Genomic DNA, 64,281 nt, shown 5'->3' with positions numbered 1-64,281 from the left:
TTAATGCCATTTAAAAACACTATACTCTCTTGTTGATGAATTTTTTCAAACTGTCATTAAGGCAATCTTTTTGTTGTTATTGTTCTGAGATAGTCTCACCATGTAGGTCAGGCTGGTCTTGAGCCCACAATGTCGTTATGAACTAGAAGTAACTGTCCTGTCTCTTGAATCCTGGAATTGCAAGCCTGCTCTGCCACACTTGGCTATTTTTCATCTTACAAACAATGCAGAAGGATCTTTTACGTATCTTCTCCTACGTGTGGCATCACTGAGTTTTATCTCAAGGCTTCAGAAAAGACTTCTTATGTTGATAGTAAAACAACCTGGCTAGTTACTTAAAAGATAAATAGGAGGCTGGAGAGATGGCACCGTGGCTAAGAGCACAGGCTGCTCTTCCAGAGGACCTGGGTTCAATTCTCCTCACCCACATGGTAGCTCACAGCTGATTTTTAGATTACAGTCCTAGGAGAGTCTTTAGGCTTTCTTAGCCACTGCACACAACATGGAACATGAACACACATGCAAGCAAAACACCCATACACATAAAGATAAATTAATTAAAAATAAATAAAATAAAAAATAGGCAGGTCATGTAATTTCTGGAATAAAGGGAATGTCAGAAACTGGATGTACAGTTGTGAGGCAGCCCAGGGGAATCAGATACGCAGTCAGGCACCACACAATGCCATTTTGGTTAGTAATGGTGGCCCCAGAATATTAAAATGGGACTTAGCCCTCAGAATGTATCACACATATACAATGTGTTACATGTTTGTGGTATCACTGGTGTAAGCAAATCTGAACTGCAAAGGTGTAAAGGCATAGTATATGCAATTATGTGCAGCACATAATACTAGTAATAATAAATGACTTTGTTACTGTCTACGCATTTATTATACTATATATTTTATGGTCATGGTAGCGCGCTCTTTTTACTACTTAAAACAAACCTGCTATAAAACAGTATGCCGTGTTACCCTGGCAGTGTCCTCAACCATCTTTGGTTTACTGTTTCTCTTCTGAGCCGTAAGAGTAGAGAGGCCAGCCTGCACCATCTGAGTCTGTGTGTGTGTGTTTGAGTAATGACTCAGGTGCCTAACTATGCCCTTCTCTGAACATGTCCCTGATGTCAAGCCACACGGCACCGTGTTATCAGATCTCTCTCTCCTACTTTCTTCTGTGGTGCTGGAGGCAGAACCTTGTACCTCGTGAACACTGTGCTCTGCCCCTGAGTGACACACCCAGCCCCAGTGTCTGGTCTGTACGTAATTGGCGGGTCAGTAGAGCGAGCACACAAATACGCTGAGCAGCCGCCGAGCACCTCAGAGTGACCCCCGAGTTTACGATGCTGCCTTTCACATTACTGCTTCTGTGAAGACTTCCAGAAGTTCGCTTTTAATTCTGTGAATTGTTTTCCCCAATTTGGAACTCCATTCGACCTGCCTCTGTTGTCTGATACAGTGTGAACTGTATTTGTTAAGGGTTACAGATCTCTGAGGAGGCTCAGGGCTTTGGGAGGGAGGGGTTCGTGCCTTCTTTGTGTCTCCAGGGTATGGCGTATAGTGGGCAGTTAAGAACGGGGAATGACGGAGTAGCTGGTCTAAGTTGTGGAAGATCTTTTGGAGTTGGTGGTGTGTCTTTACGGTAAGTTATAGAACAGTAGGTGAACGCATGGAAGAGGAAGTTCCAGCTTCTTTGTGTTCAATTTCTTTTAACAAGTGGGGAATAAACCAATTCATAACAAGCTACACGGTGGCCGAGGAGGAGAACTCAGTCAGTAAAGAGGCTGCTGTGCAATCACAAAGACCCAAGTTCTAGTCCAAGCACCTATATAAAAGCCAGGCCGGGTGGCGCATGCTTGTAACCCCCACACCGGGGAGGTGGAGACAGGCAAGGTCCTGGAGCTTGCTAGCCAGCTGAGCCTAAGTGGTGAGCTCCTGGCCCTGAGGAGAGACCGTTCCTCAAGAAACATGGTGACCCACTCCTGAGGCAGGACACCCAGGGTTCACCTCTGCTCTCCACCCACGTGCACACATGTACATGTGCACGCGCACACATGTTCCCCTATGCGTGCACACACACGCAGCCCATATCCCCACACAAAGTTAGCCATCAATCAAAGCTGACCAACACAGCAGGTGAGCTGACTACGGTGTGTTCACACTTGAAATGTGTGCTTTGTGTATTTATTCCAGTGCAGAGTTAGTTTACGGAGGGAAAAAAAATCCTAATCTTGTAAATTTCCGGGAAAACACCCATGAAAAACTTCCTCTTTCCATTTAGATATTGTATTCTTTATCAACTGTTAGATCGGCCAAGTCCTTCAATTCTTGTAATCTGGGACAGTGGGATACTGTTCTGTTGAAATCGCTGATTAAATCAAACAATTTCAGTAAACCACTTGAACAAAAAGTCCAAACAGGAGCTTCACTATTATTAGGTAATTTTATCTGTGACCCCTCTCATTTACAGCACATGCTCAGTACATATGTGAGAGATCCCTTTCATATCATTACATTAGTACATTAGTAACCCAGTACATTAGTAACCCAGCTCAGAAAAAAGGCACTCCAAACTTTATACCTTAAACACATCATGGAAAATCCTTGTCTATTCTTTATGTATGAAAGTGTAATACAGTGTACACATATTTTTAAGAGTGTGCAAAAGGCCACTGTGAGAATGCCTTTTCCCACTGTTAAGGGCTTTATTTATTATGAATAACCTGTCACATGCATGATGGGTGGCTAGTTTCATTTCTCCAAAACATCTTTTCGGTAGTAAATCTGAGGCAGCTGTGGTTAACCGAAGTACAAACCCAGAAAGGTTCACCAAAACTAGTGTATATTTACGTTCTGACTCACAGGGCCTTCCAGGCATTAATCAGAGGGGAACCAGCAGTATTGTAATTGTTTAATCTATTCAGTGTGTGTGTGTGTGTGTGTGTGTGTGTGTGTGTGTGTGTGTGTTAAGTTTGTTGCAGTCTGTGGGAAGGTTCACGTTTGGTTGCAGCTTGCCATCCATCTGCATTGCCACAATTTGTCTTCATTTGCCACTTTGTGGTGGGTATGACCCCCACCCCGAAAAACTCTTTCTTCCCCAGGTCTGTGCACAGGACTCTCGTAGAGCAGGACCCATCCCGAATACCCTGCACACCCACACTGGCACCTTCAGGTCAGAAAGCTCTTTCTAATGCGTGACTGTTGTAGTGTTACACGCCGTTCTACAATCATGAAAGAGCGGTTTCCAAATATGGGGAGCTACACCAGGGAGTAAACTGGAGTGTTTAATTAAATGGAGGCACAAATTTTTATTATACTGTCACTGGATATTTGAATAACTAGCTGTAAATGAGTTCTGTTTGCACAAAAGGGACTCTCCAAATCCCGTTGTCCCGGTTTCAAAATATTCTCTAGTTCCTGGGCAAAGCGAAATGGAATGGTCACATCGACATTACTAGAACAAATTAAAGCTGGGAGCAATAAGAGACACTCACAGAGGAATGAAAACTCTTTGAGCCATGAGCAGTTTTGTCCCCACTAGAAATGACTGGGTGATTCACTCAGCTAGTTTTGTGTAGTCATTGTGCTGCTGTTTAAATGGGCCGTCCTCCCAAACTGTCATTATGATGGTATAAAGAGGTGGGACCTCAGGGGTGATTAAGTCCCAGGAGTCCTGTCCTCCCAAGGCCTTTAGGAAGGAAGCAAATGCCTTATGTTTGGTGGAAGGAGGAGCCCACACCTTCCACCGTGGAAGGATGTCGTGGGAAGACCCTTGCCGGGTGCTAGGATCATGTTCAAGAACGTCACAGCTTTCAGAATTATGATCAGAGGTATTTTTATTGTTTATAAATTACCTAGGCTGTTGCTTTTTCTCATATCTGAAAAAGATGGACTAAGACCCATTAAAAGTTACTCTATGATTTATTCTCAAGTGAACAATACTGAGCTATCTATCTATCTGTCTATCTATCCTCTCTCTATCGTTTATATTAAAACTACTATTCTAAGAAATACCTGGATATTTGCCTTGAGTTTCTTTATTTAGATCACAAACATTTACTGAAGAAGCATTGCATTCACTGAGTAACTTCTTTGTGGAAAATGCTTTTCTGTGTTGAAATGTAATTGACAACCACTAGAAACTGGATGTGTGGGCCTTAGGAGATAGCTCAGTCAATAAAGCTCTTGCCTTGAAAACATAATTCCTGACTTTGATCCCCAGAACTCACATAAAAATGCCAAACTTCAGTGGCACACACTTGTCATTCAAGCATGGGGGAGACAAAAACAAGAATGTTCCTGGGACCTGCTGGCAAGAAGCCAGCCTGGCCTTCTTGCTGAGTTCTAGGCTGTTGAGATACCTCCCCTCCCAGAGAAGGGTGAATGGTACCTAGGGAATGACACCTGTGATTGTCCTCTGGTCTCTACATGTGGATCTACATACATGAACACACATACATGCATACATATAAACATTGTATTATGTGACTTGCTGTTTTGACAAATAAATTTATTTGAGAAATAATCATCACAACCAGGCAAATTAATTTACCATGTTATACCTTTCCTGCCTCCTTCCCTTCTGCCTTCTCCTCTTCCTCTCCCCTCTCCTCCTCCTCCTTGTTCTCTCTCCCTCCTTCTCTCTGTCTCTCCCTTGTTTTCATTCTTTTCTTCTTATGGCGAGAACACCTAAGGCCTATTCTCTAATAAAATTTCAAAAACATAGTATAATATAGTAAACTATATAAAAATTTATTCATCTGTGTATCTGAAACTGTGCGTTCCAGTTACCAACCTTTCTCCATTATCCTCTAGCTCTAGCTCCTGGCAACCAATTTTATACTCTCTCCTTCTGTGAGAATGGCTGCTATGGATCCTGAGGTAACTGAGAACAAACAGTATTTGTCTCTCTGTGACTGGCTTATTTCCCTTAGCGCAATGCCCTGTGGTTTCATTCCCATTGCTTCAAGTGGTAGATGATGCTGCATAGTGTGTGTGCACCCCATCGTCTTTCTTTTGTCGGCAGGCGCTCGGCTGTTTCCTTTGCTTGGCTATTGTGAATAATTTTAGAACAAACCCAAGAGTGGGGATATCGCTTTGTGATCCTGACTTCACTTCCTGTGACTATAAACACAGAAGTGGAAACACTGGATCACAAGGTAACTCTATTTTTAATGTCTGAGGAACTGCTGCTGATTTCTGCTGATAGCCATTCCGGTCGGCACCGCCCTCAGCAGTGCACACTTTTCTTGTTCTTTCCTTAGCAACACTTACTGTTTGTTCTGTAGGGAAACCTGAACACACTTTGATCGTCACAGCAAATTTCTTGGATGAAAACCCTTCTTCCAAGTTTGGATATGATGAAATTTCTGTTCAGATTGGCACTGTGCTCAGCCCCGCACAGCTGGTAATACCAAGGCTGACTTTACAATCCCGGCTGATCTGGTACCGGTGCCACCACAGGAACACTTGTTCTCTCTGAATTACCGAATGGAAACGTTTTAGAATCCTGTTCATAGTCTTGGTTTCTCAGAAAAGATAAATGCATGGCTTGAATGGTGATAAAAATATATCCACTTTCAGGGTACAATGGCACCTTCCTTCAGACTTACTTTTTCTGTCACCCAATTCTCTCTCTCTCTCTCTTTCTCTCTCTCTCTCTCTTTCATTTAAGGTATTTGCAAAGCCAGGCATGCAGGCACAGCAGTCATGGTGGCACATACCTGTCATTCCAGAACTTGGTGGTGGGGGGGAGGGCTGGATCTGGAGTTCAAAGTCTTAAACCATACAGTGCATTTAAGGGCTGCTAGGTTATAATAAGGCCCCGTCTCAAATAAACAAAACAAAACAAAACACAAGATTTTCAGATTTTTACTAACTCTGTACCATTTCTTTTCTCCTCTTTCCCCCACATGATAACAGAATTATACAACTAAGTCATAACTTACCTAGACAATTATCCATCACATAAATCTGTTAGATGATGGTCACTTTTCCCCAAGATCTACTATCCTGAAGGTATTCACCAATGAAACAGATTTTTCCAATGATTTGTTGTGATCAATAGTCAAATTCCACAAAGGACAAAAATAAGAAATTGTCCTGTGTCTTCTTGGCTGCTTTGCCCAGCTGCTCACTGGAAGTTCCAGTGTCTTGGGGGGAATTCAGCCAGAATGGCCTTGAGGGACCTGTATTATGACCACACTCGCTGATGGAGCAGGCTTTGAATGCCGAGAGCAGCTCAGTCTGATATGTCTGTGGAGACATGTGCTGGAATTTGCAGAGAAATCTCAGGTGCCTCGTAGCCATGAGTTTTATAGCCGTTGCCCTGGGTGGGCTGATTTCTAACAGGAAGGCACTGCCCGAGCTGCGTGAGCATGTTCCGTCTACTCCTCTTAGAATGGCACAGTAGGTGACAACATGGACACTCAGCCAACATAACCATGGTTCCCGTTCAATGGTCAGCTAATGGAAGCTACATTTCTTTCTTTAAATAATATTTAAAACCTATTTTTTGATAGTTTCATAATGCACATAACGTATTTTAATAATATTCGCATACCCTTTACCCTCTTTCCCACTGTGACTCTTCTTTTTCAAGTCTTTCTCCTGAGGTCAGGTCATACATTGTGTATGTATCAGTGAGAGAGAGAGACAGAGCCACAGAGAGCCACATGGTTAGTTAGGATATCTTGCATGAACAGGAGTGAGGGGTTATTTACCTGAGCATGGGCAATTTACTAGTGGCTAAAGGGCTAATGCAAAGCAACTCTGAGATTCTCAAGTTCGTGTTTGACAATGAATTGACACTCCGCCATTGTGAGGAAGTTGCTGTTGTTATCATGAACACCTTTAAAGTTGTGGAGGATTCCCTGGGTGAGGGCCTGCAATGTGGCATTGGTACCTGCCTTCACCAACCCTGCCTCTTCTGCCCTCAGGAACCATTGCGTCCTGGAGGCACTGACAGGTTGTACATTCTGATTTCCTAGTATTTTTTTTCCCTCACATTTATTTAGCAATGGCTAAACAATAGCAGGCTACCTCCATCTTGAGGAATTCTTTGTTTTGTTTCTGTTTGACATCCTGGGTGAGTTCTATGGCCAGAAGAAGCATGAAGGAGCCCCACAGGTATGCAGAGTTGGTAAGGCTGTTCTTATCTGTGACAAACTTGTCCACTCAGCAGGCTGAGCCTGGAGCTGGGAGAACCAGGCCCTTAGAGCTGTGGAGCCTCATTCGCTCCATTCATGGAGGAATACTGACAGGCCTCATCTTGGGCAGATAAATACAACTTCTATAAATTCATGAGTGCAATGGCCATGACATGCTTGAAGAATCACGAAAACACCATTTCAGTTGCTATATCTTCAATAAAGAGTTAATAATACCCATGGGTCAAAGACAGAAAGGAATTATGGGCAGACCAGCTCCTAGCGCGGAGATGGTACTCAATGTGTGTGACCATTTTTCTCCTAAGAATCCTATGAGAGATGTAGGAACAAGATCAGTTTTTACATCTCAGGAAGCTGAGGCTTGAAGGAGGTTCACGGCCTGGGCTGGCTTTGAACACCGGACTGTGGCTTCTAAACCTGTGCTCCTTAACCCTGACCTGCTCTGTCTCCGGACATTAGGTAAACAGAGTGGCAAAGAGAGAGAGGTAATGATGTGGCTGCAAGGCCTCTCACCCAGCTGTGTGTGCTCCTTGGACAGCCTCCTGAGGGGTGAAGTGGAGGAAATCCAGCACCAAGCTGGTCACAGGCCAGCTCCATGACAATTTTGGGTTAGGAATGTGAATGATGCAAGTCATGTTGGCACAGGCTTCCACCCTGCCAGGAAACTCCTCCAGGGCTGATGAAAGGGAAGGAACCAAGTGTGTGAAGTGAGCTTTGGAGAGCCGTGAACACCTCCCACCTTCCTGTCTCTCCAGACGTGCACACCCTCCCACAGAAGCCAACTTCCCGAAGTTGCTGTGAGCTCATTCAGCCTCTCCGAAAACTGCGCACTGCACATCTTGGCCATTGGATGGGAATGCGGTCTGTTGGCCTGCTCTTGCGTATCTTTCCAAAATGTGAGCTGGGTGGAACTACCCCAGGTAAGAAATGCTGAGCAGTCAGGAATGTTCTGTAGTCCTGTGATGCCAGCACTAGGGTGATGAGGGAGGAGGATCTTCCACTCTGGGCCAGCCTGGGCTACATGGCAAGACCCTGCATCAAAAAGGGGAAAGAAATGGAATGAAATCTCGGCTCATGGGAAGCAGCAGAACCGCTTGACATCATTACACAGATTGTAACCAGACAACCTACATTCCTCTCACTATTAAGGGCTATTTTTCCAGCGTAAAGACACAACCATATCATGGTGTCTACTGACTCACAGACACTTCTCTCTCTATTCTGCCTGTCTCATTTCTTAGTGTCTTCATCCAAGCAAGAATATGATATGGGGTGGCTGAGGCAGCAAATGAAATGAGGTATTTAAATGTAAACAGCAATAAGTAGTCCCCACTGCCTGCGGGCTGCTGGTCCCCAGCTGGTCTTTCTTCTTGCTATTACCTTTCATAGTTGGTTACTACAGTCTTTCTCGAGGCTCTTCAAGACACTTGCCGGTGGAGAAGTGCTAGCTAAAGCTGCACGGCAGACATTTGTGTTCTCACAGGTTTGCAGTAAAGGGAAAGAGGTCATCTGGGCCCATGGAAAGGTACTATAGCTCTTCTCTCACATTCCCTACAAGGTGTGTGTAATTTTGTAAATAGAGGAAGCAGTGGGCGCTATAACAATGTTAAGAATGGTCTATTTGAAGCTGTGGTGATTGTCCGTTTTTAGACCACAGAGGACTGGACCTGCTTCCTGCTTCCCTTCGCTGACACTGAGGAAAGAGCTGAAGATCCTCAGTGTAGCCCTTCAATGGCCCGGCTTTGATGCCTTCCTTCCTGCACCAGACGAGCTTGCTGCCTGCAGCAGCTACCTGCCAAACCTTTGAATCCCATCTCGCCGTTGTGGTCACGAACACACGTGCCCTGAAAATCTTCTCGTGTATAGTATACTCCCCTCAGGCCAGCATCAGACAGTGTGTGGTTCAAAGCCTGATCCTTTTATGTGTGAGAGCAGAAAGGGCACGTGTCACGTCCATATTGAAGGATGGCTGGCCACCCCATTGTTGGGTGTTGAAGTGGTTTTGCTTTTCTCTGGTAAGTCTTCCTTTCTCTGGAAGGCTGGTAAGTGCCTTTCTCATATATGTATATATATGTGTGTGTGTGTGTGTGTGTGTGTGTGTGTGTGTGTATTCACATGTCTTTTATACATATATATGGTATATGGCACAGTTTGAAATTTGAAAGCACTGATTTTTATAACCACGCGACTCTGGAATAAATCACACAATTATTTGTCCCTGCCAGTGGCCGCTCTCTCCTCCAACTTTGTGTAAGTAGCAACCACTGTAATAGCCTATCTTTAGGAACACTGTGGCCGAGTTCCATGGGGACGGCCATATGTGCCTTCTTTGCTATTACATTTTTTATAGCTTTTCCTTGGAGACAGTCCCATGTATCCCAGGCTGGCCTTAAACGTGACAGGTGGACGAGAACGGTCTTGAACATCTGATCCTCGTGTCTCCACCTCCCGAGTGCTGAGACCATGGCATGTACCACTGGCAGTGCTGGGGATAGAACCCACAGCTTCACGAATTCATGCTAGGCAAGCGCTGAGTTACATCCCCCGCCTCTGTATTTATGTACAGTTGTAAGAAATGTTATAAAATGTTTCCGATGTTATTAAAATAGAATAATTTTTTAAAAATCTCGAGAATTTGATTTGTCATGACATCACCCGTAAGCAGCAAAGCTAAAGGCTGTTCTGGAGAAGCAAAGGCTTCTGGGTTTGGCACTTGGCCCCCGCTTTCATTCAACAGAACTGCTGCTGGAGTTCCAAGCTTTCCCTGGAGATAGCAGTTCCACCAGGGGAGGCAATCTGTGAAGTTTTTTTTTTCAAGAAAGTTTTTGTGTGAAATCGTGTCTCTTGCCAGAGATGTCATATGGCTTAGTTAACTTTCTTCCCAGGAACTAGGAAAAATTCCCAAGCCCCAGATAAATACAGCTGGGATGCTCTTCAGAAGTCAATAGCACGGGGCTGAGCAGAGACAGAGCTCTATAGACTTCATTCGTTTCTGCTTGAGCTAAGGCCTCCGTTCTGTTTTCCTTAAGGTGAAAATCACAAGCTTTTATTCCACTGGAGGAAAAGGATTGAGATTTCTGGCTCTGTGTTACCCTTTATACTGTAATAAAGTTACTTAAGGGAGGATGGTCTCTACCGCATCCCTGCCAGGGTTCCCCAAGGAAGAGAAGCAGGGGTGACAGCTGATAGGACATTCTGCATCTACCTCTCCTGCCCCCTCCCCGCTCCGAGGCTCCAGACTGTCTTCTGCCACGCTACTGGTTCGCGTGTCTTCGCAGCCACAGCGTAGCGGTAATTAATGGTCCCCACGTTGACTCTCAGGAACTGCAACACCATGAAGTACCCTTCAGAATTATCAAGGAGAAATTAAATTATGTTCAACACAGCGTTAGAGCCCTGTGACTTGTGATTTAAAGCACCCTGTAGGGATGGACAGCGGCTGCGTCCTATTGACAACCGTTAAGTGAAAAGGAATTCAGGAGGCTTAGATGGCAGCCTTCAAAACGAGGCCTCGGAAGATCAGTTCTCTCCAATGAAGTGTCCCTGGGTATTTCGATCACTCTCTCGGACAGGCCCTGTGCCCAGGAGTTAGCCAACACAAAATGGAATGCAATGGAATTTTGATCTGCCTTGGATGACTCCTACTTGCTATGTTGCTGGAGATGATCTTCTGAGCCTTCTCTTCCCAGCTGCTGGGTGCTGGGATTACAGGCCTGGGCCAGCACACCCAAGTTTATGCTGTTTTGGTAGTTTTTTGTCTAATCAGTCTTTTGGCTATCTATTTTGATTTCCATTTTTTGTTGAAGTGTTTTTTTTTTTTTTTTTGTTTGTTTGTTTTAGGGTCAAAAAGTTTTCATTTTTCTTCTTTTTTCTTCTCCTTTCTTTCTTTCTTTCTTTCTTTTTTTTTTCCTTTTAAAGAGAAAAGCTGGGCTTGGCATGGTGGCACACGCCTTTAATCCCACCATGCAGGAGACAGAGGCCTATGGATCTCTGTGAGTTTTCAGCCAGCTTGATCTACATAGTGAGTTCCAGAACTACCAACAAAAAATGTGTGTGTGTGTGTGTGTGTGTGTGTGTGTGTGTGTGAGAGAGAGAGAGAGACACACACACACATCGAATGGAGCTTAGGTAGTTAGGGAGGTGAGGAGGCTGAGAGGAGTAGGAAAACATGATAAAATATATTGTGTGAAACAGACTTTTTTTTTTGAGGAAGGGTTTCTCTGTGTAGGCCTAGCTGTCCTGGAATCCTCTCTGTAGACCAGGATGACCTGGAACTCACAGAGATCTGTCTGCCTCTGCCTTCCGAGTGCTAGGATTGAAGGCATGCACCACCCAGCTGAAAAAGACTTCTTAAAAGTTAAGAAAGAAAGAATAAACCAGACCATGGCGCCTGGTTTGCACAAAAACTAGTAAAATTTGCAAAAAATAAAAATAAAAACCTGGTAAAAATTGGAGGCCTCCACAGGTAACCTGTCCATCACCACATCGCTTGCTGAGCCTCTTCAACAGCTAATTCAGTGAACACTCATTCACCAGAACAGCATACTCTGTTTAAAGGGCCAATTAACTCCAACATCATCCGCTGTGGCTGCTGCAATGAATCACCAGAAGCTCGCTGGCTTAAAACCATCTAAATGTATTTTCTCATACTTCTGGAGACCAGAAATCAGTTCTGGATGGAACACATCTGTCAGTAGGGACATTGCTATGAATTTTTCCTTTACAAAAAAAGCAATTTGTTTTAAGACAGGGTCTTGGGCAGCAGGACTCAAAGGAGGAATCCTCCTGGGATTGCAGCAGGGATTACAGGCCTGTGTCACCACACCTGGTACCGCCCCTTCCTGATTTTATTAGTGTGTGTGGAGGAGGGGGTGGTCATGGGTGCCATGGCATGTATGCAGAGGTCAGAGGATAACCTTGTGGAGTCAGTCCTCTCTTGCTTCCCTTCTGTGAGTGCAGGGGATCAAACCCAGGTTGTCAGACCTGCGTGGCAGGTGTTTTACCCACCGTCATATCTGCTCCCCCACCCCCAGCTCCTTTCTTATGAGGACACTTTGATTGCTTTGAGGGTCTACCAAGATAATCCAGACACTCTTCCTTATCGATAGATCCTTAATTTAATTTTGTAATGGGCCCCAGGACCTTAGTCGCTCCCCTTACCTTAGCGCAACTGACTCCATGATGGAAGTACCATTCAGTCCACAAAACTCAGCACATAGACAGTACCACCTGTCTAAACAAAAAACAAAGACCTAATCCATCCAAGTCCATAGTTCTGGGAAAGTCTCTGAACGCACTAACCTTGCTTTTTGGCTTATGTAGTTCTGTTCCTGCTAACTGTTCTTGTTAACTGAAGTGTGTCAACCCAGGATATGGGGTTTTGTGCTTAAAAGCTTACTGTGAGAAAGGCTCTGGGCCATACTGGGATCCTGAACCCCCAGTGTTGTTGATGGCCAGCTAATAAATAATTTCCATTGGCTTAACTCCATGTCCAATAGTGTTCTCTGAGGGATATCCCACGATGATCTTATCTGAAGGCAACATTTTCTTTTTCCTCTCTTCAAATATAGCAATTACAAGTTTCCAGGTTTTTGAACCTTGTCATTGTTTGATTTTAAAACTGTCTCTCTCCCTAAAGCATTTAAGTTGGTGGGTACTCATGAGTGATTAGATCATGAGGGCTCTGACATCATTCATGAGTCAATCTGTTAATGGAGTCATATTCGGATGGCATTTGTAAAGTGGGAGGTGGGGTCCAGCTGAAGGAACTAGGTCACTGTGTGTGTGTGTGTGTGTGTGTCCCACCTGCCATTAGGCCGGCTTCTTTTGTCCCTCACTGGTACCATGATGCTCTGCTTCCCCACACATGGGCCCAGGTCAACAGACCCAACTGACAATGAACTGAAGCCTCTGAACCTATTAGTCATAGCAACAAAAACTAACAAGAACTGGTACCTTTGGTAGGGCTATTTTCCCACCTGCCACCAGACACATCGGCATCTTGTTGCACACACACACACACACACACAGACACAAACAGACACAGACTATTCATGCATAATGTACGTGCCAAGCCACAAAGTTAGTAAAGAAGACGGTGCGAAGTGCTGGCTCTTCCTTAGCAAGGACTTTCTGTCTCCAAGACAAAGTGCTCACCATATAGTGAGCTTTTCATCTCGCCATGATCCCTTCCCAGATCAGGAATTAGTATTCAAATGTCAGAAAGGATCATTCTGGGTAATGGGGGTAGAAATTGATGTTTCATGGTATGTATGCCCCACCCCCTCCACACTCCACGGCTGTGCACTTCTTGGGCTGTTCAAGGAGCTGTCCGCGAGCGCTCACTTTACATGCTCTACTCTCCAATCCCAGTCCCATAGCTCCCAACACTACCCGTCGGTCATTCTCTCTCTCTCCTCAGTTCTTCCTTCTGCTCAATAAATAAATTAGGTGTATCCGTATGCCTGTGGGGGAGGGGGCGTACATGTGAGTTCAGGTGTGTGCCCATGTTCTGAGCCAGCTGATAGGAGTGCTAGGAACGGAACCGGGAATTACCTCTCTGGAATGTAAAGTTGTTGGAGCAGAGAAAGGAGAAAAGAACTGTCATCTGATACTTGCTTGCTCTGTGGGAGGCTTGGTGTTAGTAGAAAAGTTTCACATGTTGGTATAAAGTCCAAGGACAGTTTCTTGCGTTTTCTCTCGTTGCTGCAATAATTATGTTAGAACAATTTAGAGATATACATTAGGATGTAGACTGGGTTTAGGGAGCATATCTAGATTTCTGCTGAAACGTTCTATCTGCTTTATAGGGTAGCTAATGTTTTCTGAAGGAATCCAGGTCAAGTTTGCTCAGCTTAGGAATGTTCTTTGGGCTCTGTGCTTGTGTGAACAACCAGGAAATGGATTCCAAGAAATGAACAAAGTCAACAGTTAGCAGACTGAGGGCAGAGCTGAAGCGGGCGATGTTGATTCACGACCACGGCTGAAAGTCACTTCATTTCTCAGTGCTCACCTTCTTTATCTTTAAAATTATGATGAGAATTCTTATCTCCCAGCATTTGGGGGAGGATCAGAAATAAAGTGAAGTAGGTACTGCCCAGTTATATGCTGATTTCAAAAAGGGATAACTGCCATTGTCAGCATCGGTAGGTTGGCTGGATTGCATATCTCCCATACACGTGTTGATACCCAACCTCTAACCGATGTTAAGAGATGGGCCACCTCCCAGGAGGTTGGATCTATTACCGTATAAAAGCCTCTGGAGAGCTCATCTCTTCTGTCATAGGAGAGTGTGATGTGGAGGAGGGCTGTCCCCAGGACCTGACCCTGCTTGTATGCCGATCATGGACTTAAGGCTGACATAATGGTGTGAGCCGAATTCTGTTGTTTCTAACCTAACCACTTAGAGCATGTTATTACAGCAGCATCAACGACTAAGGCAAGCTCACAGTGAACACTCATCCCAGGGTCCAGCAAGGCAACACCCTGCTCTTGCTGCTTACCTCCTGCAAGAAAGCGGCTTCCCTTTCCTCCTTTCTCCTATGATGCAATGTGGTCCTTCCTTCTTGCACAGAGGGAAAGCAGAAAAATTTTCTGTACTTTTGCTACCTAGCACAATTTCTGAGACATGGAAGGGGTATCAAGCATACTCCTTCCATGGGATTAAAGGATCTTTTTTTCACCTTTTGAAATGTTAAAACCCCAGAACTGAATATTTATTTTAAGCCTCTCTCCAATGGCTATCGTTGCTTTTTAGTACATTCCTTCCGAAGCGGTATTTACATTGGCTGCTGGTCACCTCTTGGGACAGAGAAAGGCAGCGTTCAGCTCCTGTGACTTTAGGCGAAATATTAGCATAATGGATTTTGGTTTTCATTTCATCCTCTGGGCCTTAGACTAGGAAGAGCTCCAGCATAATGGAAAGGAGAGTGACTTTTTTTTTTTTTCCCCATCATCAACACTAGAGGATTTTGAGCTAAGGCCTTTATATGTATGATCTTACTTAATGCTATAACTTCAGTAAGTAGCCGTTGTTATTATGTCCGTTTTTGCAACTAACAATACTGGGCCACGGAGAAGAAACTGGCAGAGTCTTAGTAGGGTTGGCATTGAAGCTGCATCTGAAATGAACCTTCAAAGCCTGGCATCCGAACATTACCCTACAGGGCGTCTACTCATAGATGTACGTCTGCCCCCCTTCCTTTTCCCCTCCTTCCTTCCTCAGTCATGGGCATCCAACCCAAGGTCTTGTTCATGTTAAGTGTATAACACCGGCTATATTGCCCCCCCAATTCTTTTTTTTTTTTTTTCTGTGATGGGAAGGGCATCTGGAATCGAACCCAGAGCCTTACACAGTACGTTAGGCTGTAAATACACCACGGAGCTACATTCTCAGCCATCCTCAGATGTTTTATTAGGTTACGTTAAGGAATGGGTTCTAAGAAACAAGAACTAGTTCAGGCTTTGACTAAATCCTAATTGAGCAACTGCTAGAGTTTCAGGGAGAGTCAAGATTGCTCTCTGAAGAAGGAAGGAGAGAAAAAAAAGAAGGAAGGAATGGAGGAACAGAAGAATGGAAGGATAACAGGGCCTAGACTATAGCATGCCAGGACTCACTCATCAGCTGGTTTCTCCCACTTGATATCTACTTTTCCAAGTTATGTGCCTGGCTGCCTTGGCTCAAGTGCTGAGGCCTGACTTCGGCTCTTAGGGAATTCAAGACCTAACAAAAGTCTGTAGCAGTGTGAGTCAGAGCAGGAGAGAGAAACCACAAACCAGTCTGAATAAGGAAAGCTTAATAACAGGACTTATCAACCATCAGTCTATTGTTTAGAAACATGAGAGGACCCAGAAGGAACCCAGAAAGAAAGAATATGACAAATGAAGCCAAGACATTTTGACCTTCAAGCCAAGGGGGACGACTTTGCTTGTCCCCAGGATTGTGCCTGAGCAAGCATAACTTGCCCTATTTATTAGGCAACATCAGATGCTTCAGAGTTTCCTTTCAGATCACCCCAGGCATTCGGTCTATTTAAAAAATCCAAATAACATCTCGGTCGAACAAACATTCCGCGCGAGAGAGATGTTTGAATCTGTCGTTTCCCAGAACTGCCTTTGGGTCTTGGAGGGAGGGCAAACAAGACTGAGTGATGGTTGATACGCTATATCCGGAGATTTATGGGAAACCAGAGGTTCCGGCAACCACACATAAATCACAAGGAAAAATTAAATATGATTCGGTATCCTAAAAGCACACAGTAGAACTTGAATGCCGGTCAAGTCACAACAGCTGTTTGTTATTACTCATTTAAACTACAGTAAAGAGCATTACTTAAACAAATTCCCCTTCAGTCTAGAACCTTCAAAGTATTGAATATGTGCATGATGATTAATCTTCAGCTCCAGAGGAAGTCCCCAAAGGGAGAGACGACACAGAAGCATTTTAAACTGCAATAGCACAAGAGAAGGGGGTGGGGGAGGCGTTTGCCAACTCCTTAGTTTTGAAGTCCCCTCTCAGGAGAATTCTCAGTAATTTTGGCCGACCTGTTGAATATTAAACCGAGGGCAGGATGGCCAGAACTCTGTCCCGAATGTTTGGATGCTACTAGGTGGAAGGTGTAGTGGCGATGAAAGGGTTACACCATACCCTGCATCCACGGAGTGGTAGCTGCATCCATGGAGTGGTAGACCCTTGTCCTCTGAACCCGGGGGACCTTTCCCCCTCTGCGATCCCCTTATCCAAAGAGGGTTCTCAAGATCTCCCTTCTCACAGAGGACCTTCACTGACTGGGGACATAGCCTGGTTGGCTATGCCCTCACCTGCATGAGAGAGGCCCTGGACTCAAGCCCTAGAACCACAGAGGAGAACCAAAAGGCCTTCGGTGCTGCTGGAGGAGGAGGAGTGCTGTGGGAAGCATTTGGCTGTGGAAAGGCAGCAAGCTTGAAGCACACGTGTGTAGGTAAAAAGTTGGGGTACACCAGCTGTTCTCAACCCATGGGTCCCGGCTGTGTGTGTGTGGGGTTGAACAACCTTTTCACAGGTGTCACCTAAGATCATTAGAAAATAAAGATATTTACATTATGATTTAAGTTATGAAGCAGCAATGAAAATACTTTTATGGTTGGGGGTCACCACAACAAGAGGAACTATAGTAAAGGATCACAGGTTAGGAAGGTTGAGAACCACTGGGCTACATCAATGGGTCTCAACTTTTGTACACAGAATCTGCTGGGGACTTTCTTAGAGCATCTCTTACTTATTGTTGGACAATTTCATACCTGCATGGGTTTTATCTTGATCATGTCCATGCCAGCTCCCCTGTCCCAGTCCCTGCTATCCCCATTATGTCCCTTAACGCATCCCCTACCCTGAGTCCAGTTAGTGCCTGCTGGAATGGCGACTGACCTTCATGGCTTGATCGTGGGCAGGTCATGTGCATTAACCATAGTTGCCGTGAGGCGGTGGTACAATGACTAGGAGACAGCGTTCCCAGCATGCCTCTCCATCCTCTGGCTCTGCTTTCTTTCTCCCTGCTTTTGTGTGATGTTCCCTGGGCCTTGGGGCTGGTGGGATTGATGTAGGGGGCCCAGCTGGGCCTGAGCCCTCAACAGTCACATGTTCTCCACACTCTGACCAGTTAGGCTTCTTCGACCAAGGCTGAGAACGGCACTCATCTATGGATATAAATGTAAATATTTAGGAGGCAGTTTGGCAACACGTCCGCTTTACAGAAAAACAGTCATAGTTTCCCTTTCCCCCCAGTGCCCGTGGCCTCCTGAGACCAAATGTGCTTTTGACCAGTACCAGGCATGGAGTCATCCATAGAACTTAACATAATGCCTAAATCAAGCCAGGAGTGGCAGTGCATGCCTGTTAATCTTAACACTCAAGCAATGGAGGCAGGAGGAAGGAGAGATCAAGGCTGACCTGGGCTGTGTAGGGGAACCTTGTCTCAAACAAACACCCATCCACCCCCCCTCAAAACCCTAAGATAAGGACCCCCCCTCAACTCAGGTTAATTAAATCTACATCTTTGACAGGCAGGGTGCAAAATATAATGTTCAACAAAATAAGACAAAATAAAACAGAGCAACTATCCCAAGTTCTGTAGTTTGTGTATGGAATGGAAGCTTGGTCCAGCTGGAAGATGGCGGGGCCTCCGAAAGATGAGGTCTGACTGGATTGACCTCAGCTGGGGTGGGGCCCTGACCCTTAAAGAGGTTAAAGTAAATCTCCTGAGATTCTTGAGCATATCTTTTGAGAGATATGTTCAGGAGCAAGCCAGACCATTAGAATCCTTCCAAACTTTCAGCTTGGAGATATGAGCTTATTTCTTCCTCCTGTAAGGTCCTTGTGCTGCTGTGAAGCTTTATGCCTTATGCCCTTGAAGAAGCTTTCCTTTATGCCCTTGACAGAGGCCTAACCGATGCCCTTTCCTCTAACCTTCATAACTGTGAGCCAAATGAGCCCTTTCTAATGTTATTTTTTAATATTTATTTAATGTGCGTCTGTGTGTGTGCACGTGTGTGTGTGTGTGTGTGCACGTGTGTGTGTGTGTGTGTGTGTGTGTGTGTGTGTGTGTGTGCATATACCTGTGGGTATATGTGCCTGTGTGGGCACACAGAGAGCAGAGGAATGTCAGGCATCATGTTCTGTTACTTCCTGTCTTAGTCCCTGGGGACAAGGTCTCTTAATGAGTCTGAGGCTGAGTTTGCAGCCAGCAACCCCAACCATCTTCCTATCACCACCCTCCCCCACTACATTAGTGAGGTCACAAGCACTTGGGACCATGACCAACTTCTACTGGGGATTATGGGAATCCTAACTCAAGTACTCATGCTTGTTCACAGAGTTGTCTTACCTGCTAAGTCATGTCCTCAAACCAAGCCTCATTATTTAATTCATTAACTAATTAGTTAATCTAGTTATTTTTTGCAGTGCTGGGGCAGCAATTTCTTCCTTGAGCTGCTGCTGCTGTTGTGTTAGAATAAAGCTAGTCGGCTTCCTATATTCCTTTGTAGCAACAGCAACAACAAAGAAGAGACACACATGTGTAAGCAGGGCTGGAAAGCGCTTTTTATTTTATACCTAACAGCAATGCCTAACATCCCCTGCTCAAAGCCCTGTTCCCACCCGCAATATAAACGTTCATTGACAAGAAACCCACATGTGAACATTTATAGGTGTTTGGACTAAGATGGAGGCACGAACAAAAGAGATCAAAAGCATTTCTCTTCATAATTTCTAAAATACTACGTGGTTTACCCAATAACAAGCAGTGCTTATTAAATACTACCTCTCTGGAGCTGGGTGTGGCCCATACCTTCAGCCTAGCACTTGGGAGGCAGAAGCATGAGTTCCAGGACGGCCAGGGCTACATAGAGAGACCTTGTCAAAAAAAAAAAAAAATCCCTTTTTGCTGTCTCACTTTTTGATTTCGGGTGTGGGGTTGTCTCTCAGAAGGCTCCAACCATGATAAAAACATCTGTCGTTTGGTTAGCACTTGGCCTCTCCAGTCACATTCTGACTGCCTGTTCTGAGAGTCTTTCATGAAGTTGCAAGTTCTCTGTGGGTATCCGCAATCTCGTCAGCGAGTGCCTAGCGGCGGTCACTGCACATTCAGCTACAGCAATGACTTCACACGTCTCGGGACTCAGTTGTGACACTCAGGACTAAAGGGATAGATAATAAATCATTCAAACCCCGGCCGCCACATTAGTCACCTCATGTCTGTCTCCACTAGGGGGTTATTAATGTGTCAAGGATATTTTTGGAGAAAAATGAAAGTGATAATTCTATCTGTGTTCACTCCTATTTGAAAGGCTAATTTATTTTTAGTGTACTCCCCAATATAAAAATCTGTCAGAATGAGAACATTTCCCTCAAAATAAAATAAAGCATCCTACTTTTAGTCTAATACTAACATTTTGTTCATTGAATAGACTGAGATATTGATGGGCTGTTTCCAGGTCGGGTCAGAATAATATAAAGCGGTGTCTATAGAAGGTTAAATTAATGCCTTACTAATCAATGTTTTGGGATAATTTAACTTATGAAAAAACGATGTGGTCTCCTGAGTGAGTGATAGCCAGCTCTAAAGGTTGTTGGGTGTGGCTACAATACAGAATGGAATAGAGAAGGGGTTAACAAATTTTTCTTTTTCTTTCTTTTTTTTTTTTTTAATCTTCTTTGTCTTTTTGAGACATGGTGTCATGTAGTCTAGGCTGGCTTCAGACTCAGTGTGTAGCCAAGGATAACCTTAAACTTCTGACTTCCTGCTTCTGCTTGTCCACCACATCTGGTTTACGGGTACTGGTGTTGCATTTGAGCAAGCTAGGAAAGCACTCTGCCAGACCCACAATTTTTTTTTAAGGGAAAATGGTACACTGTCTAGGTATGCAGCTCTTGCATTATAGCATTAAAGTAATGCAGAGATGATTTATAAATAATAAAATCGAATTATGTTCTGGAAAAAAAAGTCTTTTTTTAAAAAATACACTGCAGTATTGAGGATGTAGCTTAATAGGTAGGGTGCTGGCCTAGCATGCATGAAGTTCTGGGTTCAATTCCCAGTACTGTATAAACTGGTTATAGCGACATACACCTGTCATTCCAGCACTAGGGAGGCGGAGGCAGGAGGATGAGAAGTTCAAGATCATCCTCAGTTACATACAGAGTTCAAGGCCAGCTTGGGGCCTACTTCAAGAAAACAGAACAACACCCTCCCCCCTCCAATAAACTGAAGATGGATTGGCATGTGAGCCAAAGCTGGCCCATCCTGGAATGCAGAAGGCTGGCTCCCAGGCTGCAGTGGGAGGGGGGCACAGTCCATACCACTGGGATTTTAACTGGAAGGAGCTGGTGTGATTTAGGGCTCTACATGAGCTAGCAGGAAAGGCCACGAAAAACCTCCAGTGATATTAGACGGTAATGGCACCTTTAATAATTCGAGTTTAGTGAAGACTTACTACTTCCTGTGTTTCATCTCAGACACTCCTGATAATAACTCGAAGGTGCTGCTGTAGGTAGGGACCATTCACATTTTGTAGTTGATGAAATCAAAGCACAGATAGGTTATATAGTTTTCCCAAAGACGCACGGCTAGTAAGTATTACACCTGAGACAGGAGCCCGGGTCATCTGACTACAGAGACTGCAAATGATACGCTGTTATCTTACTGGAGAGGCCAAAGCCATCACAGCTGCAAGGGAACGGAAGGCTTTCCTTGGGGATACTGTAGTGTCTGTTCATCCGAGGCTGGTGGGCCAGCAACAGTGCCCTGTGGGGATATTTGCGTATCAAGCAACCTAGAAGCTGGAGTTAGCATCCTGGATCTGAGAGAGGGAGTTGTTCGTTTGTTTTGCAAAGTACAATAAAGACAATGTCCCTGTTTAGAGAAAAATTGAGTGAGTTCGCTTGCAGACCACAATGAAAGACTGGGGATCTGCAGCTGTAATGGGGCTATTTTATCCTGTCCCCTGACACTGGGAGAGGGAGGAGACATGGATGCTAACACGAATCTCATGTTGCATGCTATGCTGAAAGTAATTTCCTTACCTTGGGAAAGCCACCTTTGTGTTTGGCATCTCCCCTGCCTGGTCAGTACGGGTCTCTCAGAGATCTGGGCTTGCTGATTCAGCAAGGCTGGCTAGCCCGCAAGCCTTAGGAATCCACCGGTGTCCATCTCCTTACTCCACCCCACACAACAGGGACCATAGGCAGGCGCCACCATGCCCTACCGTTCACATGTACCGGAGGGTTGGGCTCAGGTTCTCATGTTTGTGGGGCAAGCACTGTATCAGCTGAGCCATCTCCCCAGTCTCCTTGGGCTTGTTTTAACTATGGGTGAAGGAGAACCAGAGGCATGAGTGGAGACTGGAGAAAGGCAAGTCTCTGCAAGTGCCTGTCACTCTTGATTCCATAACTGACAGGGGCCTTTGCTCCTCCAAGTCCTACTACTGGCCATGTTGTACTCTTGGCTCACTGGGATGCTTTTCAAAGAGACGTAGCTGCAACACAGACTTTGCATTCCAGCCATGTAAGACAAGGGAGTGTTTCCCAAACTTTGCTGCTCATCAGAATCATGAGGCAATAATAAGGCATATTTCTGAACACTGTGGCATACACAACTGGGGGAGAGGCCCAGAAACCAGTATTTTACAAAAGTCTCTGGGATTAGAGGAAGTCAGACCTTGCACTATTCTAGTAAGGACTGGATTCCATAGTAGACAAATCCGGTTTCTCTGTATCTAAATGTGTATTTGTTGCTCAAGAAGGACTAGGCTTTTCTATATGGAAAGCAACTAGCCACAAGTGTCTATTTAAAGTAAAATTAATCCAAATTTAATTACAGTTAAAATTCAGCTACCCAGCTGCCCTAGCCTCATGTCCAGAATTGAATAGCCACATATAGTTGGTGGCTACAGTGTTATATGGCACAGATGGGGAGAATTCTCATCACCACAGAAACCTTTAGAATAGTTCATTATACCAGAAAGGAAAGACAAAACAAAACAAAACAAAACACTATTAGGGTTGCAAATTTCAGAAACCAATGTCACTATTATTCCATTGGCCAAAGACCAAGTAATTTGAGTACTAAGTAGGATAACAACTAAAATGGGTTGAAACATATTAAATATATATGTGTGTGTGTGAATGTATAGTATGTATGTGTATGATATATGTATGTACTTGTGTATATGTGTGCACATGTGCCTGAATTTGGAGGCCAGAAGTTGATGCCCGGTCCCTTTCTCAATCACCCTCCTCCAGACAGGATCTCTCATTAAACCCAGAGCTCAGTGATTCAGTTAGGTTAGCTGGGAGCCATGACCAATTCATAAAATATTCTTGCTCTAGCTTCTTTTCTCTCTTTCTTCCTCTCCTTAAATGCTACATTCTTTTTTTCTGGGATCTTCAAATACATGGCTGTCAGCATCTCAGGCTTGCCTTCGACTTGGGTGAGGACAGCCTTTGACTTCCAGTTCTTGAAAGAGTGTTGAGTCCTACCTGATGCATGGATTTGGCTGTTTGGTTCAGGCTCTACTCCTGGCCCACTCTCCTATTGAGTGACCACCTCTCAATAGGACTTAGGTAGGATTTAAACTCTGCAAGGTGACAGAAGGGAGGGTTGATTGTGAGAGGCAAAACCGAATACAAACCTTGAAGCTAAACAACTCTTTTGCAGAGGGAGTAATAGATCTGCCTCAGGGACATTTTCAAAAGAGACAATCTGTTAAACCCAAATGTGAAGAGGAACACATATCAGATGAGAGACACAGTGTCTTACTGTGAGATTGAAGGGAATATACTTCAAATCTGTAAGAGACACGCTGGGTACAGGGTAGAGTAATCCAGGAGGCAGAGTATGCATAGGGTGTATTTGGGCTATTATGCTCTGCACCATGAACCTCAAACACGTCAAGCCTGAAGAACTTACTGCCTACACATCATGGAAACACAGAGCAAGCTCTCGTTAAACAACGCTTAAATATTAGATCCAAAGCTAGAGTTGGGGAGAGGCTTACAGGAAGGGAGCAAGACCAATCCTGGCAAACCATCTCTCCCTGTGAGCTCTGGGGTTCTTCAACCCACTCTCCAATCCTCCTCCTCCTCCTCCTCGCTCACTACCCCCTCTGTCAGACAAAACCTCTCTCTAAGGCACGGTGTACTGGCAGATGCTTAATAACAGGCTATCTAGAAAAAAAAAATCCTTGGTTTGCAGCATTTGCCAATTTCCATTGCATGAGTCCTCCCACTATGCCTGGTTGAAGCTTTTTTTTCTGAGGGCTTTTTTACACAGACGCACTCGCGCGCGCACACACACACACACACACACACAGACACACAGACACACACACACACACACAGAGGCTAAAGGCTAACTTGTAGAAATTGGTTCTCTTTTTCCACCATGTGGGTCAGATTGTCAGGCTAGTGACCTTACCCGCTGAGACATCTGATGACCCCAACCCAAGGTTATTGAACATGGAATTGGAAGTTGGTATCATCTGGCTCTAGCACACCACTGGGAGTAAGTGCAGGAGAAGGACAGAAATGAAAACAAGGTCTAGAGAAGATGCTACAGAGTGACTTATAGCCTTCCTGTAATCAAGATGATGTTGGTGACAACCTTAAGGCCATAGCTAGGTCTTCAAGTCCAAAGTGACATCCCGATGACCTTCACTGTCTCCTTGAGTATGTATTGCAACCTTGACCATCTCATCCAGTGCCTAGCTTCACCCTTAGCTTCATATTGTGGCTTTAAAATAACAACAACAAATAATAAAAATAAGAAAGAAAACAAAGAAACCTCAGGTGGTAAAAAGGTTTTAGGATAGCAAGAATGACTTGCAAGTCATATTTGCTGAAGCTTCTTCCAGAGACACCTAGGTGTGGAATGTTCACGCCCACTCGTATAGATACACCAGCACCCCTTTGTCTCTTGCTTGGGTGTAGAGCTAGTGGCCCTCACCCAGCTTCTCAAGGTGATCCACACCCTGCCTCTCTGGCCCCAGTTCAAGTCGGTATTTGGTTTGTTTGGATATCATCCAACAGCAACATACCCTTTCCTTGGAGGGTCTAGCTGGCACACAGCTCCATTCCCTTGGGGCCATCAGTAAATTATGTGTGTCTGACTTGCTATAGGTACCAGCAGGTGGCTTGGCCTGTGCTCTTGTCCACAGATCTGCCTTGGAGATTCTCTCACGAGGGTTTTCTGGGGGCATGACTCAGGGGCCTGTCCTCTTGGAACAGCTCCCACACTGCGTACCGGTGGTTCTGCTTGCTTTGGCTTAGAGCTGGCCTTACTAGCCTGTGGTTAGTCACCCCAACTTTCCGTAACTGGTGGTTAACATTCGGCTTTTCCTTGGAGAGCCTTCAGTGGTAAGAATCCAGCTCATTCCACACAATCCAGGTGAACGCATCTTAGCTTGTACCAGTTGTTGTCATTGTGTGTGTGTGTGTGTGGGCGGGGTGGGTGGGTGGGTGTGTAGCCTTCTCATCACCATCTCTTCTCATCCAGGTGACTTGCAGAAAACAAATGCTTTTAGAGTTGGAAGTGCTCATTTCTTGTGACCCGTTTAAACTATAATAGCTCATTTAGTCCCATGTCTTCCCAGGTGAATGCGTCCTCATCTTTAGATTTGTGATTTGGTTTTTATTTTCCTGAAATCAAGACATGAGAAGGAAAATTCATTGTCAGAATTAGGGCCTATTCTTTTCCAGACACACAAAGCGTTTCCTCACCAGGTATTTTCTTTTTCTAAACACACATTGCCACCCCTCCTGATGAAGGCGGGGCCAGTTAATGCTACTTCGAAACATCCTGTACCCTGACAGAGTGCCTCATCCCTCAGTCAAACTCATCTCAGTGTTTCTGTCTTATGTTGAAGGGGCAGGACTAAAAATTGCCCTCCTTGCCAACAGAGAGCCTGGCCCTGCCCAATGACTTCTGTTCCATTCAGAGTAAAGGTCAAAGGCCCAGCAGACCAAAAAATGCCTTTAATTCAAGTCCACATTATACAAGAAGAAATGCCAGATTTTTTTTTCCTGTAGAGCCTGAGAGGCTGACCAAACTTGGGCCATCTTGACCTTTCTATCAGATGTCCAGCGAACTTGTGTCCAATCTGTCTGTAGCCTTCCACAGACAGCTTCTTTCTCTGATGTTTCTGGTGACTGTGGAAGGGTGCCAATCTGGACACAAAAATGAGAGTGCCTGAGGGCAGAAATTCTTCCAGAGTTCTTGGTTGTCAGAAATATGAGTAGCACTGAGTGGTTCTGAAAGAGAAGATGAAAAGGCTCAACACTGAAAGCCTTTGTGGATTAGAGTGTCCAAGCCATGAAGCCAACGATGAGACGGAGCCATTGTGGAGTGAGTACTGGCCACATTGTGGGCTGGGCGGCAGGGTACTTATCAGCTGGCCCTGAAATGATGACCCAAATGTAGGACGGAGTGAAAGCACAGTCACCAAGCTCTCTGTGGAGGCGTATGCTACAAAACTGTAATGTACCCCAGGGACAGCCGCTGGGTCTGTGGGATGAGATTGGCTGAGCCTTGGCCAGAACAAGCTATCAAATATGGAATTTAAGAAAGGGCTGTGAAAGGCACTTGCACATCAGTGTTTATGTACCGATTATTAACAATAGCTAATTTACAGACCCAGCCTACGTGGCCAACAACAGAGGAATGGATAAAGAAATTGCACACATACTAAGTAAAAGTTATTTCATCCACAAAGAACAAAGTTATCTTGTTTTCAAGGAAATGGATACATTTGGAGAGAATCATATCAAGCAAATTCAGCCAGTCTCAGAAAGATGAATGTTCTATTTTGCTTCATTTGTCAGTCCTACATTTTTATTTAGAAACATAAAATCACAGATATAGCTATGACATGGACATAGAAGCAAAGCTGTCTAGGCAAAGAAGGGAAACTGACAGGAAGGGGAGGTCTAAGGGAGGGGCAGTAGGGAAACCTGCTGTTAAATAAATGTGTATTTGCTTGAAAAGTCTTTATATAACACTGTACTATGATGAATAAATGCACTTAATGAAAAACAAAAAAGACTCATGTTAAATAACGAAAAGACCTTATTAAGTTTCATGCATGCCCAAAAGGATTCTTTTTTCTTTTTTGAAATTTTTTATTTTATTATTATTATTATTATTATTATTAGTTATTCACTTTGTATCTATGTTGTAGCTCACTCCCTCATCTCCTACTGGTCCTACTCTCCCTTTCTCTTGTACCCCTATCCTCCTCCCATAGTCCAATGAAAAGGGAGAATCCTCCTTCTCTACTATCTGACCCTAGCCTAGCCTATCAAGTTCCATCATTTTCTGTTTTTGTATTTTGAGACAGGGATTCTCTGTGTAGACCAAGCTGGCCTCGAACTCAGAAATCCACTTGCCTCTGCCTCTTGGGCATGCTTGCCACTGCCAGGTGCCCAAAGGGATTATTAATGCACAAATGCAAATGTGGTAACTCTCCCTGACTCCCCCATCTCTCTTTTCTGATGATGGGATTAAAATAGGGCTTTGGATACACTGGGCAAGCCCTCTATTATTGAGCTACCCTTCCAGGCCCTCTCCCTCTTTTATTAGACCTTGTTTGAATACAGACTAAGTTAGAAGTGCATAAGATCCTGAAGCTTAAATGTACTGCAGGTAGTTTAAAAATGCTCTGTTGGCTCATCTGTCATAGAGGCCTTGATGGTGGTCTTAAAGAGTGGCGAGAGGTGCTCAGATGTTCAGCATGCCCCACATCTGTACAGTGTCTGTGAATGGGTGGTCTCTCATTGGGATAGGTTTCGTATGTTTCTTGAGGATGGGTAGATGTTGGGCATTCATTTGGCCTCAGCAAGAGGCAGGACACAGCAGAACATTTAGTATAAATCTGGGAAATGGATGCTCCTCATCCTCCTCGCTTCCAAAAATAACCTTCTAACGTCTCCTCTATTGTTCTTCCCTGAGCAGCCAGGGCTCTTCAGCTCGCCTTATAAGGCTAAGGCAGGGCTGCAGGCTCTCACCATAGGGAGTTTTAACTAGGGCTCTGCGTGGCCTTCTGCTTAATTTTAGTTCATTATATCTGAAAAGACAGGGAGTGCTTTAGGAAGCGAAAGGCCCAGTCATCGTGGGAAGAATGAATCATTCTAAGAACCACGAGAAGGCTGGAAGGGGAAATCAGCTGAGGGCCAGGAAGTTGGGGGTGGACAGGTTACGGAAAACACCATCAAAATGGTTCGTCTTTCATGTTCCTTCCTCCCACTAGGGGGTGCCCACCGTCCCAGGATAATCACTATTATTAGGAAGTTGAGTTTTAATTGGGGGGTGGGGGGGTTGTGACTCTACTCTAGAAAGGCACTAGCAGAGGGAAGCTTTCTGAAGGTCTACCCCAGGGTTGAGAGTGTCTGAAGGTCATCCTTGTTGGTGTGTGTTCACGTCATCAAGGGCAAAAAACGTCTCTCACACATTTGAGAATTCTAAAGCTATAGAAACCTCCGGGGATACCATGAGTTCTCCAAGACCCGTTTGAAGACAGTGGCTGGAGGTGCTGGGAGTCAGGAACTTCCTCCCAGCCCTGGAAGAAGCAGTCGCACAACAGTTCATACTTGGGAGTTGGCCTCGTTAGGATTACCATTGCTGTGACGAAACACCATGACCAGAGCAACTTGGAAGGGAAAGGTTTATTTGGCTTATGTTTCCACATTGCTGTCAGTGAAGGAAGTCAGGACAGGAACTCACTCAGGGCCAGAATGTGGAGGCAGGAGCTGATGCAGAGAGCTTGCTTTCTCTGGCTTGCTCAGCTTGCTTTCTTACAGAACCGGGGACTCTTAACTGTCTCCTTTCTTTTCTATTTTTCCTGCTTAGAAACAGCTGAAGGTCAAAAACAATAAAAACCAACAACAACAACAAAACCAATGTTCATGGTGCTCTAGTTCTTGAATTCCATGATCTTTGGTTTCCAGAGTCCTAGATTCTGGGCTTCTGTGGTTTCGAGTTCTGGTCCTTCTGAACTATAGGGTTGCCCCTATAGTTTGGGGCCATGGTCAATGCGAGGCTTCCGAAAGTCTTTAGTTAGTCCTGGGGCCTTCAGTTTTGGGAAATGATTTGTGGGAAGTCTCACAAAGTACCAAAGCCTGGCCTAGAATCCTGGTGTCATGTTACCACTCCATCCGTGTGGACGTGACATGAGCCTGTGACGTACAGCACAGTTCTCCAAAGCACAGGCACAGCTACACTAGCGTCAGCTGCTGGGGCCCTCCCCACCTAGATGCTCTAAAGTTTAAACAGCCTAGCCCTATGGACCCAGTGTCTATGTCTGTAAGAGCTCTCTTAGAGGGGAAACTGGGAGTCAGGGAGACTTTTTAGAAACAAATTCTTGAATTTATCTTAATTGAACATAAACTTGTACATATTTATGGGTGCCATGTGATCTTTCACTGTACGTACTCTTTGTGTAAATATGTTCAAATCGGTGCTGGCATGCCTTTCTCCGCAAGCATTCAGCATTATTTTCCCACAAGCATTTAAAGGCATTTTCCCCAGCCTGTGGGGACTACACAGTATACCGTCACACAGATATAAACACAGTGCAGTGTGCTAGAACCTCCCGAGCTCATTTCCCCCGTCTAGCTGACACCACTATCCATTGGTCCGCTTTTCCCCATCCCTCGCCCTCCTGCTTTCCCCAGTCTCCAGTAGCCGGCATTCCGCCTTCATGCCTTCTGGCACCCACACACAACTGGGCTTGTGTGGGACTGTCTTTCTGTGTGGAGGATTGATGTCTTCCTGGCCGCCAGAAGAGACCTCTTGTCACTTCCCAACCTGGGCTCCTGACCTGATACAGAACAAGTTTTTTTCCTGGTTACTAACTTCTCTGGGAGCTTCCTAAATGCTCCCAGGGACAATCACAGTGAAGGTCACAGAAGGCTATCTCTCTGGACACCTCATGAGGTGGGGCTATTCGGAAAGCCAGCTGCGTTGGTTCCTGAATGGAACCGACAGCCCAAGGAAGAAAACCCTCCCTGCCAGCCCTTACTGGTGGTGGCGACGGTGGTCTTGAGAACAGACTGTTTAAACTATGGGAATTAACAGATTTTGTTTGTGGCATGATAACATCTGGTCACCAAATCTCCCCCTCCTCTGTAAGGGGCTTGCTGATAGGCTGCTGTGCTCAGGTGGATGGCAAAATTACAGCCCGTGATCTATGTATGAGCTTACAGCCCAGAGAGACACATGGTTTGGACACATGGGCTCATCCTGACCAGAGCGGCATGAGTTAGTTTTTGTAGGTCTCACACTCTAGAGCAAGGGTTCTCAACTTGTGGGTCACAACCCCACTTTTGAGATCAAACTACCCTTTCACAGGGGTCACCTAAAACCACTGGAAAACACAGAGATTTACATTATGATTCATAAAAGCAGCAAAATTACAGTCCTGAAGATAATAATTTTATGGTTGGGGGTCACCACAACACGAGGAACTGCATTAAAGGGCGGCAGCACGAGGAAAATGGAGAACCACTGGTCAAGAGCCAAAACTTTTGGAGAAATGAAAGGGATGTTGAGTTTTGTCTGCTTCCTTTAGTCTTTGGGGCCAGAAGGTCCACCCTGGACTGGGGGTGAGGGGTGGGGCGGTGCTGAAGGTTGGTGCGCACAGCAGGATTGCAGTGCGTTCAGGGCATGCTGGGAGCTGCAGAAACATTTCCCAGAAAGGATTCGTGTCAGTTTCAAAGTGCTCAAAACAAGCCTAAAAAATGCTGCCAGAAAAGCTATTATTGCTGCCTTAAATCCTTGTTGGAACAAAATGCGAAACAGAAACGAGTGGCAAAGAAACAAAGCGAGTCATTGTGTAGCAAACCTCACTGTCCAGTGTACCTGGATGGCCTGCTGGTGACTCAGGAAGGGTCAGGAACCGGGCTGTGGCACGTACTTTACACCTCCCCCCTCCCCCCGCCCCCGCCAGTCTCTGTCTCTGTCTCTGTCTCTCTCTCTCTCTCTCTGTGTGTGTGTGTTATGTCCTTGAAGGGAGTGTGGGTGCTTTTCCATCAAACCTTATTTTTTGCCCACCTCCCTGTCTGGTTTCTAGGAACAAGTGGGTTCATGAGACTCAGCCTGGGGTTAACTCCCTTCCTAGGCTTCCTCCACCCTTGGTCAGTGTGAGCAGACAGGAGCACAGAAGGATGCAGACCTTAGGCAGAGAGGCAGCGCTGTCCCTGCACGCACCCAAGCAAGGGCAAACTCCCACAACTTCTTTCTTGCCCTTCATCAAGCTTTTGTTGGACCTGGAAAGGAAATGAATTCTAAAGGCAGGAAATGACCCAAAGACCGGAACAATGTGTGCAAATCTAAACTCCTGCTTCCGCTTCGTTACAAAGCATTCTAATCTGTGTCCCAGGAAGCCTAGCCCATTGCCAGATGGAGATTTGTTTTCAGGCTGGCTCTTGGCATCTGCCACTCCCAGCTGGTGACATTCGCACGTTTCAGAAGGCAAACCTGTCCCCACATCTTCAGACTTCGGCAGAGGTGTAGCCCCAGGAAAGTCCTCGAGTCTCTGGCTGACACTGCCAGCCATCTCATGTACTTCTGCTGGACTTCAGCCTAGAACGTCAGCACTCGGAGTCTGTTCTTGGAGATCTTCAGCATCTGAAATCAAAGTGTGTCATCTGTGCTGCCAAAAAAGGCTGGCTCCCTTGCCTGCTTCATAATCCCTTTCTCACCAGGCGTTCCTGAAGGAACTCGATGAGTCAGGGAGAAGGAAAAAAAATGAGTCTGAAGGATGGCTGGGGGTGGGCTGGCCTATCTCACAGTCCCAGAAAGACCCTCCTGTTTGGCAATCCAGCAACGCTTGGGGATTTGGTTTTTACGTTTCCTTTTTCCTGTCCTGTCAGCTCTCACTTCTAGAGACCCTTCATTTACTACTCCTGTAATTAGCTCTGCGAAAAGCTGGAGGCCTTCAGATGGGAAATTAGTCACTGCTGTAAAGACGTTTAGACTTCACTTTTATCCCCAGGAGCAGGGCGAGAAAAAGCACCCGTTCTGACGTCCAGAAGCGACCATCATTCAATTGCTGGGTTTGGACTCTGGGGCCTGTGCTTTTCCCAGGCTTTTAATTTTTATGGAACCCTATGCATCAGTCTTCCCGCTGAAAGCGAGGAGCCAGTTGGAGTCTGAGCACTGTGAGGTGGCTTGTGGGGTATCTGCTTCAAACAGGTATGTGGCTAGGTGTCCCCCTTCACCCTTCTGTCCCCAGGCAATCACAAAGTAGTTTCCTGAAAAATGTGCTTAACTCTAAGCATTTCTGAAATGCCAAACAGATTGAAGGATAAAGAGTGTAGCGTATTTGTTGACATCTGGCTTATCAATAAGCCTCCTCGAGGAAGAAGGAAGAGCGTCAACATGGGTCTGGAAAAAAACGGGACCCAGGAAGGCACTGCCCTTTTTGGCATGAGGCACCTGTCCTGGAGTGCAAAGCCACTCTGTGCCGCTATCTCAGATTGTGTTGTGTATTATGAAAGAGGTTTTAAAAATATGTTCTGATAAGCCTGGATTTAGTCTTGGAAAGGAAATATGGACTCTGTTATAAGATAGGAGCTTAATGCCGGTACAGGTCATATCAATTGTATGTGGCAGTGAGGAAGAGTAGCTAAAAGCTTGGATAGCTCCCAAGGAACCTTGGGGCAAATGTGGCCTTTGTTTCTTTTGCCTGTGGACAATAAGCCGGGACAAAACTAGACACGATGGACAGAAATCATCTTCCCGACCATTGACATCAGTGGAACAAGATAAATAGTTTGCTTTCGGATGATGACAATGGTGATGAGAGGAGAAGGTACTGACCCAAAAGAAAACAAACAGCAACAACAAACAGGGATTTTGATTGCAAGCTATGCTTAAGACACGACCCCCCCCTCCCCAAACCAAACCAAACCAAACCAAACCACAAACTAGCCAGGCTTTTAGGGACACTTAACATGATCCGGGACTTAGGGCAAGCCGGACAGAAAAGTCCAGATTAGGTTAATATGGAGCTAAGGATGGTTAACAATTAGCAAGAAAGGCAACAAGTTTAATCTATTTTTGCGTTGCTTCCAGTCTTAATTATCTGTTAAAAACTGACATAGTTAAGTACAGTTAGATTATTTCAGCATATAACAGAGACAAAGAATCTGTCATGTGCTCTTTGGTCCTTATTTGTGGTCTGTAGCCACTGAGGGTTCACAGACAGAGAAGGACAATATAATATAAGAGGTCAGAGCTATACCAAAATGGCCAAGCTTATGTTCTGCTTAACTGTAGGCTTATACAGGGTCATTGCTAGACAGTTTCATTAGATGCTGAGGGTTTACAAACATGAAAACCATGTAATGTAAAGAAAACAGAATCAACAGTGGAAGAATGGAGTCCTCATTTGCAAACCGGACCATGCTCCCAGGAAACCCAGTAAACTCAAAAGAGTAGCACCACACATTTTCAATGTCTGGGGAAACAGTGATTATTGATGTCTGTGTTATACCAAGTGAATCTTGGCTCGAGGTGTGTCACACTTTGAACATTAGGTGTGCTACCATACCAGCTCAGACACTAGGTGTCCTGTCTGAGAGCCACGGTTCTCAGCAGCTATTGGTATAGTGCAAGTAGCCAGATCCAACCAGACTGATCCTAAGATGTAAGAACATACCTGGTACCCAGTTGGCATGCACATCCTTTTGAAAGCCATGTCCTTTAACTTAGTTTTTCATGCTTCAAACCAAACCAAACATAACCCTAAGATTAAATTTGTGGACAGCAAGTAAAAGCATTTAGTTTGGGACTCAAGTGAGTAAAGGCATTTACTGCCAAGCAGAGTTTGACTCCCAGAGACTGCACAAAGGTGGAAGGAGAAAACTGATTCCTCAAAGTTGTCCTCTGACCTTTGCATGCATGTAAACACACACAAGCACACACACACACACACCACCACCACCACCACCACCACCTCCACCACCACCACCACCAACAACAACATTTAAAATATTTTTTAAATTTTTGAAATAGAAAACAATATATTTTTGGAAAACAGTGAGAGTAGAGGGGAGGCCAGGAGTCAGCACTGGAAGGCCCACCTGAGAAAGCCACATACACTACCACTAGGTACAGTGGCATCCTTTTCTAAGTAATTCATTTCAAAAGTGAATTAAATCTATTTCTGTGTTGTTTTTGCAGGCAGCTCAGTTGCTGTGACCTACTCACTGATTTTCAGTTAATTGTCATTTGTTATTTCTTTTGGCTGAGGGGCTCTGTGAAAAAAAATGAAATGACAGAGAAATTAAAATGGTGGGAATAGGAGAGAGTTTGGGAATTCTGGATTAGAGCACTAGGAACTGGATGCAGTGAGCAAAGAGGGATTCCATGCCTCAGGCTAACTGGCCAGACTACAGTCCTAGAGATCTAGTTTCCCCAAACCCCTAGTGCTCTGATAAAATGAGCATTCCCCATGATTTTTCCCCTTTGTGTGTGCACAACCTGAAGAGTTTTTCCTCAGGGCCCATACTTTTTTCTTTTTTTCTTTTCTTGAGGGGACTCTCTCACAGGACTGAAACTTACCATGTAAGCTAAGCCAGTGAGTCCCAGGGATTCGCCTTCCCAAGCCAAACACTTCCTCTCCTAAGCCATTTCCTAGCCTGCCCTCCCTTTTTTTAGACATGATTCCATATGGCCAGGCTGGCCTTGAACTCATCATATAGGAGAGGGTGGCCTTGAACTCATGATCCTTTTACCTCTATCTTCAAAGTGCTGTGTTTACAAGTAGGTGTTACCATGCTAGGTCTGAATATTCTTTATTAACGCAACTGTTTGACAGACTGTTGAAAGTTGTCTTACATAATAATCATTAAGGTATCGCCACTGGAAGTCTTCTGAAATGTTTTTAGTTTTTTTTTTTTGTTTTTTTTTTTTTTTTTTTTTTTTTTTTTTTTTTTCTAAGATGCCATGGGCTATATGATAGCTAATTTTATGTGTCAACTTGTCTGGCTGCCACTAACCAGATATTAGATAAACTGTTATTTGGATATTTCTGTGAGGGTTATTTTTAATGAAATTAATATTTATTTCAGTAGACTTTGAGTAATGCAGGTTGTCTTCCCTAACATGGGTGGTGGGCCTCGGCTAATTGAAGTTCTCAATAGACAGAAGACTGACTCTGAGCAAGGAGGAATTCTGCCAGAAGAATTCTGCCTTTGGACTCTCTATCTCCCTTCAGAAGTTCCAGAATTTATCCCACGACATTCTGAGCTCACTAGGCCTCCTCCATCATGTGCACCATTTTTTTTTTTAAACAAATGTCTAGGGTTGGAGAGGTGGCTCAGTTGGTGGAGTCCTCACTGTGTAGCTATGTGATCTGAGTCCAGATCCTCTAAACCCATGTGAAAAGTTGGGTCCAGCCGCCTGCGCCTGTAATCCCAGCCTGAGGAGGTAGAGACAGGTGCCTCCCTGAGGCTTGCTAGCCAGCTAGTCTACATTAGTAGATTCTATCGGACAAAACGAGGTGGTGCTGGTGAGCCACCCCAGTGGGTAAAATCTCTTGCTACCACACCTGACAGCCCGAGTTGGATCCTTGATTCATAGGGTGAAAGAAAAGAACTGGTTCCCCTAAGTGTAGAGGGATGTTAATTCAGAACATGGCTGCTCTGGCAAGAAATCACATCCAAAGGCCTTCTAAATCCATGTGATCCAGCTGGAATACAGACGTGACTTTAATCCAGGAGACAGAGGCAAGCAGATCTGAGTTCAAGGCCAGCCTAATATGGAACAAGTTTCTGGTAAAGAAAAGCTTAGGTCCAGGCTTGGTGATACATGCCCTTAATCTCCAACAATGAAGGAAAATTTGTTTGTGGAAGGAAGCACCCATGTTTGAAAGTGATATTTAATTGAGCAGCAGAAACAGTGATGAATCAGAGAAAGATTTAACAGACTAGGATACACCCAACTTCTAGGAGAAGAGAGAGGAAAGAGAAGCTGCTTAACAGGCAATGCAGAGAGACAGGAGACGGTTTTACTGGGAGAGTTTTACAGAGAGAGGTTGAGTGAAAGAACAAGCTAGACACAGGTGAAGACAGAACAAGCCAGAGAACAAAGAAGGAGCCAGAAGATTAGAAAAGGTTGCTGGAGTTAGTTCGAGGGCAAGTAGAACATTTCAGACACCGAGAGAAAAGCCAGATTGAATAAGGTAGCTGGGGGAGGAGTTTGAGCCAGAACAGCTGAGTTGCACCAGCCAGCTATGAACTCAGAAAGAACAAGGAAGGGTCAGGTTAGTCAGCATCCTGCTTTAGTCAGCATCCCGCTTACCCCCAGGGCTCAGAGACCATCACAGACGATGGAGTGGGAAGACTATAAGAGCCGGAAGTTGGGGAGAACAGGAAAGAAAGCGTCTTCTGGACATGGCAGGATGCTACACTGGGGAACTCACAGCAGCTTTGGTTGTCCGTACCACATCAAGCCGGTCAACATTCCAGCATGGAGTTGGGAGTGGTCATGAGCGCCCTGCCAGCTGAGGTGCTATGATGGTTGGTGTCTTCTGGAGGAGAAAGATTCAGTTTCCTTGAAGGATATGTTCCTTGGTAGGCCAACCATGTTCCAATGGACGGCTCTACATCCATGAACAAAAGGGCCCCACATACTGGATTCAGTGACTTACAAAGAGAGAAGAGACGAGGTCACAAGTTGGGAGAGGTGGTGGATCAGGGAGAAGTTTGGGGTAGAAGTTCAGGAAGACATGATCAAAATACACTATGTGTATCTATGAAATTCTCAAAGAATCAATAAAATATTATATTAAAAATCAAGTAAGTTCCTGCGCTTAAGTACTGTGGCAATGTCAAACTGTATTTTTAGGTTTCCATATTTAGGTTGCCTGTGACTGATTGGTAATGAAGAGTTTGGAGAACACACTTCTCAGAGTATTGCTGAATTCATAAAAATTTAACTATCAAGTCAACTTCTATCTATGTACATATACTTATTTACTTCTTGCTCTGAACTAATTTAAAATTTTTTGAAAACTTGTAAAACATGTACAGAAATATCCTGCCATGAATATCACATCTCCTACATGCATTCCTCAAGTCTCTTAATTTTTTTTTTTTCTTCACATAAACTGGTTGTTTATTAGCATGGACCGTGGGACACGGCAGCTTCCAGCATGCCGAGTGGGGGTAGGGAGTTGGCAAGCAGAGAGGTCTCATTTTTTCCACTCGTTCTTTTGTAGCCCCACTGAATGGGGTTGGCTTTCGTGGCTAGCATCCGCTTGGTCTGGGTGGTCACTCCGTCACGATCAAAGGGATGAGGGATGGGGCCATACACATAGCTCTTCCCCAAATCTAAACCAGAGCAGCGAGGCCAATGAGGAGCACGGCCACGCCCACAACAGTCTTCCACGCATAGGTGGCCCCGGTCATCTTAGCGAAGCTCTCATTAAACTGGGTGCGGTACATCTGATTGTCTCATCCCTGGACAGGCCGCTCCACTCGGTCTCCTCCTTCAGGGCCTTCTGGCTGGCAGACAGCAGCTTGGCATAGGCCACATCAGGCAAGGGGCAGCCACGCCGATCGACATAATTAGGAAGAGCATAGTCTACACTCTTCACCACACTGCCGTGTGCTCAAACACACCCGGAAGCGGAAATGGCTCTCTTGCCGATTAAGCTAAGAGCCCGGGTAGCCAACATTTTGCCACCGCTGCCCTAGCAACCGCGGCGACCCACCTTTACCGGAACACAAGTCTCTTAATGTTGGCATGTATATAACTAAGGGATAATTTTCAAAACTAAGAAAGATAACATTGCTATACTATTACCAACTAAAGAATCATACTCTGAAATTCCACCATATATAATTTAGAAAATGGAGCAAATAGCTCCAGGATGGGTAAAATCAGTAATCGCTAGGCTATCCTTTTTTTTTTTTCATAATGAGTTGAACCATTTCCTGATTTTATTCCTAGATTAACCATCTGAGAGCCAGAAAACTTAACAACAATTATTCTGCAAAGAAATACAAGCCTCAAAAGCCAGCTAAACGTTTCAAAGTCAGCTAAAAACATCTCATACACAGTGAGCGATACAGCCAATTCTACAGCTCCTAAGCTGGTCCAATATTATTTCTGGTACTAATACATTTTTTTCTATGAATATTGGTGACTTAGTGGTATTTTTGTGCAGAATTGATGCCTGAATATGAAACGTAAATATGTCTTTTTGGTCAAGGCACACTTTCTGAACTCAAGGGAAGGTCCCCTCTCTGGTGTAGTGCCTGGCAGGGTGCTGCCACGGTGCCACCACATGCTAGTGCTGTCACCTGTGTGAGTGCTGTGAGTCTCTGTCTTGCTCACCCTCGTGTCTCAGCGCTCTCCTACAGTGCCTTAGCTTTGCAGGCATTGACACATGCCCACCGAGTGACTGGAGTAAACACAGGATATGTTTATATCAACTTTTTCCTCCCCACGACTTCCTTACTAAGCATTATTCCCGGGAACGGACAATGCTGTGTGTCTGTTAAAGAGGACCATGCCTCCCAGGCCTCTGCTTGAGAAGCAGGCACTGAATGTCAGGTATGGCAGCAGAGCTGAATGAACACCATCACTTTTACCAACAGCGCAAATGTGCAGACACTGACTCCCCTTGTTGACTAAATGCATTCCACAGGTAATTTCACTCACCTCAGGAAAGTATGTGTTCTCCTCAGGCTATTGTTAGTTCTCAACATCATTCAATAGTTCTTAAAAAGAAACGTATGTGTGTGTGCGCCTATGTGTGGGTATGTGCCTGTATGTGTAAGTATACCAAGGAGGCCAGAGAATGTATCAGATTCCTCGGAACTGGAGTTACAGGTACTTGTGAGCCTCCATATCTGGGTGCTAGGAGAATAAGGCTGGTCTTCTGGAAGAAAAGTAAGGGCTCTCTACTACCAAGCTGTCTCTTCGGCCCTTATTCAGTCCTCACACTGTAATTTGTTTTCAAAGTGCTGTGGTCCTTGTTCTTAATGAACTGGCAAGGTAAAGTTTTTACTCTTAAAACCACCTTCCAAACCTCCCCAAACAGTGCCACCAACTGGGATCAAGTAGCCAAATACCTAAGCCTGTGTAGGACATTCTCATTCAAGGATGGCGACTGGGAGTTGGTGGTGTTGGCTCGAAAGAGAATAATACATGAGATCTTTGGAAAAGACTCAGTAAATCCTTTCACTGGTACCTTTCAAATTAGTAGAGGTCATTTGCATATTTTGTTGTAATTAGGCAATGAGCACTAATTCTTGTCTGGAGTACAGTTTAGGAAAAAGGAAAGTTGAACAGATTATAATACAAACTCTCAGCTGCTATTGGGTTGGTAGCAGACGTGAGGAGGTGGTCACATTCTCTTGTACCTCCAACTCTCAACCTCATCATGGCCTAGACAGGTCTGGTTTGCCTGGGCTTTACACTGGAGAGCCCAGAGCATTCAGCAAAACAGCAAGATCCGTTCCTCCTACCCAGGGTAGAGGCTCTGGTCTTGCAACAATTCGGGACTGAGTAATATAATGTCTGCAGAAGCCACCTACACAGAGACCAGGCCCAGCAGAAGCTCAGAATGAAGCTGATTGCCTTCCCTGCTGTGACTTCAAAAAGGCTTGGAGTGGGTGGGTGTCCGCTGGGCCTCAAATGATGGTCTCCTGCCACGCAAGTATTCTACACTCTTAGATCAGAAACTTGGATCCCTGTGGCCTCCACGTTCTGCCTGCTGGTTGAGATGAGTCATGGTCAGGGCTGCCATTCAGACTCATTTACAAAGCACCTCAGGGAAAGGAAATAGCTTGGCCTGAAGAAGCATGCCACAGAAAATGGTCTGGATTTTAGTTCGAAAGAGATCCAAGAAGGCTTGCACAGGGACTCCTGCAAGTTCGGTTTGGGGCCAGGATCCTATTTCAGAGACCGACTTAGGGTTTCTTCCAGTTTCTTACCAACTTTTCACAGATACTTTGCTTGGGACTCTAAGTCTGGGGCTGACTTTAAACCCAGCTGCTCCATGCTCTACCAGTATTTCTTCCCATCCATGAAGTTCTCCGTGTATGTGATTACTAAGACCTGGCAATTCTGTCTGCCTCATGTCCTCGGTGGGAAGGAAGAGCCCTGGACCTTCAGTTCTTCCAGTCTTTCTCCATCACTGTACTGAGTGTCCGTGTTCCTGCTCAGATGGAGAGAGAGCCCAGGAACCACACAGCTCTGAGAGGAAGCCTCTTCAGCCGAGGTGCTGCAGCCCTGAGGGAGGATATCTATAGCCCCTGCTGGAGCGCTACAGTGTAACAGCTCTGGTTTGCTCTCCTCTTCTTCAGAGTTACACTTCCCACTTCCCTTTATTGCTTTTTGGCTCCTTCTGAGGACAGAGTCATACCAGGTAGCAAATCTCATAAAAGAGATGTATTGGGAGGGACAAATCCACGGTTTGGAGGGACGAATCCAGGAGTGGTTGCTTCAGCAGGGAACTGAACAGTGGCTGGACTTTTGTAAGGTTTCTTAGGGAGCGAACTGCCCAGGGCAGAGCACTTCAGCGTGATGATCTGTGGGAGTTCAAGTCCTGAGCTGGGGGAGGGGAGGCTCAGCTATTCATGGGTTTTCCTGTCCAGGGGTTGGTGAGATTTTTCTTGGTAGGTTAGGGTCTGGGCACTCTCTCTCCTCAGGGCTGGTAATGACAGTAACAGCCATTAGAAAATGACTGTTAGAGCCCTTAGGGCAGGCTTGGGGGGCAGGGCTGGGCTGCTGGCGCTCCTCAGGAGGGGGCCTGGCCACTTTCTGGCCTTGAGAGTTTGTGAAGTTTACAAAGTATACAAAGTTTACTGAAGGGAGGGCAGGGCAGGGAAGGCTTTCCTGAGTTGCTTGAGGGGGTGTGAACAGCCAACCCTGAGCACTCTCTCTTCGCAAGCACACACTGGGCACGGTTTGGTGTGGGTAGGGACCACGCCACCCCAAGTGTCTTCCTCTCAAATGAGCATAGAAACTTCTAGAAAGAATGCATGTACTGCTAGCCGTATTTGCTTAACAGCTTGAGGGAGAATCACCTACCTTCCTAGACATCCCTACCACCCATTCCTTCCTCCCCCACCTCCCTGCCCTCCCTCCCCCACAGTGGGTGTCACCACTGAGCATCTCTCTTCAGATACTGCTGTTTTTCTTTGTTAAACTTCAGAGCTGGCTGAGGAGCTAACCCAGGGCCCCACCCATGGACCACGGAGCTACACACCTAAATGCTAAATGATGTCTTTTTCTTGATTTTAGTGATGCCCACTCTTCTAGTTTCTTTCATTCTCTCGGATTGCTCATTTGCTGTCGCTCTGCAGTATTATCTTATTCCTTGTATGTGTGGAATGTGTGTTCGTGTGTATGTTGATTCAGATGCATAGGTATGTATGGTGTGTGTGTGTGTGTGTGTGTGTGTGTGTGTTTGTGTAAGTCAGAAGACAACCACAGGGGTCATTGTTCTTTGGATGCCTTCCACCTATTATTTTTACACAGAATGTCTCACTGGCCTAAAACTTGCCAAGGCTGCCAGGCTGCCTGGCCAGCGAGCCTTAGGATCTGCCTCTCTCTGTCTTCTAAATCCTGGGATTATAAATTCATGCCACCATGCTCAGCATTTTTTTTTTTTTTTTGACATGCTTTAGGGATAAAACTCAGGTCCATGTGCTTGTAAGGGAGGCGTAGCTTACTGACGTATCTCCCCAGCCTTGCTTTCGCGTATTCTTCCCAACTAAATAAAATTAAAACAATCAAGGCTGGGTTTAAGGTGCTCCTCTCATCTAGCCTATCCTTTCACGTGTTTCCCTAGGTCAAGTCTCGCGGCTGAGCTTTAGTCCACATTACTGGCAGAGTTCCTGGCGTCCCTCCCTGGAGGCATCTAAAACACCACCTTCTTCATGTTCCTGTTTTCCGCAGCGCTACCACCAGCCTCAGGCAGGCTCTACTCCCCCGTCCTAGCTGAAATGTTTAACATGTGTGCACATCTGTCTTAATTGCAGCATTCGAAAGCCAGACGCAGGTGGATCTCTGTGAGTTCGAGGCCAGCCTGGTCTAGACAGTGAGTTCCAGGACAGCCAGGACTATCTAGGCACACCTTGTCACAAAAAAACAAAAAACAAAAACAAACAAACAAACAAAAAAACTAAAAAGGAAAAATGAGATTAATATTGCTTATCCTGACACCAAGACCCTCTCCATTCAGCTTTATCCATGCATAGAGCGACTCTTCAACCAGCTCTCAAGTCCAGCTTCTTGGCTTTCTTTAGATCTTTTTTTTTTTCTTAGCATTCTTCCTCTTACCGATTACCCTGTCCCAGACCGTCCTTTCTCTTGTACACTCCACCCTTCTCGCAATCTCAGTTCTGATGTGTCTCATTCGGGGCTGTTTGCCTTGACATCTCTGAGCAGGGCAAACCTCTACCACATCACCCTAGACAGGTCTTCCTCCTTGGGCTGAGTAAAGCTGTGATTTTATATTTATCGGTATAATTAGTTGCTCAGAAATCTATTTCCTGCAGAATGCGGGCTCCATGGGGCAAGGGCTGTACCTGGGTGTCTGTGCCTCAAGGTGGCGTAGTGCCTAGGACACTTGTAGGTGCTCACGAAGTGAGTTTGTTGTGCGGGTGAATGGATGAAAATGAACACAGACTTGTTTTCCGCAGTTTCTCCACCTCCTTTTCTTTTTGTATGCGTGTGGGTGTGCGTCCATGTGTGTATGTGCACCTGGAAGCCAGGGGTTGATGTCAGGTCTGGATTCAAGCCTTCATTCTGGTATGGCGAGCACCTTGCTGACTAGCTCATCCACCGGGCCCTTCTCCTTTTTATCTGTGTCACTCGTGCCTGTCCTGGATCGGGAGCCAGGTCTTCACGTGATAGACAGATTTCCGTTTCCAGCGCCTCTGCCGGGCACACTTTCTGGTACTTCTGTCATAAGTAGTGACACCTATGAGGTTCTAGGACTCCCTGGGCCTTTCCTTCTTTGTAATATATTTCTCTCTCATGCAATAATTTTGATGTTATCAGGAGTCTACAGATAAGTGCAGGCTTTGGAAATCCCCCAAGAACTGAATCATTCCATCCATCCGTCCATCCACCCTTGTCTCTTACCCCCTTATTGGTCACTTAGTGCGCTGTCTTGCACAGGTTTTCAAGTAATTTCTATTTTACTTAATGAAGACACCCAAGGGGGAGAGTACTGACACTGGCAACTCAGAGGTGTTGAAGGGTGCAAAGAGGTAAAAGGTCTCCACAGAAAAAAATGGGGGAGGGGAGTGCATTGAAGTTGCTAAAAACTGTGCTAAGAACAAATATTCCATGCATGAAATCATGGCAAGGGGGGCATAATGCTAATTCTCAGTTGCACCTCAGCCTGCAAATGTAACAGCCACAGGGCAAAATACACATTTAGTTCTAGGGTTTGGTTCTATGGTTTCAGGCACCCACTGAGAGTCTATTTCTGGATGTTGGGGGCTGTGGGTGAGGATATATATGTATATATATATATATATATGTATGTATATGTACACAGAGAGAGAGAGGAGAGAGAAGAAGGGAGAGAAAGACAAGAGAGGGGAGAGAGAAGAGGCAGAGAGGAGAAATGAGAGAAAGAGAGAGAGAGGAGAAAGGAGAGAGGGGGGAGAGAGGACAGATGAAAGAGAGGAGAGAGAGAGGAGAGAGAAAGAGAGAGGAGAGAGGAGAGACAGGGGAGGGGTGAAAGAGGAGAAAGGAGACAGACAGACAGACATTCACACACACACACACACAGAGAAAGAGAGAGAGAACGAGAGAGAGAGCAACCTGTGAAAAGTTCGTGCTCCTCTTTTATCACATGGGTACCAGGGATCAAATTCAGACGGTCAGACTTGGTGACAGCCTCTTTACCCACGAGTCATCTTGTTGGACCTAAGGGGATGCCATTCTAATTAATAATCCTTATTAATTCTGGAGATGTAGTGCAGTCACTGAATGTTTATGTAAAATGTACGAGGCAGTGGGTGCAATCCTTAGTGTCTCCCTTTGAAAAGTTTATTGATCACAGCTGATTTATTTTCCCATGGTTTTATATGAGTGTCTCCATTTAGATGTTAGCAAAGCCCACAGATAAACGCCACCATGCTCATTCTCCTTTTATGGGTGGTGAAATGATGGAGTAAGTCATGTAAGCAGAAGGAAATAGCTAATTCCCCCCTTGCTATCCTGTGACTCCTCTGTAGTTAGCCAACAGTCATGCAAACACTTCCAGGCACTGAAATTCACATTCTACGAGCTAAATTTTTATCCTACAGTTTTCTCCTGGTGTACTAAGGCTTTTTTTTCTAGTTCATGCCTTTAAAATGGTAAGAAATACCCTGCTCCAACTTTCAGAAGACAGTCATTCAAATATTTTCAAATACTAAAAATAGTATTTTGTTTTCATTAAAATAACATTATAGAGAATTTGTAAAAAATCCAGAGGGATATAAAGGAGATAAAAAATCCTTGATAGCCGAAGAGCAAATTAGCTGTTAATTGCTGAGAATCTCTTGGCTTGTAGGCTCCACTTTTTAAGATGTGTATTTTGTCAAGGGCATTCATCAAACTTGGAGCCAATCAAAACTCTTAGATCGCTGATATAGAGTTTCCATCGAGCCAGATGTTGTCTTTACGAAATCTTGTTCAGTGAGATGAATCTTGGCCAGTGAGATGGTTCAGCTGGTGAAAGCACTTGCTGCTTGTTGCTGACAGTACTGTGACCTCCACACTCATGGCATGACACTCACATGGGCGCACGCATGTTCGGGCACACACACACACACACACACACACACAGGCAACACACACAAAGACACACACGCTGAGAAATAAATATAATGTAATTAAAAACGTAAAATGTAAGATTCTGCTCTTATTTAAGTGTGCATGCCTGCGTGCAGGAATGTGCACATGTATGTAGGCACCCGTGGAGTCCAGGAGAGGGAGCTAGATCCCCTGGCACTGGAGTTACAGGTGGTTGTGAGATGCCACATGAGGGTTTTGGGAACCGAGCATGGGTTTGGCAATTGCTCTTAACCACTGAACCATCTTTCCAGCCCCAGGGTAAAAGTTTTATATGTGTGCCTTATAAGCCATGTCTTGATTCTCTCTTGATTCACCAGCCGTTTCTGATGGCCATTCAAAAATCCACAAGTCCACGTAGCAACCTTTTCACTGAACCCACATTTCCCCCACTGTATCTAAGAGGACTCAATGACTTCAGTGAACATGAGGTTTCGTCTGTGGAATTTCTCACCGATACTAGTAACAGTAGCTGCAGAAAACCAGTCATACATCACAGTATTTTTCTTAGCAACCTGAGGCGGACTGATTGATTTCCCTTAATTTGTAAGTGTTCACAAGTCATCCTCCGAGTACTCCATTCTGGAACGTTCCCGAAAATCCTGCCAGGGCACCGCTTCGGATTCTTCCTGCTGTGCCAGTAGACTGTGTAGACAACCGGCCTTGACTGATGTTTAATGAGCTAAAGAAATGATGGTGGGGGTACGTGCTATCTCTTTCTTTCCTCAGGAGAGCGGCTCTGTCAACATGTAGGAAGCCGGCCAGCTTCAGGCTAATAATAGAGGCAGTGACAGGGAGATTGTGCTTTCGATGGTCCTCCCAGATTTCTCAATTGAATAATGCCAGTGAAGGATGACTGTTTGCTTTATTTATGATTTTGGATCAAGCTGCAAGGCTACCTGACTTCACAGAGCAGATACTGCATATAAATTCTTTTCTGTAGTCAGATCCTGCCTAAGCTCTTACTTTGGGAGTTAGGTTTTCAAGGCCATCTTGTGGTGAGACATTTTATAAAGTCAAGAGTTTTTCAGTGATTTATGTTTGTTTACATTGTAAATATCGGGGTCGCTTAAAAGTAAGGTAAATATATCCTGTGCCTCTTTGCAAGTGGCCTCACATTAACTTTAGTGAATGTCACCCTGAGGAAATAGGATTGGGAATTCTGTAGGGCTCCAGATAGCCAGTGAGTAAACACCAGAAGCCTCACCCTAAGCTAAATTCTCCCCTTGTGGTTCTGCCTCTCTTTGACCTCATTGATTGATACTTTTTTATTTTTAAAGCGTCCTCATCAATAATTAGAAGAGAATTCTATTTGTTCATCTTTCCCAGCGTGTCTCTGTCTCTCAGTTGTCAGCGAGGGAGGGCTGGAGCCTCGCTGTTGAGGTCCAAGTCACATGAGTGTGGCCCGCTTCTCTGAGCCCGAGCTGCGTGACAGCGAGAACGTCCACTCGTCCCCTTCCGCAGCCTCCGTTTTGGTCAGCGTGTGACCACGGAGCGATGTCTGCAGCACCGAGTCTCCTTCGGCTGACATAGCTTCCCATGGGATGGTGTACATTAACCTGAGGCAGCAGGTCACAGGAAGGGGGGGGAGGGAGTGTTCTTTCTCTTTTTTATTCCTTCTTAGACTGCCCAGGTCATGGTGCTACCCACACTCAGGATGGCTCTCTCACCTCAACCGCATCCAGAAACTCCTTCACCAATGCCCAGAATGTGTTTCCGTGGTTATTCTGAGCCCAATTAGCTGTCCACACTAACCATCTCGGCTCTGTGTGCATGGACTCTGCAGCGATGCTTGCCGCTGGTGCTTCGGGCTCACGTTGGGATGATATCTATTCGGGCCGCTGTAATAAGCCACCGCAGACTGGGGGGTGGTTTGCGAACAGTGGACATCTGTTTCTCCCAGGTCTGGCGAGTGAGAAGTCCAAGATCAAGGCATTGGCAGATCTGGTGGCTACCGAAGTTTTACTTTTTCACTTAGGCGATGGCATGCTCGTGCTGTGTTCTCTCAGGGTAAAAGAGGAGAGGGCAAAACACCTCTCTAGGCCGCCCGCTCTGAGGGCACTAATCCCATTGGTGAAGGCTCCATCATGGTCACACCCTCTCCTAGTAACAACAGAGGAGTGTAGGGGTCGTGTAGATTTGGACTTTTGGGTTCCTGAGCGTCCCTACTCATCGAATTCCTGCATTTTCTTTCTACGCCTTTAACCTCTTAACTGAGATCTTTCTCTTTTGCTATTTGTATGTGCATGTTTCTGTATCTCATTCATTTACATGGATATAGTCGGCCCAGGTGTCCGTGTGTGACATGTCTCCAGGTCAGGTGTAGAGCCCGCCCAAACTCTTGCCCTGACCCTACTGTTCCATCTCTGAAATCCCAGAGTCTGGCAAGAATCTTTTACCCACATCTGATCTTTATTCCTCCCTCCCTCCCTTCTTTTCTTTCTTTGAAACTGTTACTAGATATTGAACCCAACACTTTGCACATGTCCCTGAGTTACCCCCAGGCACCTATTCAGTGTTCAACGAATGTTTGCTTTCCATTATGACAATGACTATGATCTTAGCACAGTTATGGCAAGCATGAACTGAAGCAGCCACACACTTACCTTATGTTGAATTGTTTAATGAGAATTATGGTTAAGAATGAATAGGTCCTCGCACTGAAAGAGCCAGACGATTAAAATAGTTTGGCATAGGACAGGGGCAGTAGCTCTGTTGGGAAAGCACTTGCCTTGCAAGAACAAGGACCTCCTTTTCATTCCTAGAACCCAGGTGAGAGAAAGCGAGAACCGGTGGACCAGTCTGTAATCCTAGGTCTGGGGGGCCAAGTAGATCCTGGGGCTTGCAGCCTAGCCTACCAGGCATGTGAGAAACTGCCAAAACAAAACAAGTCGACAGGTGCCCTGAAGAGCAGCTGAGGCTATCCACTGGCTTCCGTGTGCACGCTTCAACACACATGTACCAGTGCACGCACAAACACACAGGCACACACACTTTCCTTAGTGCACTTTTTAGTAATTACTGTGTCTCTCACCATCTTACTGTGATATTCTATAAAGAGAAGCTCTGCCAACCTTACCTAGCAATTGGAGTACCATCTGATCAACACTCATGTCCTGCCATTTGCCAAAAAGTATTTGTTTAAAAATTTTTTTCCTAGGTCTGGAGAGATGGCTCAGCAGGTGAGCACATGTACAGCTCTTGAAGAAGACCAGAGTTCAATTCCCAGGACCCGTGCTGCTGCGTAACTCACAACTGTTTCTAACCCTAACTCCAGGAATCTAGTGCCCTCTTCTGGCCTCTTTGGGTACTGCACTCACACACAAACATGTACACACACACACACAAATGTCTAAAAATTGTTTTCTTTCTAAAAAGTTTTTGTTCTTTTCATCATTTTTTTTTCTGAGACAGGGTCTTAAGCAGCCTAGGATGGGCTCAAATCAGCTGTGCAGCCAGGGCTGTTCATGCCTCTCCCTGCAAGTGCTAAGATTAAAAGCATACACCACCCATGCCCAGTTCCTCGCTCTAATTTTCTTGGATAATTTTATTGACAGCCTAAAATATAAAAGAAGTAGATTAATGCAATCCAGATCACGTATACCCCATTTCACCTAATAGCATAGCTACATAATTTGAGGGGCTCTACAGAATGAAAACGATTCTCTCATTATTAAGAATTTCAAAGGCCAGGGATATGGAGAGGACTCAGCACTTAAGAGCACTTGCTGTCCTTTCAGAGGACCGGAATTCAATTCAACGTAAGGCTGTGCTATGCAGCTGGAAAAAGCTCCTTTAATTTCAGCTCCAGGGGATCCGAGTGGAACCTTCTTCAGGTCCTCTCAGACACCTCCCCCCCCATCTCAATACACATATACACAACACAAATAAAACTTTAAACTGCCCGAAGACTTTCTAGTGCTGTCAGTGTAGCCCATGGAGTGTGCGCTCAGACCCTAGTTCTCCTCTCGTTATCCCCGGAAATAAAATCACGATGAGGGCTGGGGTGTAGCTCAGTAGTAGAGTTCACCCTAGATCGCGCGCGCACACCCACCCGCACACACACACACACACACACACACTCCTGTGTTCACCTATTATCCTCTTAAAAAAGAAGAAAGAAAAATAGAATTTCAAGATGGAGACAGCAGACTTTAAACAAAAACTTAAAGTCAGTATGTTGATGTAATGTCCATTCCATTTCTTAGGCTCCACACTTAAGGCTTGAATGGGAATGGCCCCCATAAACTCGTGTTTGAATGACTGGCCCACAAGGAGTGGCAATTGCTTGTTGGAGGAGGTGTGTCACTGTGGGATGGGCTTTGAGGTCTTACATGCTCAAGCCGTGCCGGGTGTGGCACTCAGCCTCCTGCTGCCTGTGCATCAAGGTGTAGAACTCTTGGCTCCTTCTGTCTGCCCGCGCACTGCCATGCTTCCTCCCATGACGACAATGCACTAAACTGTAAGGTAGCCCCAATTAGAGAGAAAATGCGCCTAGTCCTTCTGCAATGTGATATGCCAAGGAGAGTTGATATCCATGGGAGGGCTCCTCTTTTCTGAGGAGAAAGAGAAGCCTGGAGATGTGTGGGTTGGGGAGAGAAGGTGAGGTAAGAGGGAGGGACTGGGAGGAGAGGAGGGAGAGGAAGCTGCAATCCGGATGTAAATAAAGACATAAATACATAAATAAATAAATAGTTGCTGTGGCCATGCTGCCTCTTCACAGCAATAAAACCCTAACTAAGACAGGTATTATGGGCTAATCTAACACCATGCCACAGGAAAGCAAGCAGAGCCTAGCTACCTATCAGAGGTAAGGCCAGGGGCACCTGCCCGAACTTCTGCATATTACTGAGAAAAATCAATAAACAGCAAGAGCATAGACCACCTTACCCAAGGGGGGGGGGGGGAGACACTTGAACGTAAGTAAAAAGACAATGCTAAAACAAAAATCTCTAAGAGAAAATGAGCATGAGCGTATTAGGGCTCACGAGGACGTTAGGACACGACTGAGCGGTGTGCGTGCTGCCTGGGACCCCCTCTTTAAGTAGATGTTAAGTTTTTAAATTATTTTTTTAAGTTAGCATACCGCGTCGTGCGTAGCCTGTGGCCATCCCCGTACATTCTCAGAATCTGGCTTCTGTGGTGTGCAAGGCCATGTTTCTGGGTTTGAGGGACTTAATAAAAAAGCTAGTCACCAGGATGGATGGAAACCAGGACGCGGCTACCTCCTGGGGCTCTAACCGTGAGAGACACTCGCTGAATGCTTTTTACATCCGGGCAATCCGCACTCCACGCCGGAAGCAGAGTCCTGGACAGCTGCCGCTAACGTTGCACTGCCTGCGGGGTTTCCGGAGAGACCGTCGGATGCTGCAGTTCCCCGGCCCCCTGCTCGCTCAGCTCACCTCCCTTCTCCTGAACCTGGCCCTCCCCAGTGTTTCTGGAGGTCTGAGAAATCAGCGGCTTGCCTGGCACTGGAGTCGTGGCTGGCTGTGCGCCGGTGTGTGGGTGCTGGGAACCAGACCTCGATCCCCGGAGGAAAGAGCCGTCTCTCCCGCTGCCCCAGGAAGTGTTCTTCTTAGCTCACCCTTTGCTTGCACGCGGCCCTTGGGCACTACGGCCGTGACCTCCTCCAGGGCTTTTCTAGAGAACCGGAGCGGGTTTGCGAGGCGCGGTAGTGAAGAAAGCTTCTTAGGAACAACAGCTTGCTGTCTGGACTTCCTAGCTTAGCTCTCCCGAGCAGAAAAGACAGATTCCTTCGCACGGAGTTCGCCCCCTTCCCAAATCTCATCATGCGCTAATTCCTAAGGGCAAGGCTGCAAATTACAGCTTATCCTCAGGACAGGCTCCTGAAGCCGTGGATGCTAATAAGGAAGGTAGAAAAAAGTCCCGGGTTGGGAATTTCTCAAATAAAAAATTCCATTACTTCAACCCCTAGGAAATCGGTTCCCAATCTTTTGCTCTACCATAATTCATCCCCTCTTGAATTAAGCATGTCTGTTGTTGGCCAGAATTCCATGGACTTAAGAATTTAATAAAGAGTTCTATTTCCTTCCTTCGCTCCCGAGGCTGGAAGACTTGAGATTCCTTTATTCTGCCAAACAGCCCAGACAGCGGACTGGGGGCAACTGCTGTGTGTAGCCAGGACTTGTCCCCTTTGAAGAGACTTTTGCCATAGGAGTGCCATGCTTATGCTGGTCCAGTCTTGCAGCCAGTTCCCAGGCTGGTTTTTGAGCTCATGAGAATTGAAACAAACCTTTGATTCAACTAAAATCAGGCATAGCCAGTTTTAATACATGAAGGAATGGGGAAGTGGAAAGAAAATTTATATTAGACTCCCACAAAACAGAGAGAGGCTCAAAGAATTTAAAGGTAATTTCAATTTTTGAGAATTTTATTCATCTATCTATTTATCTATCTATCTATCAATCATCTCTCTCCATCCATCTATGAATGATGGATAATCTAAAATTACCTAGGAGACAAACATCTGGATATATTTTTGGTTGGTTTGGTTGAGATGGGAAGACCCACTCTAAATATGGGGGCTACCATTCCATGAGTTGGTGTTCTGGACTGAAACACACACACACACACACACACACACACACACACACACCCCAACAAGGGCTAAGCAGCTACTTTCGCTGGTCTTTGATTTCTGAATGTGCATGCAGCTGCCCAGTGTTTTGCTGCTACCTTGCTTTCCCACCACTCAGTTGTGATCCAGCATAAACTCATCCTTTCTTGAGTTGCTCTGGTCAGGTGTTTTGTCACAGGAATAAGAAAGTGCCCAGTGGACTGTTCATCTCACCACTGAACTTTTAGAACAGATCCAGCCCTTCAAGATTCCCGAGGGTCCTTTCCGCCGAGGCCATGCCCAGAGGATGCTCTCAGGTCTTTAAGAATTTCAGACATTTCCCTTTTAATGACATTGTATCAATGACTCAGTAAGCTGAGGCAGGAGGATCCCTTAAGTCCAGGAGTTTAAGACCAGTCACCTTGGACAACAGAAGATTCCATCTCAAAAACAACCAAGCAAACAACCCAATCAAGCAACCTATAAAAGAAGAGTAGGGTTTGATTATCTTTCCTGATTTATTGGTATAGTTATTTAGTTTATCTGAATGCGGCCCGTACTTTCCTCTAAAAGCAAATATACTTTGGCTTTCCGGGCATGTGCTCAGATGACAAAGACTGTTATATTTCATAAATGTGGGCAAACTACAAATGCTTTCTGTGCCTACCTCCACCAATAACTTCCCCAGTGGTGAACGAAACCCTTTCTGTTGACACAGGCATCAGTTTAAATGGGAATTTAGATCCCTATTCACAGGATTACAGATCATTAAGCCGCACAGATCTGATCTACAAAGGGGTGGGGAACCCCCTCTTGCTGCCTAGGCTAGACTGTGCTTATTGCCTTGCCGTCTTTCTGAGAGGATTTCAAAGTTGGCTTCCAGCAGCTGTCAGAATGATTCCCGCCTTTCTTACGGCTCTCATTAGAAAATAAAACCAGATATAATTAACAAACAAACAATCGTATCTGCCTGCTATTCTGGCTTGTTATAATAAGTGTTATTTCTACTTACAAACAGTTTCCTGTCAGCTCCTGCTGTTCCCTTAATAAGACTCCTGCACCCTGGAAGAAGAGGAATCTGCATTAAAATTAAGCCCTGATTTGTCATTGCTCTCCTCCCTGCTTGTCTGTGTTCCGGTCCAGTTCATGTTGACTCCTGACAGGTTTCAGAGGCTCTGGTGAGTGGGTGGCGTTAGAGGACCTTGACTCTCGGATCCGGTCTGTAGGTGCGATGATACAGGGTGCCCAGTGAAGTCACGAGGGAGTTGCTAAGCCAGTTAAAACAGACAGGGTGACAGCTGAGTGGTCAGTGCTAGCGGTTGTGGGTTTTCTTCTTTGGGTATGCCTGTGGTGTAGTTACTTGTTCATGTGTGGTACATGTGTGGAGCAGACTGCATATGGAGGAAGCCAGACGTAGACCTGGCCAGATGTGGACTGCAAGCATCTTTCTTGGTTGCAGCATACCCTATGTTTTAAATTTTATTTGTTTATTTATTTCTTATTAACTAATTCATCTATCATTTATTAACTGCATGTGTGTTTATGCCGCTATGTAAGTGTAGAGGTCAGAGGACAACTCTTGGGAGTTGTCCACCTTATGGGAATCCCAGGATTGAACAGAGATCAGGCATACACACAAACTCCCTTACCCTCTCTGCCTCCTCGCTGGCCCACCCTCGTCATCATATGCTCAGAGGCAGATTCTCTCTCACTGAATCTGGAGCTCAGTGATTCTGCAAGACCAGCTGGTCAGTGAGCTGCAAGCATCTGCTTGTCTCTGCTATCTAATGCTGGGATTACAGACCCCTACAGCTATTCCTGTTTTTTTTTTTTTTTTTTTTTTTATGTAGGTTCTAGAAACCTGAACCTAGAACTTCAGGTTGTGAGGAAACCACTTTTCTGAGGTATCTCCTCAGCTCCCTACTTTGAATTTCAAAAATTATTTTAATTCTGGAAAAGGTAAAAGAGAATGACAAAACTTCTATGCCTCCATCACTCATTTTCAGTGTACCCTCATGGTTTGTTACGCCATGATTCACTGCCACCAGCTTCTTCCTTTTGTGTCTCTCTTGAAACAAATACATGACATTGTATCACCTATTTTATTCATAAACTTTTTAGATTTTATTTCTAAAAAATGAAGATTTCTTTTAAAAAATATAACTACAGGGGCTAGAGATGTTTAATGGTAGGGTTAATGGTAGGGTTCTTGCTTAGCTTGTATGTGGCCCTGGGTTGCCTGGAACCACACACAAAAATAAAGAAAATTAAAAATGTAAATTATATATACTATGAATCCATCAACACACTTAAAATGGTTAGTCCCTCAATTTAAGTACAACACTTAAATTTTCAGTTATTTCATAAATTAAAATTTTTTTTGTTTGCTGTTTTGGTTTTGGCTTCAAGGATGCCTTGAACTTCCATTCCTCTAGCCGCCGCCTCCTGAGTGCTAGGATTACAGGCCTGTGTGGCCATATCTGGCCTCAGTAGTTTGTTTGATCATGAGTCAAGTAATGTCCCACAAAATGATTGGTTGACATGTTTATTAAGTCCGTCTCTCCTTTTAGAACAAAGTTTATTTTGGAGTGATTGTAGCCTTGCAGAGCACTTGTAAGCATACACACAGAGTTCATGACTCTCCTCACCCCCTTTCCCCTCTAATAGCATCTTACACAACCAGTCCATATTTGGCAAAATTGAGAGTTTAATATGGGTATATGGCTATTAACTACCCATGAGCTTTATTCAGATTTTGCTAGTGTGTTTTGTCCCTTAACTTTTTTTTTTTTTTTTTTTTTTTTTTTGTGTCCCAGGATTCAACCCAGAAGGCCTTTGTACATGCAGGCATGGTGAATCCTTGGACTCTTCTGGCTTCAACAGTTGCTTACTCCTGGCTTTCTTGGCAGTCCTGAAGAGTACTAGTGGGGTGCTTTGAGAAAGTGTCTCAGTTTGAGTTCAGTTGAGGTTTTCTTGTGATTAGACTAGGTTGTAGGCTTTGGGGGAAGGATATGACAAACAGATTCCTTCCTATGTATTGTTTCAATGTATATATCATGGTATCAATGTATATACCATTGTATCCGTGTGTGTGTGTGTGTGTGTGTGTGATTCTAGCAGTGTGTATAATGCATCAATGTTTATGCCATTGTATCAGTGTGTCTATATCATTGTATCAGTGTGTGTCATAGTGTATGTCGTAATGATTGTGTCATAGTGTATGTCGTAATGATTTTATGTCTTTTAAATTCCTCTTCCTCTCCTTTCTTTCCTCTCTTGCTGTCTCTCTCTTTGAGGCAGGGTCTCACTATGTAACCAAAACTTACTTTAGCCTCAGTCCTCCTGCCTCAGCTTTCCTGTCATCACCATGCCATGCATTTGTCTTTTTAGTGTACATGGCCTGTTACATTTTCATCTCCTGGGTTTGCTGTTGTTGTCAACAAATGAGTAACATGAAGGTGTGTTGGGTAGTATGTGCTAGAAGGCCATGACTTGAGGACTTGATCCCCAGGGTCAAATATCAGAAGGTGTTGGGGATTTTCAGGAAGTGCAGCCTCATGAGCAAGGTTTACGTTGCTGGGAGTTGTGCTTTTGAGAGGAATGTGGGACCCAGTGGTGCCCTATATGCCTACTTCCTGGGACCCAGTGGTTCCCTATATCCTTGCTTCCTGGCTCATGGTGTAGAAAGTTTGCTTTGCATGTTTTCCTGTCATGAATGACATTATTGCCAGAGGCACAGATCAATAGGGTCACTTGGACTGGATCCTTGTCTCAGATAGGGTTGCTATAGCCGTGCTGAAACACAAAGCAACTGGGGAAAGAAAGCATTTGTTTGGCTTATGCTTCCGCATCATTCTTCATCACCAAAAGAAGTCAGGACAGGAACCTGGAGGCAGGAACTGATGCAGAGACCATGGAGGAGTGCTGCTTACTGGCTTGCTCTCCATGGCTTGATCAGTTTGTTTTCTGGATCTGAACCCAGGATCACTAGCCTAGGGGTGTCTCTGCACAAAATGGACTGGGCCCTTCTTCATTAATCATCAATTAACCAAATTCCCTATAGTTTTGCCTACAACCTGATCTTAGGAGGCATCCATTCAGGTTCTCTCCTCAGAAGACTATAGCTTGTGTCAAGTCGACATAAAACTAGCCAGCACAATCCTCCAGAGCAGTGGTTCTCAGCCTTCCTGATGCTGTAACCCTTTAACACAGTTCCGCGTGTTGTGGTGACCCATATCATGACAAATTATTTTTGTTGCTACTTCATAACTGAAGTTTTGTTACTGTTATGAATCGTAATGGAAATAGCTGAAATGCAGGGTATCTGATATGAGACCTCCAAAGGAGTTGCGATCTGGTTGACAGCTGCTGATCTAAAAGATGTCCTATGATGAGTCAGTTATGGATACACAGGAGAACCTGGTACAGTTTCCTTCTTTGCATGGTAATGCCAAATAAGATTCAAGAATCCATCACCAGGATTGGCCTCGGAGGATGAGTTGCTTTGATATCAGACATCTCAGAATGAATGATCGCAATTAACATTTGCCGATATGTCAATACATCAATATAGCTCCAATCTGTGAGTTGGATATTTGTGCTTAAACCTAGCTTAGTGCCACTGTATTGATGGGTCTCCTCATCAGTGAGCCAGGAGTGTCCTGACTCCTTGGGTTCAGACAGCATCTTTAATCTACCCAAGACTGATTGTGGTCAGTTGCATTCCAGAAATGCTGTTCTACTCTGACTCCCTGGGGGGGGGGTCACACTTGAAGCCTGTGCACTTGAAAGCAGCCCAGCCCTCAGGAGGTGTCACTGGCCCCCACGGTCAATGTGGAAGAAGCAATTGCAAAGCAATGAATAGAGGGCAGGAAGGAACTCCGAGCTTCTCTGAGAAGGAGGAGGAGGAGGAGGAGGAGGAGTTGGAGGAGGGAGGATTTCTATATCTGGGAATGAGGATGCCAACACTGGAGTGCTATTGTGATGGGCCCCCTTGGTAAGGGGGGGAGCTGGTTGTAGCAGGGGCAGAAGGCTAAGGCTAAAGCGATGGCTTCTTACTCTGCTTTGCTGGTAGGATTCTACTGCTGTCACCTTTGGCTGGGTTGGCGGGCAGTGGGATTTAATGATGCGTCACACAGAGTTGTGCCTCAGCTCTGGGAAAGCATTTCAAGAAAAGTCTCGCTGGCCCTCTGGATCCTTGGGCCATTAATATTTTTAATAGTGACAATAAAAGCTGTAAGAACTCCAGTCTCAGCAAGGGTTTCTGAGAGCAGTGCGGTAACGAGCAAGCAGAGCCCTGGGTGGTAGGGCCTCCAGGCTCTTGCTCTGCCCCTGGCTGGCTCTCTGTCCTTGATCTTGCCATTTAACCTTACTTTCTGGGCTCCAGTGGAAAGCACAGACAGACCTCTCCTTGATCTGATAGGTAAGTCTTGAAAAACAGCTATGTGGGAGTGCAGATGGTAGCAAGAGTTTGAAGAGAAAGGAAGGGGAGGGGGATTACATTTTGCAAACAGGAATTACTTCATAACAAGCAGTGACAGAATGCCTGCCCCGTGGAGTTCTGCAGCAAGAAGGAAGATTTATTTGGCATTTTGAATTTGTTTTTTTCAGTGAGCACAGGCCATTTGAGGGAGTTGAGAGAAAGGAGAAAAGGAAAGAAATTTAAAGTGCCAAGAATAATCTATGTAGCATTCCCTCCCTCTTCCTGTTCATGTGAAAAGATCTTTCTATTGGGGTTATTCATACCACATCTGTTTCTCTCCCTGCTTTTTCTGGGCTTCCTGCCCCGGCTCCTCACCCCAGCAATTGTCTAAAAACTGAGGCAAACCCCATCACATTGTTTGTCCCCAGAGGCCTCAGAACAATATATGCCCCTACCCACGCCCCTACCCGCGCCCCCACCCTGCCACAGGTCTTATACTTAAGCCTGGCTGTCTCACCTTTTTATCTGCTTTATCTTGGGGACCTTGTGAAACATTTTTGCCCAAGAATAACCTAGTGTTTTAAGAACAAACAAACCAGCTCCTGGGAGAGCCTCCCACAAAGGGCATTTCTAATTCTCACCAAGAAACCCAAGCTTAGATAAGAGTAAGCAGTGGAGTATGATTCCAGGTCCCTGCGGGCTCACTTCCCCTCTGGAGCCTTTGCTAGAATCTTGCTTCCTTTGACATTTCTCACAATTCCAGGGGACACCGTGGGCCATGGCCAGATGTGGGCAGTGTGGTGAAACCTGGAAGCCGGACACAGAATGTGGCTATACCTCTAACCCTGGGCACCCAAGGTTCTGGGTGAAATGGAGAGAATCAGGGGCAGACTTCCTGCTTTCTCTTATCTACAACTCTCGCTTTTGTGTTCTCCTCTTCCTCCTCCTTCTCTTCCTCTTCTCTCCTTCCTCTTCCCTTCCTTCCTTTTTTCCTTTTATTTTGGAGGTGAGTTCTCAAAAATTAGCCTTGTGCTTGATATGTAGCCAGGCGTGAAGTTGAACTTCTGCTCCTCACGCTTCAGTCCCTCGGATGCTGGGATTACAGGCATGTGCAGCCGGGGACAGGTTTAAGCAGGGCTGGGGATGGAATCCAGGGCTTTGTGCAGTGTAGGCAAACACTCTGCCCCCTGAACTTCGTCCCTGGCCCCTTTGCTATTCTCCTTGAAGTACAAGTAGAGGCGACAGTGTGAAGAGCAAAATACTTGCTTGCCTATAATTCTGCCCCAAATTCAGGACTGCGACTGTTTCTATTCAGCACCACATTCCTAGCCTTTTCAGGGCTCATGCCCACCACTGGGAAACTAGGCATGGTTAACGGAGATTCAGGGGTGACATCTGACTTCTGTCTTGAATAGGCTTCACACTTCCCATCTTGGCACTACAGTTGTGGAATAAGTGGCATTGGATGAAAAGAAGCCCAGATGGAGACCCGGAATTATGGGGCTTAAGTCACACTGTCTTGTGATCTTGGAAGCATCCTTTAGATTTCAATAGTTTTTTTTTTTTTTTTTTTTCTTGTTTGTAAATAGAGTCTCTTTAAGATGATTCCTAAAGGCTGATGTCATATGAAACATACAGCTGACTTGGTGGAAAAGGTTTGCAACATGAAGCCTTTATACCTAGGGCTGGAGAGATGGCTCAGTGGTGAAGAGCACTTTGCTGTGCTTGTAGAAGACCCAGGTTCAATTCCCAGCATCCACACGGTGAATCACAGCTATTTGTAAGTCCAATACCAGGGGATCCAGTGCTCTCTTCTGGCTTCTGTGAAACACACACACACACACACACACACACACACACTCTCACACAGTGCACAGACATTCAGGAAAGGGCCACATAAATAAACTAAATTTAAATTAAAAGTATGCGTAACTGCAAGCAAATTTGAGGAAGAAAAGAAACTTCCTTTCTGCTTGTTCTTACCCACTGTGAAGTGTGCGAATCAATTAGTTTTAGTGGCGTTTTGTTCACCCACAATAGTGTCTGGAAAGAACCCTCTTCCTGAAGTGCCCCCTGGTCCAGGTTTCTGGAGTGCGTTAGCGACCACTGTCACCCATGAGCACCATGGAGCCGGAAAACCTTGCGTGGTCCAACCTGGCACTTGTTGAGTAGCTGGCTATTGTTTAACAGCAGCGGCACTGTACCAAAGGCCTTTGTTTCTGGAGGTTAGTTACATAAAACAGTTGTTTGTTCACGATAAGTTAGAGATACGGAAACAGTGCCTTAAGTCAGATGGAGGGTGGGTGCTGGCCGACTCCTTCCGTCACTGGGGCCCCTTGCAGGCCTGGTGCTCGGCCTCTGGGGCGCAGGCAATTATGCTAAGTCATGCAGGACAAGCGCAGTTTGGGAAGGCATAAGCAGCCAACTATTCTGTTAGTATAGATCCCAACTCCAGCGGCTGCAGAGATAAGAAACAAGGATTCAGTCTTGGAATTTTCCTCCTTTCCCCATTAACTTTTTTGTTTGTTTGTCTTTGAGAACCACAGCAACACAGTTTGGCTTATAATTTCCAATTAGCACAAACTCATTAGTATAGCAAGAAGGAGTCTGGAATTTCAGCCCAGCAGCACAAACTTCATAAACACCCCACCAAAATGTTCAAGATTACCTCTTCCTTTGCAGTGATGGAAAAGCAGGTTTAAAAAAGTCACTTGGAGGGCTGGCAAGATGGCTCAGAGGACAAAGGCTCTCGCTGCCAAAGCCAATGTTGCCTGAGTGTAACCCCCAGAACCCACATAGCAGAAAGAGAGAACCAGCCCCTGAGAGTTCTCCTCTTACGTCACATGTGCACCGTGCCATGTGCCCCTTCCAAATAAATAAATGTAAAAAAAAGTTAACTTTGCCTCTTTTGTTATTTATCTCACCTAGAACAAATCACCAGACAAATCTGTTGGGACCTCAGTTTCTGGAGCAACTATGAGTTCATATGTGTAAAGATTATACACTCTGTATTCTCGGATAGGAAAAGCAGATAAAAAATGACTTATTCATACATTAGTCAGCTTTGCCATAGTCATGACTGTAAAAGCCAAATCTTGATTGGTTATAATGTTAATTTCTCTCTACCATAAAGTAGGCAACATGGCTGTGGACATCTGCATTTCAGCTCCCTGTGTCCACTCATTCTAGGGTACAGACTTAAGAAGTTCCTACCCACGGCAGAGGAAGATTGAAACACCACAGCTTTGCAGCATCTATGGTGTTTTTGATCAGCCTGCTAGGTCGCTAGTCAAGGCCAGTGACATGTCGGCCATACTGAATTGGAGTGTATGCATCTGTTCTTGCAGCAAAGGACTCTCAAATCATTTGGCAACTGGAGGTTCTGCTAAGTCTGCATGGGAAAGCAGAGCAAGCAGCTGAGAGAAATAACTATGTCACAATAGATTTTACCTGCCAATGAGAGGCGCATAGAAGAAGGTCCGAAGCTTACTCCCTAAAATACTGAGGTCAAGAAAACTGACACATGTTCACAGCAATCCTTCTAAAGGAACGCTCTAATCAGCATCACTCACAACCTTGTAAATGTGGGTTTCAAATACTCAGCACTGAATAGACAAGTAGATGGATAAAAAAATGTGGACTAGCCATACAGTGCAGTGCTCAGACACAAAAGGGAGCAATGCACCATCATGTGCTACATGGCTGAATATTGAAATGCTGTGTTGAAAGACTCTTGTGAAGAAGGACCACCGTGACGGATTATCTAGATCAGGTTAACTGGGGTAGGGACAGCCCTCTAAATGTGGGTGCTCTTATTCTGTGTGTGTGTGTGTGTGTGTGTGTGTGTAGCTGTGCGTGTTCCAGAGTCGAGCCCAGCACCAGTGTTCACCGATCTCTGTTTCCTGGCTATGGACCCAGTGTAACCATTCACTTCAGGATCCTGCCACAGTGACTTCCCTCCCATGATGGACTGCACCCCCAAACTGTGAGCACCCAAGACTGAAAGCCTTCTTGCCTACATAGCTTTTGTCACAGCTATGAGAAAACTAACTGGCACAGCTGTGTTAGATGACTCCGTTTATATTAAATATTCAAAATAAACAAACCCAGAAAACAGGAGGGTGAATGCTAGGGAGTTGGGGGAAGGGTAACTGCTCTAGGAATAGGGTTTCTTTGTGTGTCAGAGAGAAGTTCTGGAGAGAGATGCTGGTAAGAACTGGACAAGCTTTTGAACACTAAAACAAAGGCGATACAAAAATCTGAAACTCACAAGCTACTTATTTTAAAGAGAATGTTACAGCATTTGAACTATATTTCAACTGGTAAAAATTTCAGAAGTTGGTGGGACTATGACTTGTTTTGACTTTTTCATGTCCTTATCCCTAATTCTGCCTGAATTTTAAAATAATGAACAAGTAGTATTTTTACTTTCAGGATGAAGACATCCTAATTAGGGAAAATACACACACACACACACACACAATCAGCTGCACAGCGATAGTTCCCTTGACCTTTCATTAGATGCGATTCATGTGTTTTGATCTCAAGTACTTGCAAGGTAAAATTTGAGCTGTCCTTGAGTGAAGAAGTACTTAAGAAAATAACCACAGTTCTTTGTAATTAACCTGAGGAGGAACAATAGCAATGATGGCAACACCTGAAACCAGGAAAAAGCGGAGACTGGCTGTAATGGGGGGATTTGAGGTCTACAGCAATGTCCTCCACGGGGAAAAGCGGTTTTCCAAAGAGAAAGAGCGAGTCCGTTGGCAGCACAATCTCTTTGTTCTTGCTTCTTCACAATGGACAATCAGAAGCCCAGGCTCATCTTGTAGTTCTGTCACCACAGAAATTGCAAGTTTGATTACGTGTTTAGGTCCAGGCTCTCATTTCTATTTTGGAAAAATGTCACAGCTCCTGTCTTGGTTAGGAAATATTGTGTTCTCTCCTGGGTTATGGGAGGAAGAAAAAGATGGCTGGGCATAAGATGGTTCCAGAAGTTTAAGATAGAGGCCCAGTGTAGGTGGTCGAGCTGGCACCACTGCAGGAGCCTCTCTGCGGGTTAGATGGTGAGAGCTGGTAAGGAGGCGATGCTAAGCCGAGGGCTGCAGCTGCCGCCAGCACATGGAGCCTCCTACCCACTCCGCAAGATCCAGAATGCCACAGACACCTCTGAGCTTGAAGGTGTCTAGGGGACCAGCTTCTCACCCATGGTCGCTCCTTCTTAAGGAGCAATAGAAAAAAAGGGTAATAATTCATAACCAAGGAGCTCCAAGAAGTCCAAAGTCAAAGAGGATTGAAACATCTCCCAGCGAACACCAGAGCACTCTGCTTGCCACAGGTTCAGAGTGAATTATAACAGACGAGAGAGGCCAGCACAAAATCAGCAGAAAATTAGTGCTCAGAAAACCTGTCGTTATGTGTAGGTGTGCACAAGCACGTAGTGCTAGAAAGGGCACAGCTTAGGTTCTTTACAAATAGCACCCTCTAAATGTAATTGGCTCAACCATTTCTGTTAGTCACAGTTTTGCTCTGAAAGGTCAAATGGAACTGGGGGAAAAATAATAAAGCTGGTGACAACAGGATTGTTTCATATGTTGTGGGGCCAGCAGCACACAGGCACAACTCTGTGAAGCAGCCTCCTAAGGCCCACTGCTTACTGTTTGGGGAAAGGAAGGGCAGTGGAGTGGTCCTCCCTTCCAACCCTGGCGAGAGAGTGCAAGGTCTTACGTAACTTGCTCATCTAAAGCAACTTCCAGGAGAACAAAACCAAAGCCCCCAACAGCACTGCACTTCAGGCCGTGTTTGCCTGGCATTCCTGGAGATGTTATGCTAATTCCAATCTGCAAAGCAGATTACATTAGCAGGCTAGAACAAGAAGCAATCAGTGTTTGGAACGTGTGTTTTCTCCTCAGACCCTCCTGACCCCGTGCCCCAGAGGCTGAATAAACTTTCAAGTCTAGCATTGCAGATGGTTTAAGAAGCGGTGTGCATGATAAATTCCAGAGGCTCCCGGAATTTCCACAGCGTAATCAAGAGAATTTTGAAAACATGCTTTTAAGATGTTTTCTTTGGCTGGCACAGAGGTTACCCAGATAGTAATGCAAAAGAATTCTTCATTTTTACTTTGAATTTGAGGTCCAAGTTCTTAATTGATTGATTGGTGGGAGGTGGATGGGTGGCTTGTAAAACAGACAGGCTGACCTGGAATCCATAATTCTCCTGCCTCAGAATTCCCGGTGCTGGGAAGACAGAAGGCATGTGCACTTGGCTAAGTCTTTTGTTTTCTTTTAATTGATTTTAATTGTGGTTAAAAGTAACACAGAGTTAAGGTGTGGCTCATTGATACAGAACTTACCTAGCATGCATGAAGTCCTGGGTTTGGATTGCAAGACCAGAAAAGTAAAATAAAATGAAACAACCTCATACAACATAAAAATTATTACCTTAACATATTTTCATAGGAAAACTTTTGTATTTTGAAAATGTTTTGGCAAAGTGTAACTTCCACGGCTAGGGAAATAGTTGCTCATTACAAAAAATATTTTTATGTCTATATTTTGCCTGTATGTTGGCATGCTACACGTATGTAGTGCCCAAAGAATGACAGAAGAGAGCGTCATATCTCCTGAAAGAATTACAGGCGGTTGTGAGTGGCCATTTAGATGCTGTGAATTGAACCTGAGTCCTCTGGAGGAAGAGCAAATGCTATTAACCTCTGAGCTGTCTCTCTAGCTTGACTTGTTGACCTTATTCAAATGCCTTAAACTATGCCCAGTATCTAGTAGGTTCGCAACAAATGTATATACTTAGTAAACAAAGATATAGGTGATACACCATTGAATATACACTGCAAATCCGCTGCCCAGCCACTCTCCTACTAGGAGAAACAGTGTGATTCAACCGTCCTTCCTTAGGCTTTTTTTCTCTTTTTGTAACGAGTGATATGTGAGACTAAAGAAAACTGTGTAGCTCAGGCCAAAGATCAGAATTTTCTGTGCACAAAGCTAATTGGCACAAAAGGATACAATTTGAGATTTCTGGCGGCATTTAATACCTGCTGGCTACCCTTGATTAGGTGGCACAGTGTTCCTTTAATCACCAGCCACCTTCCGTACTTACACAATCAAAGCAACCGAGAGTGGGATGAGGGACACCCAGAGGACAGGGAAGGGGCAGGCTGTGTGGGTGGACTGCAGCCAAAGTGGGAACAGGCAGACTGAAGAGAAGGCCTGGCTAACGTTTAGACATCTCAGCTAGTCCTTTTCAATTAGCGCTGCTGGAGGCTCCTTAAAACTCATCCTCTTCTGAGCCTTTCAGATCCAGAAGAACCTTTTCAGGGACGGGAAGAGATGACATCAAATCGCAGGTGTTTCTCAATGTCCCTTCTGTAAGCCAAAGTGCAGCCTGGATCAAGAGCCCTGCATAGGGCCGAAGAGTGAGCTCTTTACTAAGTAGAGTGAGATGGAACCGACTCAGAAAAACTAACTGCAGTGTCTCTCGGACTTTGTGTGCTCTGCCATCACCCTGCCAGCCACAAACCAAAACCAAAACCATAAACCTAACCATAACAACAACCAGAAAAACCAACCAACAACCAACCAACCAGAGAAAACCTTATGCCTGCTTGGATCTGGTTCCCTCAGGGTGGCATTGAGTTAATCTTTACTGCAGCTGGAATGCTGAAATCTGAAAGGCACCTTCCCGCTCTGATTCATGTAGATAAGACACAAATGATTAGACACGGAGGAATTTCTAGCCCCAGAGCTGA

The 64,281-nt window shown here is 45.2% G+C and overlaps 1 long non-coding RNA gene and 1 pseudogene across 1 annotated transcript; one reads left to right on the top strand and one right to left on the bottom strand.

Annotated features, from left to right (window-relative positions):
• The first annotated feature begins 7,966 nt into the window (after positions 1-7,966).
• On the top strand, positions 7,967-9,760 carry LOC132648948 (uncharacterized). The gene is made up of 3 exons (XR_009587353.1): positions 7,967-8,091; positions 8,822-9,186; positions 9,522-9,760. It is a non-coding gene; the product is annotated as an uncharacterized LOC132648948 (long non-coding RNA).
• A 27,062-nt stretch (positions 9,761-36,822) lies between these two features.
• On the bottom strand, positions 36,823-37,381 carry LOC110550240 (cytochrome c oxidase subunit 4 isoform 1, mitochondrial-like; annotated as a pseudogene).
• Between the last annotated feature and the right edge of the window lie 26,900 nt (positions 37,382-64,281).

The sequence above is a fragment of the Meriones unguiculatus genome, chromosome 1, assembly GCF_030254825.1.
Source record: "Meriones unguiculatus strain TT.TT164.6M chromosome 1, Bangor_MerUng_6.1, whole genome shotgun sequence".
In the NCBI taxonomy this organism is placed as follows: Eukaryota; Metazoa; Chordata; class Mammalia; order Rodentia; family Muridae; genus Meriones; species Meriones unguiculatus.
Note: the sequence above shows the minus strand (reverse complement) of the source record. Positions and strands in the feature narration are given on the sequence as shown.